This window comes from Poecilia mexicana, unplaced genomic scaffold (assembly GCF_051168715.1).
Source record: "Poecilia mexicana isolate PSO_F unplaced genomic scaffold, ASM5116871v1 scaffold_11, whole genome shotgun sequence".
Lineage (NCBI taxonomy): Eukaryota > Metazoa > Chordata > Actinopteri > Cyprinodontiformes > Poeciliidae > Poecilia > Poecilia mexicana.
In genome coordinates, this window is record NW_028263380.1 from 5,517,973 (window position 1) to 5,588,497 (window position 70,525).

The 70,525-nt window shown below is 40.2% G+C and overlaps 5 protein-coding genes across 5 annotated transcripts; 3 read left to right on the forward strand and 2 right to left on the reverse strand.

Annotated features, from left to right (window-relative positions):
- Nucleotides 1-9,397: 9,397 nt before the first annotated feature.
- On the forward strand, nucleotides 9,398-23,576 carry kpna6 (karyopherin alpha 6 (importin alpha 7)). Its single transcript, XM_015005320.2, has 14 exons — nucleotides 9,398-9,547; nucleotides 12,361-12,494; nucleotides 12,587-12,679; nucleotides 12,825-12,924; nucleotides 14,003-14,097; nucleotides 14,191-14,322; nucleotides 14,415-14,503; nucleotides 14,629-14,728; nucleotides 15,203-15,366; nucleotides 15,468-15,546; nucleotides 15,859-15,984; nucleotides 17,088-17,215; nucleotides 17,320-17,504; nucleotides 18,428-23,576. The coding sequence occupies exons 1-14, from the start codon at nucleotides 9,544-9,546 to the stop codon at nucleotides 18,613-18,615; spliced, it is 1,617 nt and encodes a 538-aa protein (XP_014860806.1). The 5' UTR covers nucleotides 9,398-9,543; the 3' UTR covers nucleotides 18,616-23,576.
- A 1,836-nt stretch (nucleotides 23,577-25,412) lies between these two features.
- Nucleotides 25,413-33,798, forward strand: txlna (taxilin alpha). Its single transcript, XM_015005322.2, has 11 exons — nucleotides 25,413-25,550; nucleotides 25,961-26,173; nucleotides 26,261-26,503; nucleotides 26,596-26,687; nucleotides 27,359-27,529; nucleotides 27,959-28,153; nucleotides 28,250-28,369; nucleotides 28,456-28,530; nucleotides 30,335-30,427; nucleotides 30,509-30,604; nucleotides 31,536-33,798. Exons 2-11 carry the CDS (start codon nucleotides 25,963-25,965, stop codon nucleotides 31,851-31,853), a joined length of 1,614 nt encoding a protein of 537 aa, XP_014860808.2. The 5' UTR covers nucleotides 25,413-25,550; nucleotides 25,961-25,962; the 3' UTR covers nucleotides 31,854-33,798.
- Nucleotides 33,799-34,386: 588 nt separating this feature from the next.
- On the forward strand, nucleotides 34,387-37,405 carry eif3i (eukaryotic translation initiation factor 3, subunit I). The gene is made up of 11 exons (XM_015005325.2): nucleotides 34,387-34,507; nucleotides 34,789-34,881; nucleotides 34,967-35,054; nucleotides 35,167-35,232; nucleotides 35,403-35,552; nucleotides 36,111-36,238; nucleotides 36,437-36,547; nucleotides 36,641-36,730; nucleotides 36,804-36,877; nucleotides 36,979-37,071; nucleotides 37,155-37,405. The coding sequence occupies exons 1-11, from the start codon at nucleotides 34,505-34,507 to the stop codon at nucleotides 37,234-37,236; spliced, it is 978 nt and encodes a 325-aa protein (XP_014860811.1). The 5' UTR covers nucleotides 34,387-34,504; the 3' UTR covers nucleotides 37,237-37,405.
- Nucleotides 37,406-38,072: 667 nt separating this feature from the next.
- On the reverse strand, nucleotides 38,073-46,077 carry hdac1 (histone deacetylase 1). Its single transcript, XM_015005324.2, has 12 exons — nucleotides 45,973-46,077; nucleotides 44,083-44,195; nucleotides 42,794-42,911; nucleotides 42,632-42,706; nucleotides 42,362-42,500; nucleotides 41,025-41,166; nucleotides 40,845-40,937; nucleotides 40,656-40,764; nucleotides 40,197-40,577; nucleotides 39,959-40,114; nucleotides 39,248-39,293; nucleotides 38,073-38,851 (listed from the first exon to the last, which is right to left on the reverse strand). Exons 1-12 carry the CDS (start codon nucleotides 46,019-46,021, stop codon nucleotides 38,824-38,826), a joined length of 1,449 nt encoding a protein of 482 aa, XP_014860810.2. The 5' UTR covers nucleotides 46,022-46,077; the 3' UTR covers nucleotides 38,073-38,823.
- A 5,132-nt stretch (nucleotides 46,078-51,209) lies between these two features.
- On the reverse strand, nucleotides 51,210-54,045 carry marcksl1b (MARCKS-like 1b). The gene is made up of 2 exons (XM_015005326.2): nucleotides 53,717-54,045; nucleotides 51,210-52,711 (listed from the first exon to the last, which is right to left on the reverse strand). The coding sequence occupies exons 1-2, from the start codon at nucleotides 53,792-53,794 to the stop codon at nucleotides 52,139-52,141; spliced, it is 651 nt and encodes a 216-aa protein (XP_014860812.1). The 5' UTR covers nucleotides 53,795-54,045; the 3' UTR covers nucleotides 51,210-52,138.
- Nucleotides 54,046-70,525: the final 16,480 nt, after the last annotated feature.

Sequence of the window (70,525 nt, forward strand, 5' to 3'; positions counted from 1 at the left end):
GTGGATTCCAAACCTAATGATTGTTCAATAGGCTGATTCTTTCACCTGAGCTCCTCCAAAAACTGCATCCCTAATTTGTCTTCTGAGTTCCTTGGTTGTCCTTTAACGTTCTCAGACCTCTTAGGTCTCCACAGAACAGCTATATTGAGAAGTCTATTTGCCAACTTTCATCAAAAAAAAAAATGCTACAAAAATATTACCTCATTTCACTTCAAAATTATGCACTACTCTAATGTTTTTATTGAAATCCCAGTAAAATGCACTACCGTTTCGACTCGCACAAAGAAAGAAAATGTGGAGAAAGCTCATGGAGTGTGATAGCATTTGCAGGGCTCTTCAGCCTAATGAGGCACCCATGGGACTACGGCTTAAATTCTTCACATAGTTGTTCTAAATCCTGCATTTGGGAGAGAGATAAGTATTGCCCTTTAACTCTCTTGTCGTTCTTATCAGAAAATTCTAACCATTAAGCTTTCAATCCAAGTAAAGGCTGCGCCGCTCGTTTCCTCGATGCTCTATTAATACTATTAGGTAAATTATGTTTTTGAGAAAGGCTTCCAAATATGTGGAATGTGCTAGAGGAGTGTTTGGCTTCCTGTAATCATACCACATTGTTAAGAATGTAATGAGGCAGAACAGCAGGTAATAAACTCTTGCATGATATGCCCGAGCAAGAAGCCGCACGCGCACTCTGACTCTCTCGGAGATAAAATGACGGCAGTGAGGATGCTGGGTGTTGAGCCTGCCAAGAGCTTGCCCATAATTAGGTGGTGATGTAGTGGCTTTTGTTCTCTCTGATTAATTATCAGCGGCTCTCAGAGTATAAGAAAACAGCCAATTAACTTTATCCAGGTTCTCATTCAATTACTCAGACGCTACACGCGAAAGGTCAGCTGGGGAGGGGGGTTTCGGCTTGTTGTGGTCGGAGTCAAAAGTAAAGAACCAGAAAGGTTCTTTTAAGGCTCGCTAAAGGGCAGGGAGGCAATTTTCTAATCCACTTATCATCACTCCTCTGTGTTTTTCCCATTTTCCACTCAATCTGCCTGTAACATCAATAATAGACGGATCGAAAAAACAAGCGGAGGCAGTGAGGCATGATGGCGGCGCGCAGGAATGCATCCAGTTAAGTGACGGGCTGTCAAAGAGCATTCCCTTGTTTTTGAAGCTAACTCAAAAGTCATTTGTTCGTCTTTAGCCAAAATTGCGTTCCGCCGCAGTCAATACGGAACGTCCAAAAAATTGTTTGATAACCACGGAGAAGAACGACGAGACTTTTAATTTCACCCTCTAAAATTTGCGTCCTGTCAGAAGCCATTAGTGCGGCCGCGGATACGAGTGACCGGACTTGGGGAGAGGCTCGTCGGTTGCGGCAGGCGGAGTTAATTGGATAGATTTACCGTGGGAAGGTGACGGTGGCACAAAGACATGATCAGACGGCTGTCAGGGTCGCGCGCCGGTGTTATTTAAGGAGACGTGTGCTGGGACATCTTGATGGTGTGTGGCCGCAGAGTTCGCAGGCGGGCCCTCGTTACCTCGGCACCCTGCAATCACGGGCTGAATTTATTGCTGCCATAGGGGTGGAGGCTGTAAAAGCCCTTTTGTGTGGTAGTTTGGCGCTCCAGCACACCCACAGCTATACAGATCACCTTTATGGTCACTACTTTCCTCACACATCCGACCACAGTTGGACTAATACAGTTGGACACAGTATTAGGGCCTTTGATAGAAGTAAAAAAAGAGGAGCAAATTTCTGCCAAGAAACAGAAATTTTGAGATCAATGTCAGAAATTTTCTAGAAAAACTTGGAAATTTCTGAGTCCCTAATTGAACTTGTTTGATGTGTGTTCTAGAAGAGCCCCAACTGAACGGTATTAGATTTAATGTAGATGGGGAAAAAAGAGTAAATTTCAGCCAATAAATTCAGAAATGTTGAGATTAATCCCAGAAATTTAGTAGGAAAACTGAGTATCAAAAGTAAAAAAAAAAAGTCCAGTTTGGAAACTCAGAAAATTTTGAAAAAATGTAAAATCATCTACTTTTGGAACTGAGTAATTTCCATGTTTTTTTTTTTTATGTTTTTCGAACATTTCTGAGTTTTTTGTTTTGTTTTTTTTCCCCCACAAATTTTCAACTTTTGAAGCTCAGAAATGTCCTTATTTTTCCTAGAATAGTTTTCGGCTGAAATTTACTCCCTTTGTTATAACCTACATTGATCGCCGTTGTACAGTTGTGACTCTTAAAATACAGATCAATCGAGTTCAAATAGAGAATCCCTCATTAGGTTGCAGTAAATGGCTAATTTAAGCTCTATGTTGACAGTGACAGAAATTTCAAGAGTTATTCATAGCTTCCGGTTTCATACAGAATCCAATGAGAGTGCTGTATTAAGTGAAAAAGTAAAAAATAAGCAGACATAATGATTGTCATGGCCTTTGAAAGTTCTTGGCTGCTGCTGCCGGTGCAGTGTGTGGGTGTGTTAGATCACCTAGAAATAAAGAGATATCCTCCAAAAGCAACGCCGAGCTGCACCACAGGTAAATAAAGGCACTTTGAGTTAATAGACCGTATTGAGCCGCTTCGATTGGCTTAGAATTGGCTTGTCAGGATGGGAGGAAGTTCTCCCAGCTCACATGCTCATCAATTACACTGTGTGTGCAATAATTGTACCTTATTGATCTCTTTAATTCATCAGCACTTTTGGTTTCTCCTGATGCAAGGCTGATAAGGCTCTGCTGTCTGAGTTGAAGGGGCAAAAAAAAAAAATACACATGGACAAACATTTGTATGAATTTCAGGCTAAGGTGACAAGGGCCAGCTCTTACATAAGTTACAATTTATATTAATAATATCATGTGTGAATCTGAAATAAGAAGAATAAAAGCAAAAGAAGATAAATAAAGACTTTTAAGCCTTGTGCCATCTATAGTCTTGTTAATGAGCAGCAGGTGCAGCCACAGGCTCCTCCCCAAAGTGCCTGGTGTGTAACTTTTGAGGCTCACACGTCTTCTTCATTCCAATCCTTGATGAAGACGAAGAGTTGAAACTGTGACATAGCCGTGTTTCCATCAGTATTTCTAAAGTATCACATTAGAAAGCGTTGATGAAAAAGCTAAATTCAGAAGAAGTTCCTCGGTTTGGCAAAAAAGCTTTTACACTCCCTTGATATGGCTTTTTGACTTTTCCTAAACAGAGGTAAAGGGGCAGTGTTATGTATTTTCCAGCCAGATGCTGCCATTTTATAGCACAATCAAGTAACTATGTTTTCTTCAAATGCTACATGACTCAAAAGAAACTTGACTTTGTAACACCTTGAAATTGGGTCTCTATGTCTTCAAAAAGTCCTGCTCCTTCTGAGGTTCCACCTTCAGGAAATCATCAGAATATTGCTCCTCTATACTATCTCCTCTGATGAGCTCAGCAGATGAGCAGTTCCACCAGGTGTTTGCTAATTACTGCTGGCTAGTCTGAAGGATCTGAGTGGGGGAGGTCTCCTCTGTGAGGCGAAAGCTCTGAGGAGGAGCTATGTCCTCGAAGGCGGAGCTAAGTCCACCCAGATGTTTTGCACAGCTGAATTGTTGCCACGGGAGAATAAAGGATTTCTCCAGGTATGTTTTGATGAGGGAATAACATTATAAAATGATATAAAGCTCAAAAACAATGATTGAACTTCATACTGTCCCTTTGATGTGCTAAAAGGGAGAATGACACACATAACGTCTCTCTGTGCTAGCCTGCAACCTCCATCCTCCTGTTTATTTCAACCATGCATCACTCTATACCTGTAGACATAACCATGCCTAATTTTTTTTTTTTTTTTTTTCATTTTTGCGACAATTCAAAATTCGCATGACAACAGGACGGAAGCATAGCTTGTGACACTAAAACATGAGAGCCACATTAGTTGGAGGTTCTAACCATATTTAGACATGGATGAAGGGAAAATCGAAAACAATCTGCAGTCCTGACTTTGATCAAAATCAAGCAAAGACCAGAGTCATGGGCTTTAAAATGTAGAAAACTTAATGAACAGTATGCTCCACATAGCAGCATACTAGTTGTGAGGATGACTTCCTATCAAATCACAAGTTTGGAACCATATAAAGAGGTAAGAAGCTCTACATGATAGTTAAATTGCTTCATATTTACCTTTGAGGACCATGGCATTAAGGTCTTTCTAACTTATTCTAAGCATAGTATGTCTCCTATCGTATTTCACAGTGTGAAACGTTGCTAAAAGATTCCAGGGAGTTTAAAAAAAAAAAAAAAGCACATGCAATGATGAAAGTAGATTGAAGTTTAAGAGAAATAGATTATTGTACCAGGAGACAACGGGTTAGGCTTAGATGTGCAAAGATATCCTACAGAATCCGCCTGTCTTATGTTAGGCACACATTTATCTTTTTGAGTCTTTTATCCTGCTGGGTGGAAATAATGCATTAGAATTCAAGTGGTTCCCCACAAATCTCCCCTTTGCACAAAAGGAATGATCCGCAGGAATAGTCCAAAAATCACCTACTCAGCATCTTACTTTATCAGCCCCGCCACCTGCTAGATGTCAGAAAGTGAGCGAAAGACAGGAAAGGTAGAAGACCCCCGCTCACCCTTCCCCCAGTCGCCAGATTTAAAAAAAGCATAGGATGGACGAGGCTGAATTGATTTTCAACACTATATTATGAAGACATATCTCCTCTTTTCCATTCACACCCCACATGCACTGACACACTGCTGTCTCCACACGTTATCCTCCCCACGGCGTTATCTCTCTCACTCTTTATTGCGCTCGCACACAGCGTTCGGCACAGAGGCTTGCAGATGTTCTCTCTCTCTCTCTCTCTCTCTCTCTCTCGCTGTCTCAGAGGTGGCCAAAGCCACTCTCTCACATTTCAGCAGACTGGCCTTATTATCATATTTGGTGTAATTGAATTAAGCAGCAGTCACATCGGCTATGTTTGCGCTACAAGATAAGCACAATCAAAAGTAAACTGCTTTTGATGCCTCGTAATTGAATTTGGAGTCCTTGATGTGATTAGCTTCTTTTCTTTTTGTGCCAAATATTCGTAGTCGGTGAGTGTGCAGTCATTTTTTTATTTGTCTGTAGGGATTAAAATATGAGCTGCTCATTGGTGGAGCTGCTGCCTCAACAAGTATGCAAACATGTGCGTGTCAGATTAAATGCAAGGCTATCTTTTCTTGTGTGACTGACCTGTCCAGACCTGTCCCTCCTGTGGATGCTTGGTTTTATTTTATTTTTTTTCCTCAGTTATCAAAAGACATGCATTATGGGTAAATTGGTTACTCTAAATTGGAGACAAGACCCTAACTCATCTATCCATCTTACCATGACTAGCGAACAGGAAGTCAAGGTAGCTAATCCTCACTTGGGGCAAAGAGTAGCTGGAGAGAGTAGTCTAATTTCTTTGGAAAGGTCAATGGAACCCAATAATTTGCAAAAAGCTAATAGCAGACAATCTATTTCCATGACTACATCTCAGCCTTCTGTCCATGAACACCACAAACAGGATATGTGGCAAGAGTCATCCGTGGCAGAGTTCAGCTGAGGCTGGAAACAATCTTCACTTTGTACCAGTCGTACAGCGCAGACACAGCTCTTGCTTTGGAGTCAAGTTTGTTTGTATAGCACATTTCAACAATAAGCCAGTTCAAGGTGCTTTACACCATAAAAATATAGTAACCAATAATCTGCATAGTGTCTCTAGCTGAGCTATCTGGGTTTAATTCCTGCACCTACCATCCCTGCGACCTGATTTGCAACCTATTTCTGGTTGGGTGGATAAAAGAACGTGAGTGTTTTTGATCTATTTGGAGACCAACGTCACACATTATCCCCCCCACTTCCCTCTCCCCCCATATCCCAAAGCCTCATTGAACACGAGGTTTAAAACCCTCCCCCCACTGTGGACTGAATACATTTGTCGCATCTTGAGATTTTCTTTCCAGACACATACACATTTGTATGTAACTAAACCTTCGTTGACTGACACTTCATTGTTAAACTCTTTGTGCTGTTGCAGCGATATGGACCAGCTTGAAGTGAATGAAAATGCATTCTATCAAAATAGCTGGCTCAGCTTGAACAGCTAATAATGTCTACTAATGAGTTTGGCAGGAGAAGTCTTGCTGAAGTTGTTTTTTTTTTTTTTTTTTTTCAAATTATCACTATTGTTTAATTTACAGTATTTTAAATTTGCGAGGAAACAGAAGGTATTGATTGCATTGTTCATTAAATCTACTGTACATTAGGGAACGACGATAAGCGGGAACTGGCAGCCAGAGGAACCGTTTCCCTCTGAGCTTCAGTTCAAAACCCTTCAGTTATACACCTTGCTTTGTTACTGTGATCTCATTACAAAGGCACCCTTTCCTCTGTGGCATTGACTAATGGGGGAGCCCTTGCATCTCCGTGCAGAGTGTCGGTGTTGTGTGATGTGCTTCAGCAGGCCTAGAAATGAAAAAAGAAAAAAAAAAGGTAAAGGGCCGGTGAAATCAGAGGTGATAAGCAGCGGCTACGGCTCCACGGTCTGGATCTGAGAAGCATTTGAATGCTGACTCCGGAGGACAAATTGGTCCGGTGTGTATCAGTTATTTAATACTGACAGAAAAAGCTGCTATCCGGCTTTTGATTCATCTCTGCACCACCGCACCTGCTTGAAGACGTGGGGGTTGGGTGGGGGGGGAAACGCTCCAGCCTTGGTGCTCTGCTGAGCAAAGCACAATCCGGCTACAGTCGGGGAGCACGGATCCTTTACAATGTTTGCACATGGCTGCAAAGAAACTATCTCAGTTTATGCTACAGTTGATCTGACCTCACACACCCTTTGGAGCGGCGCAGAGATCCGGCCCGACACAAGTCGTTCTCTCTTTCATTTGTGCAACATTGCCCCCTAAAGTTTTCTCCGGGCTCGCATCCGGCTTCCTTGGGGACCCGTGTCACAGGACATTGCTGCATCACAATGTGGTGCGGTAATTTGCCACCTCCTGCTCCCAGCAAATCGACCATAGATGCACCTCACCTGTATTACTCTGTCACTTTCAATTTGAGAAGGAAAATAAAAACACAAAACAAACACTGGGGACCCGTGGCTGTTCACAGTGCACCTTGAAATCAAAAGGAAATAGAGATACAGCAGAAAGGGAGGCATCTGAAGCAGGACCGAGGGTGTGAGGAACCCTGATTTTTCTAAGAATGTTGCAACATTTATAGCAGTTATAGTTTGACTGATTGATTATTATAACGCCTCATGGAACTTGTGCATTATAAAGAGAAATGTATATTGCAGTGTCATGGTTTTGGTCTACTTTGTTGATCAAATGTGATGCAAAAATATTCACCCTCTTTGTACTGTTTTTTTTCACATTACAACCACCAATGTCAGTGCATTTCAATAGACTTTTATGTTGAAGACCAACACAAAGTAGTGCATAGTTATCAGATGAACAGAAAATGATGACTATCTTTATAAACCTACAGAATCAGGTTTGTATGATGCCAAGCTGGCAGGATTTTTTCAGCTCTACCATTTGACTGAAATCAGGGCTGTGCCATCTTTTTTGTTAAGTGTACCAGTCCCTGCAGCTTCATAAACACCCTCCAACAGTATGTTGCCACCCTTGTACTTTTCATTCAAGCTACCCCCCTTTTCCCTCCACATGTAATGGTCAAACACTTCAACTGCATTTGCATAAGATCAAATAAAAATCAATGTGTTTGTTCCTGAAAGCATTTACAAATTGTAATTTGGCTTTGCATGTTTCTTTTGGTGTACTAGCTTATTCCTCTCTGAGTGCCCTTTCAGCCCACATCGATACAGATATCATGTTACTGAGAATGGCGACATTGTTATACCAGCTTTTCCAGCATTTCAGCATTCCTTAACATCTTTCTCTTTTGTTCTTGAATTGCTTACACAGAACCTGCTTTCTTCCTCAACAACAGTTCACGGATACCCGGTGCGTGGAGTTTAAATAGATGTGATGTGGGCCCGCTTTCTAGTCTCCGTCAGCATTATTGAACACTAAGCCGGTTTTCACAAAAAGAGAAGATGTCACTTAAGTAGGCAACATTTCTTATTGTCAGCCTTGGAAAAACGAAGCCCAGAGGAACTGACAGCTAAATCTGTTAGTTTGTCAAGCTAAAATGCGAAAGGTGACCTACAGCAGGATGTTGGCACTGCTAGAGTAGTTGGACATTATACGTCTTTAGTCTGTCTGCTGATTGTGCAAGTGCTGCCAAAAAGCCTGTAAGCATCACTGACTGAGCCCATTTTGGTCTGGATGTGTCTGTCATTTTCCCAACACTGATATAATAGGATCCTTGACCAGAATTGAACCCCTCAGCTACTGTTTATTCTCTAACACTTAAGTGCTTTGAAGTGGCAAAAGAAAAAGACAAGAAAACAATGAATAATTAAAAAAAAAAATGTCAGGGTTTGCATCAACAAAGAAACATTGAAGAGTGTATGGCCCCACATATTCAATGTGGTTATTTGTATACTGCATCAAGACTTTGGACACATTTAACAAACAGCTTGTCGATTTCTGCTTGTCTAAAGCTATTTTTGACTAATTAGAGATTTCAATGTGTTTTGGTGTCACCAGAATGCTATGAAATGCCTTAGAAAATACCATTGTTATGACAGTTCATCCTGCTAAATGAAATTTCTGCATGGTGGTTGATTTCAACAGCTATACCTAATGATAACCCTTACTTTTTCCAATGCACGTTTATGCTGAACAACTGTACCTCAAAGAGTTGTTTCTTGGTTCTGACAACACCAGATGTTGACAAGAGAGACACCGGAGATTACAAAAGATGAAATCTTTTGTGGTACACAGATGCTTTAAGATTTGAACATCAGGGTTCCTGTGCAGTTCAGAAAAGTTTGGAAAAGTCTATGAATTTTACAGATCTGAATTATACAGATCTAGATAGATATGGAAAATAAATTATTGTTTCAGAAAGTACTTCTATTTCCTGACTTTATTCCAGGTCTCTTTGTGAAAGTATCTGTCTCTGTGTCCATTAATTAGTCTACGTCCTAACAAAAATCATCTGCATCAGAAATGTTGTTTATGTTTTGATTTTAATTATCTTATTTTTGGTCATTTATTTTATTTTAGTGCATTGTTAAAGGAGCTGTACTGCAAATGTATTTGTAACACATAAACACATTATAAAATGTAACATTATAAATATATATGCTATATATATTTACCTTATAACAACAATGTAATGGCAATGTATTGTGTTTCTGATAACTAAAGCTCATATTTCACTAAAGAAATTGTCATTTAAATTTGTCACTTGGTGGTTACATTTACAGTTACCGTATTATGGAGTCAAACAAATGTTTGTGGTACTGGGGCGACCTCTGGTGGCAGGAAGTCGCTCTATATTTTAATGTTTCCGTCTCCGGCGGACATATTGCTTACTGGAGCAAATTCTGGAAAGCTAGCAGTGGGGAAAAGGATTTGAACTTGGTATACATCTTCACGGCTTACTATACTTACAACATAAACACCATAATGGGTAAGTCGTCTTTGTATCTAAAAGTGTTCAGGTGACTGAAGTGTTTTCTGTGTAGTCGAAGGGAATAATTAGAAAATAAGTCTGTGACTTTAGTGTAGCTACTGAGCTAACATGTTAGCTGTTGTAGCTAATAATGTAGCGTATGCACGCAGTTGGAAATTGTTTATGGCGTTTTAACCTGGGGTTAAGTGAACGACCATTTATCGATTCGGTTTGGTGACACTTTTAAACTTGTTAAGAGGTATTAGTCAAGTTGTAAACGTTTAATTTAAACAACGTCAAAAAGCGAGTGCTAACTTGAGAAGCTAACTTGAGAAAACTTGGCTAGGTGCTAACAACGTTAGCATCGCGCTTTACCATTACAATGACCCACGTAGTTTTTAACCAAAGGTCTTACCATTTTCGTGAAGATATTTCCTTCTTATAGTCAATTTTGTAGCTACATTTTCTGTGTCCTACCTTCCCATTTTTATGTACAAGCAAGCTTCGAGAACCACGTTATCAAGTTATTTACATGTATTTGTTTAGTCTGTTATCTACAACCTAAACAAGCTATTTAACCCGCAAATGCACCGCGCTAACTAAGCAGGAGTCGCCAAATGTCTCTTCGTTCTTAAATATATTGGCGAAGTACAGCAGTTTGGACAATAAGGTATAAATTCGTGTTGGCATGTGTGCTAGCTTAGGTGCCTTAGCTCTGTCATTCAGCCTCATTCCAGAGACCCCGCACAGTTATACAACATTGGGGGTCGGGTTATAATAAGACCGTGTGTTTTCTGGAAGGTTTTCAGTCGGCTTCAGACCGATAATCTCATTTAAATCCACAAAAATACGCTGCTGGCATATTTTTGTGTTGTATTTTGTAAGGCTAGAAGTCGGAGGGTAGAGCTAACGTCGGCTTGTGATGGCTTGTGTTTTTACCTCAGGGCACAATTTCTGGTAAATACTTAAATAAGGATGATAAAACTGCCTGGTTCAGTTAGTCGGTGTTTAAATGTAATCTGAAGACACTATCGTGATGTGTAATCTAACAGAAATGAAGCTGCTGCGCTCTCTCTGTAATCCCAGAAATATTTGATGATATCATCACAAAAATGCCAAATCATACAACAGCCAGGTTTCCCGCACAATCTGAAAAGTATAAGTATACGAAAATATTAGTATTTCCAGACTTCCAGACATTTTTCTTTTTGTCACTTTGTCATCCTTCCATTTATCCAGCTTTCCAATTTCTCCTCCCTCCCCTTCATGTTTTTTTTATTCTCTATTTAAAAGCCTTCCAGATCAGCTATGAATTCACAGAAGACATTCATATTAATTTAAAATGTATATATATACTTGTATAAAAAGGATTTATAGAGCTGAAACTGTGGAAATATGAATCCAGAAATTTACAACACTGCATAAGAGTGCTTCACCCAAACTGAGAGTCAACTTTTTTGTTGCAATGTGCACGTCGTCTGATTTATTTCAGAGATTTTGTTGGCTTCTTGGTTGTCATTTCCTTCTCGGTTTAGGTAGACGATGCCATGAGCAAGCCCAGTCAACAAACGCGCAACAGTTTTCTGCTTTGCGTACCCCAGAGGGGTCCCTGTTTGCCAGCGGGGGTCTTGGGGAATTTCCAGTGCAGACGCACAACTCCCAGCCGGGCTATTTTTGTTCCACCTTGCCCAAACGGCCAAACGGGCCAAGCAGTTGTCACAAAGAATATAAACCAGCTACCTTTTTCGCAGAAAAAAAAAAAAAAAAAATGAGAGCAACCAGCTGTTACTGGTGTTTGTCAATCCCTGCGGCTCCACCATCTGCTTCCCACATTACATACCTTTTACAAGGCTGCTTGGACAAAATGTGACCTCAATTTTCAGAGCTTGTTGGAATATTTAACCTTAGGACACCGGGGAGAGGGGTCTTTTTGAGACTTTTGGCATGTTTCTCAAAAATATATTAAATTAAAAATGAAATTCCTCTCTGCTAGGAGCAGCTTATGGTCATGTGTGTATTTTTAACTTGTTTTTTTTTTCTTGTTTTTTTCTTTCTAAGCTAATTTCTGCAAGACTTTCCGACCAGTCTCTTTCTAATATTAGAAACCTGAGCGGGAGAGATGAAGTCAGACTTAATCTGTCTCATGTTTACTCATACTTCTTTACACATTTAAAAAAAATTAACTGTATTGCCTTCAAGTATTGTAGGCATTTTACAGACAGCAGGAATAATAGTAAAATAAACCAAAGATGTTGAGATTGGGCTCAGTAAACAAACAGGAGATGCATATCTGTAGAGTCTAGATACGTTCTGAATAGTAGTCAAACAAAAAAGAAAAAGTCGAATAAAAAAAAAATTATGTGGGAAAAATATCTATTTTCATTAGTAGTTTGGCAGTGGACTTTTATCACAATATTTTGCAGTATCATTGTGATGGCAATAAAAGTGAGTGTTATTATAAGAACCATTTCTTACATTTATTTTAGGTAACTATATGACTGTAACTGTGTGTTAAAACACAAATGTTGCCCATATGTATTGCTCTTCTCTGGGACAGCAGTCACATAAAGAGGTGTGATTTGTATCACTAAACTAACCAAATGTATTTATATTTATTGACGCTTTTGAGGAAATACTGGAGAAAATGGTAAAACTATCAAACCAGATAACAAAGGCTGTTTTTTTTTTAACATCATTAATTGGAGTTAATTGTGACAAGGATAGACCAAAAGCCTTGTCATGATAAACGTATCACAATAAATGATGAACGATGCAATACTAGTTCCCAGCTGGCGTCTTGACCTCGTGTCTGTCTCTCTCTGGGCCGTCAGAACCATCAGCCAGTCCGGCAAAGGACAACTACAGGATGAACCGCTACAAGAACAAAGCACTGAATCCAGAGGAGATGAGGCGCAGGAGGGAAGAGGAGGGCATCCAACTCAGGAAACAAAAACGAGAACAGCAGGTGTGTCTCCCTCGTCAGATTTTATTGTTTTTGTTTCTTGGTTTAAACCTTTCTCCAGCAGGATGACTCTCTGACTCTGTGGTTGTTTGCAGCTTTTCAAGAGGAGAAACGTGGACGTTCTCAACGAGGAGGAGGTCATGTTCGAGAGTCCACTGGTGGACTCATACCTCAACTCTCCAGCCACAGTGAGTGGCTCATTTTCCTAATGATTCTTGAGCAGCGGAAATAATTTGAGGCTTTTGATAAAATGTTCGATTTGGTGTTGATGTAAGAAATGATTTTGGTGCTGAGGGCCTCAGCCACTCAGAGTGTTTGCTTGTTCTCATCTAGGAGGGAGTCATCACCAGAGACATGGTGGACATGCTTTTTTCAGAAGACCCAGAGCTTCAGCTCGCCACGACACAAAAGTTCAGAAAACTACTTTCCAAAGGTTTGTACAGAACGTTGTGTGTTGGTGGTACGAGCAGAAATGCATTGCGTCTTGGCATGGAACCACAAAGAAAGCAGACAGTTCAGGACTATAGAAGTCAGATTCTGGTAATAAGTTGTAAATGGTGACTCTTACCTGATGTATGTAACTTTCTTGGCCTCAATAAATATAAAAATCCACCTCCAGGATGTGGCCCGTTCTGGAGGATCCAAGGCCAAAGCAGACCCCTACCCTCTTACAGTCAAGTAACTGTTATATTCAGTTGTTATAAAAAATATTGAATATGCTAAATATGACTTAAAATAAATTTGACATTGTAATTTAATGCCTTTAAATTGGGCCTCTGTCTCTTTAAAATCTCCAACTCCGCCTTCAGGAAGTCTCCTCTTTTAACCCTTTAACATTTTTACCAGCGTTCACTGACCAGTAGCTCCTGTAATGAACTCAACAGAAGTTCAGCTCCACCAGGTTTTTGCTAGTTGATGTTGACTAGTCTGAAGGAGCCGGACACTGAAGTTTACATTACAAATTTTGTAAATGTCAAAACGGGTAAATGTCAGCACCATATTTTCCAGAGTATAAGTTGCACAGGTTACAAAAAAATATGTAATGAAGAGAAAAAAAACATGTAAATTGTGGAAAATATAGTAAATTAATGTATAAAATCCTTGTTGACCATCAGGCATATTGAAGGATTGTATTCCATATGTTCTGATTAAAAATGCAGCCGATCATGGCCACAGTACTCTGATCTGATGTGTGCTGCTGTTTCAGTTTACTACATCGTGATTTAATACAGTATTTCTTTTCTGCTGAGCCATTAAAGTATGTTTTAAGGCATTTTTACTCATAAATCTCCAAATAACTGATGAACTAGCAGGATGTGGAAATGAAAACGCTTCTTCTGTTTCCAAATGGAGATCACCAGCTGATGCTGCGTAGCGTCATGGCTTTGGAACTGCAGTTACAACATGTTACATGTTTATGTAGCACAGTTTCAAACCATGAAAATAATATATAAAAAAACAACTAATTGGTTGTTCTAATAAAGATTTTTTACTTTAATATTTATTTCCAGAGCCCAACCCACCGATCGATGAGGTCATAAACACAGCCGGCGTCGTGGAGCGGTTTGTGGAGTTTCTGCAGAAGAGCACCAACTGCACACTACAGGTCTGCTCATTAAAACTCCTAATGTTAGGATTTTAAATGTAGAGCTTGAGCTGTGCCATGATAGTTTTTTGTTTTTTTTTGGTGCGGCTGCAGTTCGAAGCTGCCTGGGCCCTGACCAACATCGCATCGGGAACGTCCCAGCAGACGAAGACGGTCATCGAGGCTGGAGCCGTGCCCATCTTCATCGAACTCCTCAACTCAGACTTCGAGGACGTCCAAGAACAAGTAACAAGTTTTTCAGCTTCAGCTCTAAGGCAGGATGTTGTTTTGCTGCCCGGTGAGATAAAGCGGCCCTCGTGTTTGTGTGTGCTCTCCAGGCTGTGTGGGCGTTGGGTAACATCGCTGGGGACAGCGCGGTATGCAGGGACTATGTGCTGAACTGCAACATCCTAACACCGCTGCTGTTGTAAGCTCCTACGTTTTTTGTTTTTTTTTTGTTGCTCAGTGACCAAGCCCAAACAAGTTTCTGCCTGAGACATATTTCTGTCATGATGTTATCGTCTGAGTTTGTGTTGTTTTTTTTCCTCTCAGGCTTTTGACCAAATCTACTAGACTGACGATGACTAGGAATGCAGTATGGGCTCTGTCTAATCTCTGCAGAGGCAAAAATCCTCCACCTGCTTTTGAAAAGGTGACACTTCCACATAAACACGCTTCTTGCTGATTTCTGAAATTTAGTTGATCTCTGTCCTTTGGCCAAAGAAGCAATGAAATGACCCAGAATTGGGAGCCAAATATAACATTGTGCTGTTTGATTATTTGTGGAACATGAAGATCATCAAACCCAACGCTGTAAAAGTTCTTCAAATGTCCAAAGTGCTCTAAAATCTTCCTGAATAATCCTGAAATTTGTGGTTGGAGTAGTTTTCTATTTGACATTGACAATTAGTTGGCAAACGGTTACTTGTTTTTAAAAGTAGCCACATGTCGTCCTCCAGTACTGTTGCTTTAAGCCGGTCTGGCTGCCTTTCCGTCAGGCTTGATCTCAGTGTCCAGAAACTTTAGAAGAGATTTAAAATAATCTTTTGCTGCGTCAGTGAAAAGTTCAGTCTCCCGTTAGATTTGCCCCTAATGATAATCCCAACCGTAAACTTGTCCTGTCCAGGTGTCTCCCTGTCTGCCTGTGCTGTCCAGACTCTTATTCAGCAGTGACCCAGACTTGCTGGCAGACGCCTGCTGGGCTCTTTCCTACCTCTCCGACGGCCCCAACGACAAGATCCAGGCTGTCATCGACTCAGGCGTGTGCAGGAGGCTGGTGGAGCTGCTCATGTGCGTTTGGGGTTGTCGCCGTACCGGATCTGTTACCCTTAAATCGCAGCTCTGAAAACATGGTCCTGATGATCGCTGTTACTTATCGCTCCTCTCTGCAGGCACACAGACTACAAGGTGGCCTCTCCTGCTCTGAGGGCCGTCGGAAACATCGTCACTGGAGACGACATTCAGACACAGGTTTGTTTCAGAAATCAGCTCAGACCTGACAGGAAGAGAAATACATTAATATGGAGTTTTACTTGTATGGTTCATTTACTTTAAGGCTCTAATATGTAACTTTTATGAAAAAAAAAACAAACATTTTTTATCTACTTTTTACAAGTCACTATTTTGTGACTGTAATATGAGAGATTGTCTGTGGAAAGATTCTCCACCTCCTCCTTGAGCTAATGTCTGTCTGAAGAAATACAAAACCAACCAATCAGAGCCAGGACGTCTTAACGAGGTCAATAACCTACATGTCCTCGTCTGGTTGGTTGTTGCATTTAGGTGGTGTTGAACTGCTCAGCTTTACCCTGCCTGCTGCACCTCCTCAGCAGTCCTAAGGAGTCGATTCGTAAGGAAGCCTGTTGGACCATCTCCAACATCACAGCTGGAAACCGAGCGCAAATACAGGTGACCTTTACACATCACTGACACAAACGAGCTGAGAGAAAACCCCTGTTGTCCCTTAGATTGAGTTAATGTGAGGCTGCTGTCTTGATGGAACATTTCCCCCCAACATTTTTAAAACTATTAATAAAAGTTAGATTGAACGAGATGTGTGTATATGTAACCAGTATTACTGTTTAAAAAGCTGTTTTTCAGACTCACAGGTAGGAGTTGTGTGTTTCTGCACATCAACTGCAAAAACACAAAATCTTACTAGGTATGTTTGTGCAGTTTCTACTGAAAATATCTTGGTACTCTTAAAATAAGACAAAACTGATTTACAAGTGACTTTTCAGAAATGTGCAGAAGCTTGATTTAAGTAAATAAATTCTTAATATTGATGGAAAAAGTACTAGATCCTTTGGCAGATTATTACTCTTTTAGTTAAAATGTCTTGCTATAAGTGAAATAATCTGCCAGTGGATCTAATGTTTCTGTTTTTTTAATCAGTGTTAAGAAATGTACTTAAATCAAGCTCATATATGTTGCTTAAATTACCTGTAAGTTACTTTTGTCTTATGTCAAGTGTATCATGATGTTTGTAGTAGTTTAAAATAAGATTTTGTGTTTTTGTCCTTTTACTTTTGCACATACTTTGGAATTAAAATCATAATGGATTAAAATGTGCTTTATTTAGACACAACGCAAACTAGTACAAATATGTGAAGTGGAAGCAGTTTGCTGCTTGGTGTTTTCCCTCATTTTTCCTCCTTTGAATCATGCAAACCTTTCTAGATTATCATTGTTATGATGATGTAAAGGGTTTATTATCCAGATAAATTGTAATGCAGCGTTTCATTCCAAGCACATTATGCTCCAGCTCAAAGTGATTGACAGGTGTGTTTTATTCACTGTGAAGGAAATCACTGTTACTGTTACAGCAGTAATATGACGCCTCCATTAATATTTAATATATTAATCTCAGATATTCTCATATTACTCAATCATATTGTGGACAAATCCCTTCAAGAAAAAACCAATTGGTGTAAAAAGTGTGCTTGGTCTGAGCCGCTGCAGCTCCTGCTCCAGGCCTCATAACAATGATCTCATTCTCTGTTTCTCTCCAGACGGTGATTGATGCCAACATCTTTCCAGTCCTAATTGAAATTTTGCAGAAAGCGGAGTTCAGAACCAGAAAAGAGGCAGCCTGGGCCATCACCAACGCTACATCTGGAGGAACACCAGAGCAGATCAGGTGCATTTTAGTTTGACATAGAGACGCCTTTGTCCGTTTCTGCTTCCCCTGTGATCGGTCTCTTGCTCTATGTTAACATATGAACCATTTGTGTTTGTATTCAGGTACCTGGTGAACCTGGGCTGCATCAAGCCCCTGTGTGATCTCCTCACTGTAATGGACTCCAAGATTGTTCAGGTGGCGCTTAACGGGCTGGAAAACATCCTGAGGCTGGGCGAGCAGGAAGCCAAGCAGGAGAACAACGGCACCGGCGTCAATCCCTACTGCAGCCTCATCGAAGAGGCCTACGGTACGCCGCTCACTCATACGAACACACAGAATCTTTACAATGGAGGTTTATTATGCAGCCTGACATTTGCTGATAGCTACCTTTTTTTAAACTCTGAATATCGTAATGTCTGCTGGCATGTTATGAAAGAGCAATTAGCTTCATTAAGACGGTGATTTCAGACTAAAGTTAAGAAATATTCCACTTAGATTTTATAGACAATTTTCAATAAGACATTAACCTGTAGATACAACCGTAGACTGAATGTATAGATCCTTCTGTTTAAGTAAATGCTTCAGATTTGAATCATTTATTTTATCTCTATACTATACTATAATGAGAAGATTTCAGAGTCTTGTAAATTAGGGTGTGATTTCCTCCTGCCACGTGTCAATGTGACCTGAGGAAATGCAGTTAAGATTGTCAGAAGGAGAAAATCAGGACAGAAATCGACCTAAAAATGTTTCCCTGTGAGCTAGCTATAAAAATGTTGTTGTTAGAATGAATCTGTGAACGATTCTATATTGTTATAGATTCTATAACGATTCTATTTCAGGCAGAGCAGGCAGATATTTCTGCCTGATCTATTCTAAAATTGCCCAATACTAAAAAGCAGACAATTTCTCAATTTATCTGTAAGATTTCATGATTTATTTTATTTGTTTTTAAGTTAAGATCTCAACCAATTAAGAATGACCTATATGACCTAATATACTATATGCAAAGTTTCTGCTTTTCATTATTATTATTTGCCTCTGTTTACACTTATTACTTTAGACACTCAGCCCAGAACAGGAATCAAACCTATTAGTTAGAACAAAAAGATCCAGAGGATTTTAAGACCCAGTACCTGAGACTTTTGTCAGCAACTAGGCACTTTGAATTGCCTAGTTGCTGAAAATGTACTATATAAATAAAGTTACCTTATATTTATTTATTTACAGGACTAGACAAGATTGAGTTCCTCCAGAGCCACGACAACCAGGAGATCTACCAGAAGGCGTTTGACCTGATCGAGCGTTACTTCGGGGTGGAGGATGAAGACAGCAGTCTAGCTCCTCAGGTGGACCAGGCCAACCAGCAGTTCCTCTTCCCTCAGCAAGAAGCTCCAATGGAGGGCTTCCAGCTCTAAGTTTTCTTAAGTACACCACTCACCCACTGTCCCTTCTGTAAACTCCCCCTCCACCCCATTTTGTGGAAGGCCCCATGATGCCCAAGTCATGCCACTGTGCTCTCTCGCCTGATCTCTCCAAGCACATACACACACACTCACACACACACACACACACACACACACAAACCCGCCCTTTGGAGGAAAGCTTAAACTGTCGCCCTCTTAAGCCCTAAAACCGCCCTCTCCGGCCATGCTTTCCCACCAGTTGGACAACTAGCGCACAGGGCAGACTTTGTTTTTTTGTTTTCTTTTCCTGGCCATTGGGAGCATTTCTTACAAACTAATAACCAAGTTGGGGGAACTGATCACCTGAAAACCTGAAGCGGTTCGAAACGTGCACAAGGACTTCTTCCTGCCGTTTGGTAGCTTTTAGCTCCGGTCGCCAGCAGCAACCAGTTAGGATCTTTATCGAAATTTCTTCACCAGTGGGACATTCCTGTTTTCTGGATTACCCATGCATCCCCTCGCAGTCCACAAACAGGGGGCGTCCAGTTTGTGACACCAGTTTGATTTTGTGCAATGCAACATAGGCGTACCTTTTTTTCTTTCTTTTTTTTGTTCCCCCTCCCTTTTTAGCTTTTATTATTTACCTCTAACCCTTATTTATCTTCTCCTTTATAGGTATTTTTCTTTCTGTAAATGGAAAGTCTTTTTTGTTTTCTTTTCTTTAAAGAAATACCCTAATTGTGTTGGGCTTAGGGCTGGCCTAAACCTGCCGCCCAAGCAAAGGGACGACTTTTACGTTGTAGTGGGGAGGGAATAGATGAGAGGTAACAGAATACATTGAAACTAGGAAGGACTGTGATTGGGATCTTGGTGAAGGTTAAGAGTTTTTTTATTTTAACCATAAAAAATCCTCTTTTTTTTGTTTTTGTTTTCGAGGGCGGGATATTTAAATATCCTTATATTCATTGTTTGCTGTGTTAATAACATTTGAATTATGAAGTGATCTATTAAACAAGGCAGAGTTCAGGGGGGGTCAAGGTTCAGCAGAGCCTGCTGTGCTGGCAGCAAACCAGACTTCTTTTTCTATCTGGCTGTATTTAAAAAGAAGGTGGAAAAACCTTCTGCAGTAGAGAAAATATCATAGTTTAGTGGTTCAACTGAACCCCACCTCCCGGCCCCCTGCAGTGTCAACAGGTTTCTGCTTGGGCCCTGTGGTGGGGGTCTCTGCATGGTATTTTACCACCCTGCCTGCAGCCACAGAGGATTCCTCGCCAAGCGCAACCTGTTGGTACAGAGGGGCGAAAGGTACCTTGTAAAACAACACGCGGGACTCAAAGAAGAAGCTGGACTCTAACACGATAACTTTAGGTGGTGTGAATAGTGATAGTTTAGTGACCACGGTGGTGTTTTCTTTAGTGGTAGAGTTGATTAATAGCCTCTGGCGTTCGATATCACTATATCTTTGAGGAATGGAGATGACAACCGCTAACGACTTTTTGCATGGGACAGTTGTGCTTACGTGTGGGTGTTTTGTTCATGTAAATAGCCTCTTCCTCTGCCCAGCCAGGACAATTCTGCTGCTTCTGTGTGGGTCTAATAACAGCTGGAGGGTTGGGAGATAGCTCTGAAGATAAGTGACAAGCCTAACTGCAACAAAAGTTCAAGTATCTAAATAGAAGTATATTTGGATTTTGATGTATTTGCATTAATATATATCTTTGCGTACACTTCATGCACACTTGCATACAACACCAACTGAAACACAGATGAGTGACTAGAAACAAAAACTAGCTTCCATTAAGAAGAAAGAAAAAAAAAAGTAGTAGTAAAATGTTCAGTTTTGAGCACAAACTTTCTTTAGCTCCCATTTACTCTGTAGTAAATATTTTGTTGAATGAACTGATCAAATGCAGTGTTGCTTATTGCTATGGAAACTTGTCTTTGTTTCTAGCCACAGGACTTCTGATGGTTGAGATTAGCTGAGTTGACGCTGACCAGGGATTGGCTTTGTTTCTGTTCAGGCCGGTCTCTGGTCCGTGTCGAGGCGCTGTAGATGAAGTAGAAGTGTGCTCGTGTGAGTTTTGACTGACAGGCACTGTGTGAGGGAGTAGGTCTATTGACTCTATCAAGAATATGTCCTAATCAGAGTCGGGAGGGGAGGAAAGGGAACCGCTGCTGTTCTGTGGATTACTGAAGCACTCAAATGTATGGAAGATGAACACAATCAGGTTTCTTTAAAGTAACCAAATAAAACAATCTTCTGAGGATTATTCTGACTTTTCTTGGAACCCCAAAGTGGTAAACAATTTTTGTATAATCTATAGTTGCAATTGGAGGTTTTCATCCATTCACTGTGGATGCGTTGTATTAATTTGGGGCTTTTTAATGCTTTTGAGTTGTGGAATGACTGTAAGTTCTTGTGTAATAAAGGCAGTCTCAGTTCTACCTGGAAGTATACATACACCTCCCTGCCTTAGCTCCCCTTTGCACTTGGCTAACTTAACCTTTAGCAAGCTGCAGAAAGCTGCATGCCTTTTGTCGCCATTAACAAGCTTGTAGCACAACTGGCAGAATATTTGAAGGTCTTTTTTTTATCCAATTTTTCTGTTTTCCTGGCAGTGAATTTGCTCATCCATGTGAGCTAATTCAATCTAGATTGAAGATGGATTTCAAGCTAGATGGAACATTCTTGGTTAGCTAAGAAACACTGGCGTCTTTCTTGGTTAGCCAGTGTAAACATTAGCATCCGTCATTGAAAATGACTACCTCTGCCCAGACGAGTCATCTGACTTTCATCTTGTTCAGAGATCTTTTTGAAGAAATATACTGGTGGGAGGGGGTATGTATAATTATGAACCTGCCTGGACAGAAAAGCCACAATAAATTCCAACTTAAAATGAATCCAATTTGTTTGTATTATCATCCTAGCCTGGACAAACAATCCTTCAAAGGCATTAAAAGCCCAAGATTAATGTGACATCTGTGTGCATGATTATTAAAAGTTAACCTCTGACTGGCGTTTCTCATCTGCCTTTCACCACGTTAAGCACCATTCTGCAAGATGTGTTAAACATGATCTGACAGATGACTCTGTGCCGAGTTTTATCCGCAGAATACGAGTGCTCCCGGTCGACGCGAGAAGTCGAATCATGAATTAAGCAACAACATCTTACCTCTACCCGACGGAAGTGTAGAGCAGCATTTAGACCCTGGAGTCTTTGGTTTCCTGGCCAATTCTGTGCTTGGCCTACAAATATAATGCCAGAATTGCAATATATATAAATAAATATATATATATTAAAGAAAAAAATCATTGCATCAAGGAGAGAGAGAGAGAGAGAAAAAGTTTATATTTCTTAAAAATCAAAATGCACTCCTGCTCACTAAAGTGCCAATCCGACCAACAAAGACTGGAGGATCCTGCGTTTCTGTCTTTGACTCGTAGATTATTTCTTTATATCTTTATTTACTTGAATGTGCACATGTTTTTTGTGCAAACCATTGCTGCTCTATTTTCCTTATCTTTCAAGTTACATTATTTGCCATTGTTTCTTAAGGTGGCATTCTTTAACAATGATGTCTAATTATCTGGGTTGGGTTTTGGGAGCGGGTGGTTGGGCGAGGGACTGACTTGACTCTATAAAACTGATGTTTTTCATTGACGGGACGTTCTCTATGACTCTTGTGGTTTTCGCTGCGTGTAGCTCTGCTGCTGCATGGCTGTTTGGAATTGTACCACCGGTTTCTGTTGAGACTGGTGTTTAGCCTTTAGCATTTCGCTCAAGCAGACGTCCCCGTTCATTGTACGAAAAGTCGAAAATAGCTGCACTAGATGCAAATGCATAACTAGAAATTACCATCATAGCAGACTGATGCAGGCACCAATCTCACTGCCAGTTAGTTTACCAAAGTTTTGTCATCCTCATCGCAGCATTTTCAATCCCTCCCTGAGAGGAAAAACTATTTTCTTCTTTTTTTTTCCTCCCAAATTTAAGCTCAGTTGAATCTAATTCCGAAGACTGCATTTAAATCTGAGACGAGATACAAACCTGATCTCATGCGACTTGAGGTCAGAGGGAAACTCTTGATGTTTAGTTGTTTTTTTTCCCCTGAGTATTAAACTGTGGAGATTCAGGAAAAAAAAAAATAACGTGCAGCAATTTACATTAAAGTGTTATAATTTAAACTATGTATGTTCTGATACATTGACAGGGATTCAATTACAATTCTGATCACTTCTGAGAAGTGGAGAAAAAAAAGCCTCAGTAGAACTTGTAACAGGATGAATTAAGCGTTAAAAAAAAAAGACGAAGAGGAGGTGAGTATCCAAAAGCCTTTCTGCTTCTCTTCTTTTCCTGGTCTAGATGTGGTGGTTTCTATCATTTTTAGGATATTGATTGTTTCAGTCAGGCTGCACGATCAGGAAACTTGTTACTTAATATGGGAGGGAGTTTAAAAAAAAAAAAAAAACTCTTCACAAAAAAAAATTTCACATCTGAACTTGTCTTCCGTCCTGGACGCTTTTGGTGTCTTTATGAAAATCTAACGGCTCGGCTCGACGTCTATGCTACAAATGTTTACAATACTCCTCGTTTGTAAAATCCTATTTGTATGCCATCACTAACCAGTCCTGGTGCATCCTCTGCTCCGGTCCTCTCATTTCTGTCTCTATTTATTTTCCTCTTTTTTTTTTTCCCGGTCAGTACTTTTCTTTTTTGCTCCAAATTAACCATGTTGTATACTGTGACTCGACTGGACTTTACCGACGGTATGAATGAGTGACAAGAACCTAACCACACTTCAGCTGAACATGATACACAAACATAAACATGGAAGAGAAAATAAAAAAAAAAAAAAAAACAGCACATACAGGAATCTGCAACAATATTAGAAATGTAAAGAAACTGTATGGAATTTAACATTGTTCAGAGGATATACTGTACAAAACAAATAAAGTTATGTTTCAACCCTTTCATGGATGTAATTTATTCTTGTGGGCGAGTTGTGACAGGAAGGGAAACTGGACCCGAGGAGAGACAAACTGCTACAGTTTGGGCAAGTAGGACCTTTGTAGTTCTGAAAAAGATGTTAGACTGAAGTACATGTATGTATCAGAATGGCCCAGTGAAAGTCCAGATCTGATTCAAATCGATAGTTATGAGACCTAGAAATGCCTGTCAACTGATGCGCCCCATCTGGTCTCACTGTTGAGTTTCTATGTGTGGAAGAAGGTCAGATGACCCAAATATCTACTGCTGTGATGTCTGCAAAAATGACTAAAAAATTGGAAGCATTCACACTTAAAAAAAAAAAATTGTAAAATGTATAGTAAACCCTGCTTTTACAATCAAGTCATGACAAAATACACTGAAGTTTTGTGGATATGTTAAAATCCACAAAACGACGCACATCGACCATGAATACTCCTGCAATGTAATCAGAATCCCATCATTGCACATGTAAAGATTTACCGGATTTCTTTAGAGGGAACACAATGGCACAGGAATTAGTATTGTTTTCATTCATCAAGTAGATCTTTTGTCTTTCTCTAGACATTTTGCATATTTATCCCCATATTCTTTGGGTACTTCCTCCCATAACTCAAAAGCATCTATGTCATGTGGGCCAAAATCATCAAGTCAGAAGCAGCTTCAATGCCCCAAACTTCAGTTTTCTTTTACAGGTTTTACTGTTGTGTGTCATTGCTTCAGTTCTGACTGGTTCTTTCTAGGCCGGGGGTGCTAGGCAATCAGTCAAATCCAAGGAGTCATGTTTGCCCTCATTTCTAATGAAGAAAATTTGGCTGGAGCCGTAAAACGTACACGAGTCAAGTTTTATGAGCGACTGGTGTGACTGTATGTTTTCTAGTTTAATTAAAGACCTAGGTATAAACCAGGTGTTTAAAAAAGGTTCAACAACCTAATAAAGAAGGCTGCTTCTGTTCTAGGGACTGCTGTGGAACCTCTGGAGATGATGGTGGAAAGGATTTTACATAAAATCAAGACAATTATAGATAATGTCAAGTATCTTCTTTATACAAAAAGCATTGCATCTTCAGAGGCTTATTCAGATTTACTGAAGTACAGACGGCCACAGGAAATCTTTCCTGCCCACAGCCTTTTTGAAGAACCTTGGATATAGATATTTACACAAATACATAAATAAAAAAATAAAATATAATTTTAAAAAAACGTATTTAGTAAGACAGAAAAATACCGTTTCAGCTGTTTGTAAACACAGCCACATTTACCACAAAGGGTTTTTCTAAATAATCAATTAACATAAATTTAATATTTTTGTATTTTTGTTCACTGTAAGTTACAAAAACATTTAGCTTCCCTTTGGGCTCGATAAGGTTTTTTTTTAATTATTTTTTATTTAATTATATGTAACTCTAAGGCTTTACAATGAGAAGCCATTTTCTTCAATAAAAGGTGCAAAAGTTATGGTATGCTATTTCTGCAAACATAACAGTGAAAACATGTAACAACTTCACCTTTTATATTTAAAAACATTTCTCAGGTCTTTAATGTTTCCAACCAAAGAGCTACTCTGACAAGATTATAAGAACCCTTTCCTAGCCGTTAATGATAACAACACTGTACTTCACTATAGTTTTATTTTCATTGAATAAACGTTTCTGTTCATTGAGGGGTGATTTTATTAATTTAATTTTCATGAACTACTGAATCTTGTTTTCAAACAAGTAAGTGAGGATTTTTTTTTTACCCTCTTAAACGCCATTAATTATTTAGAGCATAACTCAATGAACCCTGTAGAGGGCGCCAAGCAGCCCGCTGAACCTTGAACCGCGTTGTTACTGCTCGACGAAGAACAGAAATCCAAAGTTATGACCGGAAGTTAGGTTTTTCAACACAGACCTCACGCTGGTAACGAAGCCTGCTTCTTCACAGATAACATTAACAGTTTCTCTCTGGATTCTTCGGGTAAGGAACGGTGTATGACATTGTTGACGTATATAAAGCCCTCCATGTTTATGGTGGTTGTTTTTAAATCGTTTCTGGCTCCTGTCTCAAGCTAACGCTGCTCTGGTTGCAGTTTGAGCTACATGTAGCTGCTAACCAGGGTTAGCCTGTGCTGAAATGGAAACTGAAAGCTCTTGCTTTGAATTACTTAGGAATAATCCTAGTTTGACATTTTTTTTAGCATGGTTAAAAAATATGTATGCTTAACAGTTTACGCAAAGTTAAATGTGAAATTTTTAACGGTTTATTGTATTTATTCGCTTCAAAGCTTCTGAGTCTGGAGGCAAAATGTTCTTCTAAACCGATAAGTCTGACTGTAGTTCAAAAGTTTGCGGGGGGTTTTTTGTTACATTTTCGTTTTCTTGGTTTAGACATGAAAAAACAAGACACGGAAGAGTCTCCCAGCAGTCCTGGTAGTGAGGATGCTCCACCTACAGGTGAAGTCTCCGAGGCACCTCCACCTGCCGCTCCACCTGCGGCTCACGCGAGTACAGGCGGCTCGGACAGCAACAGCCCCAACCGGGCCGAATCACAGAGCCCACGCGCAAAAAGCCCTTCACAAACCAACAAGGGTGGGAATGAAGGTCCGTAATTTCAATGTAGAAATTGTTAAAGGTTGCCATAGTTACCGGTTGACTTAAAAAACGCTCCCCCCCCTTTGCTGTGTCCAGTTGCCGAGTCTCAGTGCGACATGGCAGAGGAGCTGAGCCGGCAGCTGGAGGACATCCTCAGCACCTACTGCAGGGAGAGCCTTCAGGACGACGCCGGTGCCTTACTCAATGGCCAGTCGCACAGCTTGGTGCTCAATGGGTTGACTGGAGGGAAGGAAGACGACAAATCGGAGGAGGGCAAGGTCAACGGAGCAGAGAAGGAGCAGAAGAAGACTCAGGAGAAGAAGAAAGTGAAGGGCCTCGGTAGGAAACGGACTGCTTAAAGAAAGTTCTTTCAGCTGATCTGATTTGTCAATATTTTTTGTTTCAATTGAAATTATGTTTGTGTGGTGCAGGCAAAGAGATCACACTCCTCATGCAGACTCTGAACACTTTGAGCACGCCTGAGGAAAAGCTGGCAGGCCTCTGCAAAAAGTATGCCGACCTGGTAAGTGACTACTGTTTAACTGTGCTTTCCTGATATTAGAAATAGAGAAAAAATATACATAAATATCAGATTCTGTTTGCAGATGTGTAATCTGCAGTTAACACAGTATATCCAGAGGGAACTGACAGGACTTCACTGTCTGCCTTGTTCTATAACACATTAAATCAACTTTTCACTGAAAATGCATACAAACTTCCTCAATAGTGTTTACTTTTGGTTGTTGCAAATATATTTAAAATGAACAAAAATATTTGTATTAGAAATCACATGTATATAGAGCACTGACAACCTTTGCTCAGTACTTTGGCAGTACTGGCTGCGCTCCTGTTGTACGTGATGTTACGCAGATTGGAATGACAAAAATAAATTTGCTCAATTTCGAAAAACCTCACGTGCTCCAATAAAACTTTTTTCCACTAGGATGAGGATTTGATGTTAGTGAAACGTTACACCAGTTTGCATCAAGCAACACTCTTGTTTGTAGGCACTGGCCTCCTTGGACAAGCAGGTATTTCTAAAGTAGCTCCACCAAATCAGTCATTTTGACTGCTTTTTTAAAATCAGAAAAACAATCATAAAATCCTGGAGGAACTGGTTAAATAATATCTATATTTTTAAACATTTGCCACAAGAAATAACCCAAAACATATATTTTTAATCCCTCTTTTTAGGTGGAAGAGCATCGTACCACCCAGAAACAGATGAGGGCGCTGCAGAAGAAGCAGAGCCAGCTGGTGCAGGAGAAGGACAACCTGAGGAATGAGCACAGCAAGGCCATCCTGGCCCGCAGCAAGCTGGAGAGCCTCTGCAGGGAACTGCAGAGACACAACCGCACGCTCAAGGTAGCAAACCATCCGCTTTAAATCGGCTCAGCAGGAATAATTCCAGACCTGTGACAATAACTTGTCCTTGAAATGACTGCGATAAATAATAATATTGGTCTTTTGAGACCATTTTCAAGTAATATAATGATAATGGTATTGTACTTAAATTAATTATTAATGAACGTACAACAGCGTCGTAAATACGCCGCCTTATACAGTAATCAAATCAATACTCTAATTTTGTGAAAAACATTTAACACTGGACCTGGAAGACATTTTAAATATCCAAAATAAAACAAGATGATAAAACAGAAATACAAAACCCCCATACAGAACTGAAAACATAAATAAAATGGATTATGAAGAAAAAAATCATGAGGACAGAACTTATCAAGCTCATTTTAATTCATTATTTGATTAATTTCGACTCCCCCCCCCCCACTACAGGAGGAAGGGATCCAGAGGACCCGACTGGAGGAGGAGAAGAGGAAGGAGGTGACGTCCCACTTCCAGGCGACGCTGAACGACATCCAGGCTCAGATGGAACAGCACAACGAGAGGAACGCCAGCCTGCGGCAGGAGAACGCCGAGCTGGCCGAGAAACTCAAGAAGCTCTACGAGCAGTACAAGCTGCGGGAGGAGGTGAGGACCTCTCCTCTTCACGTCTGCGTTCCGCTTTTTTAAACCGCCTTCTATTCACGGAGAACTGTGTGTGTATGTGTGTGACCTGACAAACAGCACATAGACAAAGTGGTGAAGCACAAAGACCTGCAGCAGCAGCTGGTGGACGCCAAGCTGCACCAGGCGCAGGAGATGCTGAAGGAGTCGGAGGAACACCACGACCGGGAGAAAGACTTTGTGAGTGCCGTTTTGGAGAAACTAAATAAGCGTCTGTCTGTGGTGTTGAAAGAACTTAGTGTTTACGATTTGTTTTACATGTGTAGCTGCTGAAGGAAGCCGTGGAGTCTCAGAGGATATGCGAGTTGATGAAGCAGCAAGAGGTTCACCTCAAACAGCAGGTCTGGCCTCAACTTTCTACTAAACGTATCGATCAGATACCAAGTAAATACAGGGCCTGTATTGCTGATACCAATACGCTTTTTGTTGTTGTTTTGTGTTTTCTTTGAAGTATTGGGTTTAAGGGGCAGTATTATGTAAAACCAACTTTGAGCTTCACATCATATTATGTTATTCTCTCATCAAAAACATACATGGAGTGTTAATTTGATTATTTCATGCATGTAGGGCTGTTGTAAACGAATATTTTAGTAATCGAGTAATCTATCGATTATTCTTACGATTAATCGAGTAATCGGATAAAAAAAATTATGAAATGAAATATTGGTAAATCTGGCATAATACCGGTGTTACTATCAGATATCAATATCAGTCCAATTGTTCACATTTAAGCATCCCTAACAGTTGCTTTTTTGTAGTTTAGAAAACTAACCTGTAACAATAATAGCTCACTTTCTAAGTTAACCAGAAGAAAAGTTATAGAAAAATCTGAAATTATATTGAATTTAATAACAAAGAGGCAGGCTCACAAATATGCTTATAAAAAATGTCTACAATCCAGCTTTTAGTTTATGTATTCATCTTCAGTGAGTTTAATAGATTAATTAAACTCACCTTGCCACCTAACCTGTCACGCTTTGGGTTTGAAAATACGGGAAATGCCGCCTGGAGTGGGAGGAGAGGGCGAATGAACGAACATGGGGTGGAGGGGAGGAAATAGACCAGCGGACTGACGAACCGTTAGACCGGGGGACGAACACGGGGGGAAGCAATACGGGATATTTACGACACCTTCACTGGTCACACTCAGAAACTCATCTACCAGCCATGTACGATGCGCTCCGCCACCCGTTTCTTCAGACCGGGATATGAAATGTATTGTGCGGTTCGTCGGTAAAGCTACATTTACACGGTAAGCATCAGCTACTCAGCCGCCCGCCCTGTTCAGTCTATCCGCTCACCTCAGCGCTCTTCCCGCCGTTCGCTTTCAACCAGCAGCCCCGGAGGAGAAATGCTGCCGTACTCCAGGCATTCCCCCAGTCATTTTAAGGATGCTTATTGGTTCCCCAAAAACGATAAAAAGTCGGGCATTATCATCAATCAATAAAATCTCCACGGGCCAATCTTGAAGATTGGACTTTATGCCGCTGAGACTTAGCTTTTGTCAACAACTCAGAGGCGGAAGTGAGAGCTCCGCGCAACGCAAATGAAGTCCCGGCCGGAACACAGTGCGCTAACTAATAAAACATAAATTAACGAAGCTTCGAGGCAGGTAAATTTTCCTCGAGGAATTTTAGTAATCGAGGTACTCGAATCATTCGAGGAATCGTTTCAGCCCTACATGCATGGTTGAGAAATCCTTTACTCTCCCCTGGCAACCATTCAGATGTGCAAAATATATGAGTGGACCTAGCTCCGCCTTCGAGGCGCAGTTCCTCCTCAGAGCTGCCATTTCCAATACTCTGTGCTTCTGCTATCCCCCCTCTCAGCTCCTTCAGACTAGCCAGCAGCAATTAGCAAACATCTGGTGTAACTGCACATCAGCTGAGCTCATCATACGAGTTACGTATCAGTGAAACGCTGGTAAAAATGTTAAAGGGTGGATAGAGGAGAGAAGTTGTGATGATGGTATTAAAAATTGGGAGGTTTTTTTTGTGTAAAATTAGTGTTTTGTTCATCAGTCAGGCTTATAAAGTATTTTGTCATATTTTAGAACTTACTTTTAAAATTGCTTAAATTTTGCTGTGGGAAAACTGTACAAACATTGAATTCAGCTCTATAACTATGGCTGCCGTGTCTTTTTAGCTGTCGCTGTACACGGAAAAGTTCGAGGAGTTCCAGACCACCTTGTCTAAGAGCAACGAAGTCTTCACCACCTTTAAGCAAGAGATGGAAAAGGTGTGGAACCTCAGCAGAGATGTTACTGGAGTTATTTCCACCGTTTTCTAACATCACTCTTTGTTTTCGTCTCGCACACAGATGACTAAAAAGATCAAAAAGCTGGAGAAGGAGACGGCAATGTACCGGTCCAGGTGGGAGAGCAGCAACAAGGCTCTGCTGGAGATGGCTGAGGAGGTACAACCCTTTTTATGACTGCAGTTATATCAAAAAGAAAGCAATAAATATTAGAGAATTTATGCTTCTTTGAAGGAGTTTGTGTTGAAAGCCAGTGATGCCAAAATGTCTGATTGGAGCCCAATACAGAAAATTCTTGCTGGAATTAAGGGCGCGTTGACACCAGCCCTGTTTAGTCCGTTTTAATCGAACTCTAGTTAGTTTGCGTAGGAAGTCCGGTTCGTTTGGGGAGGCATGAATGGGTTATTGAATGACGCAGACTAATAAACCAAACTCTGGTAAACCTAAAAACACAGATCTCCATTTGGTTAAAGTGAACAATGATGTGGTTCGAATGCATATGTGAATGCCAAGCAGACGGAAACCTCTCCAAAAGCAGGAAGCGAACTATAGTGCAAGGCATTCTGGGTAAATAAAATCAAAATAAACATGAGTCTTGCGCTAGCAGGGTGGAGGTCTTTTACCAACAATGAAAGAGAAGTCCTACAACCACTAATGCTTGAACCCACTCCATTTTTGTTTATATTTTGTAAAGAAGAAAGTCGTGCTCATTGTCGTTTTCTGAGGTTTTTGTGTCGTTTCCTTCAGTGGTTATTGGTGCAGCGCCCTCACAGGTGAGGAGGGGAACAGGTTTTTCCAAGGGTTTTGTTCGTTTGACACAGTGCAGCTGAAAATGTGACAAATGTTGCAGTATTGTTCAGACTGTCAGGTGTGAAAACACACTTAGATTTGAACTGATAATCAATAATGACCCAAAATACACGGCCAGCACTTCAGAGATACTATTTACATCAAGAAATATTCATGTCTGAGCAGAAAATCCTGATTTTGACAGATTCCAAAAATATCTGTGTGAAAATAATCCCAGAAGTTGAAAGTACAGCATTAGGTGTTGGCTGGCTGACGGATATTTTTCTGTGAATGTCTCCAGAAAGCCGTGCGGGACCGGGACTTTGAGGCGCTTCAGGGTAAAGTCCAGCGGCTCGACAAGCTGCGGCGGGCGCTCAAAGTGGAACGAAACGAGCTGAAAAAGAAGGTTCAGAACCTGAACGGGGACAGCGGCGCCGGAGGGGCCCCCGCCTCCGACCCCGGGACTGACTCACCCTCCCCCCCGCCCACAGACTCTCTGCCGGAGCCCAGCAGCTGTCCCGTTGCAGACTCCACTTCCTGTCACTGCAGCCCGCGGCCAGACACAGACGCCCTGCAGGAAGAGGCGGGGCCCCCGCCACCTCTTCCTGCGCTGGAATGAAGCAGGGGCCGCCCACCGCTTCCTCCTTCCCCCCTCCACCTTCAAACCACCAGCCTGCAAGCCGCTGCTCCTCTTCTGGAACGACAACAGTTAGCTTCTAACAGCGCAGTTAGCTTGTGTCTTTCCACTCTGATATGTCCGCTCTCAAGACTCATCAGTTCCTCTGAGAGGATTGACAGTAGAAACTCGTGATTCACTTTAACTTTAGGGTGTGAACGTGCAGCTGGTGTTAATATGTCGACTAGGGCAGGGCTTAAGGAGCTTAGCCTGTGTGTGTGTGTGTGTGTGTGTGTGTGTGTGTGTTCGGGGTTTTGTCTTAGTGATGGTGTAATGGAAAGGGTTTCGTTCTAAAAGACACTTACACATTCACTTACTTACTTTTTGTGCGTCACAACATCTCTAACCTGGAACATTCTAAAGGTTCTATAGAAGTAATGAGGGAAATTTTGGGGGTTCTTTTTCTTTCTGGCCGCATACATTTTTTTTCCTCTTTTTTTTCCCTCTAGTCCGTTTTTATGGTACAGCGGAGTATTAGGGCCATGTTAAGAAAATTAAGAAATAAATAAAATTTTGAGAATAAAGTTGAAATATGACTGTCGTATTATTTCAACTTTATTTTCATATCATTATTATTATTGACTTTATTCTTGAATATTATGACTTTATTCTGTCATTAGCATGGCCCTAATACTCCATTGTAATTTCCTGATCGCATTCCTTTTGTTTTTTTCGTTTTTTAGTACATATTTTTTCATTTCATTTTCATATTTCTTCCTGTCTAAATGCTACTTTTGCTTTTTGTTCCTTCTGTTGTTTATTTTCTTGTGCCCTTTTTTCCAATTTTGTCACATTCCTGTTTTTCATTATTTAAGATTTTACTAACTCCATAGATCTGTGCTTATTTTGTTTTCCATTAAATTTTCACTTTTTTCTTAGCTTCATGAAACTTTTCATTTTTGTTTTGATTTAATTTTCCTTTTCTTTCGTTTTTTTTGCTCTTTTCTCATGGCCCTATTTCTTTTGTAAAGCTACATCTTTACTTTTGTTTTTGGCTCCATAGGTTTGTATTTATTTTATGTTTTTTTTTTTGTATGACACTATACATATATATATATTTTTTCCTTTAGCCCGCTTAAATTTCAAAATCAGATTTTCCGCTCTTTAATCTTTTGAAGTGATCCCCTCTGATGCTTATATTGCCCTCTCCCCCTCTTCTCTCCTAATTTAATCTGCTCTCAGTCAGTTTCATTTAGAATATGTGAAAATCACATTAGAGTCCATTTAACTAAATTTGCCATTACTGCGTCTGGGATGCGTCTGTTTGTCTGTTCCACGCTCTGATGATGGCAGTAGCTTGTAATCAGGTTTCAATCAAGAGAATGTTCAAGTACCTCTATGCAACGCTTGCATCTTGGTTTTATTCTAAGGCAGTCTCAACTGACGAGCACTTAGCTTGAATGTATATTCATTTATGTATGTATATACTTTAAAACTCGACTAAATGCTTCATAGCAGAAGGCCTTCTTGTGGGATAGGGGTCGATTTGGACCCTTAACGTAGAGCTGCTCTCGTCGCCTGGTTTTGAGTTATACGTCGCATCTTTCTGATGCTTTTGAAAGGTGCGCTGACTGAGCCAAATGGGGGGAAATGGAGTAATATTTTTTTCTTTTTTACTTCTGAAATGTTTCACTCACTAACATGCCAGTTTCTCATCTGTACGACTCATGATTATGAATATGTAGCTATGGTAAAGTGGTGACAACTAAACCAGAAATGTCTAAGCTTCCTTTCTTCCATCGTTCCACAAAGACGCATTCATTGTTATCCACTTCATTTGGGCATAAGAAGGAACCAAAGATGTTTCCTTTTGTCTTTTTTGCAGTACTTTTATCTGACCCTGTATATTTTTCTTGTTCAATAAAAGAGCAGTGTATGTTTGAGTTAATCAATGCCTGGTTGATGCATTTAAAACTAACTGAATTGGAATTCACAATCCTGCGTGCAGTTTTACAAGCTTTTTTTTTGTGGTTCCAGGAACTGATGGTCTGACGGGACACCCCCATCACTTCCCTGTTGCCCACCTTTGTACACAATATGGAAAGAGTTTATTGTAAGAGCAGTACATTGTCATAAAATATTAAAGTGTGGAATCTAACAAATATTTAATCTGTTTTGACAATGATCAGATGCATTTATTCCTGTAGCTTTTCTCTGAAGCATGTAGACATGTTTGTAAAAATTTCCCAAGATGTCCACACAATAATTATGTATGGAAGTATTAAGCAACAGTACAACATAGATAAAGTAGGGTTTTTTTTGCCACTATAGTGGCCTTTATTTGTCTAACTTGATAGGAAGAAGGGCGTAGAAGGAAATGAAGGACATGGGGCAAATGGGAATTGAACCCGAGATAGCGGACTAAAGCCTGGGTTTGGTTCACTTGCTCCCCCTGTGACCGACCTGGTGCCCCGGGTTGCGCTAACACGTGTTAACAGTAGGGGGCGCACGATGTTGCTTTTTGACACAAGAGTGACGTCTATTTCCTTTTCCGCCGCGGCTCCGGCGCCTCACACACGAGTGTTCATCTTTTCTCTGTTGACGTGACGCGTAGTGAATAAACCGAGCAGACTGACAGCGCTTAGCCAGCAAAAATGGTGAGTATATTTACTAAGAAACATATTCCGACACTTGGTGTCTTATTTATTTTTTCATTCTGTATCTGCCAGCGTTAATTCGGCTAGCATTAGCTTAGCTTTGACGCTAGCTGCGAAGGAGACTAGCTGCTAGTAGGAGTAATTATAGTTGGGCAATGGGAGATGTTGTCGCGCTGTTGCTTAGCGGATTTGTTGAGCTAAATTAACCTTATCTAGCTTAAATACACACCCTGTGGTAAAAGGCTAGGTCTTATGCTAAACCGGGTGTTCTGTGTTCCCAGAAACCCATTCTACTGCAGGGCCATGAGAGGTCCATCACTCAGATAAAGTACAACAGAGAAGGAGACCTGCTGTTTTCCGTAGCCAAAGACACGGTGAGTCCAGACTTGTGTTGCGTTCGTGTAGCCTCCGTAACTTTTGGGATACAGCTGCTTCATCTCATTTAATGTTCCACTCCAGGTAGCCAACGTTTGGTACTCCGTGAACGGAGAAAGGCTCGGCACCTATAATGGACACACTGGAGCGGTGTGGTGTGTTGACTGCGACTGTATCCTTCCATCATCAGGACCTCCTTCTACGCCTCTATGGGCTCTGATGGAGCATGTTATGGCTGTATGCAGGATGTGACGTTTAGTGTTGCTTTCTTAACTTCTCATCAGGGGACACCAAGAATGTGTTGACGGGATCAGCAGACAACAGCTGTCGCCTGTGGGATTGTGAGACCGGTAAGCTAGCAAGGCTAGCATTCCTCCTGGATGCTAAAAGCTAACATAAGGAAACCCTAGAGGAGTGTGACGTCTTCTCTGGTTATTCCTCTCCCCTCTCCCAAAGATGAGAGAAAAGTAAAGGTATGGTTACTTTTACTTTTGTAACACCCTGCCCGTCTCCCCCGCAGGTAAACAGTTGGCTCTCCTCAACACCAACTCTGCCGTCAGGACGTGCGGCTTCGACTTCAGCGGCAACATCATCATGTTCTCCACAGACAAGCAGATGGGCTACCAGTGCTTCCTGAACTTCTTTGACCTGAGAGATCCACAGCAGATGGGTACAGATACACGGTTATGTTTTCCAATTGGACTTCACCAAAACAGCATCTAAACTTGATCCCCAAGGAGAATGTGACATACATAAGTCAAAGCTCAGGATATTTATACATTATATACATTCTAAAGTCGGAGTAATTATCCAAGCAGGAGGTTATTTAAATGATCCATGCTCTTAGGCAGTTGGGTTTGTTTATGTAAATGCTACCTGAGTTTGACTTTGAGTGTTTCTTATTTTCCTGACATTATTTGATACAGTGTTGTGAGATTTATTTGACTGTGTGTAATTTCATCTCGCTGTTTACAATTAGTTAAATATTGTAACTGATTTTCAGCCCTCTTGCTGCATTGTGCTTGCCAGTTTCTCTATTTAGTAGCATAAATGCTGCTAATATCCAATCCATGTGATCGTTATTAGCAGCAAAAAGAAAAAAAAACACTCCCAGACTGATGTTGCTTCAAATAAAAAAGGTTTTTGACCCACATTTACTGTTGAGAAAGAATTCAGATTTTTATTAAATAATTTACAATTTCTACCATTCCTACTTGTGTGTCTGCAGAGGACAACAACCCGTACCTGTCCGTCCCCTGCAGTGAGTGCAAGATCACCAGCGCGGTGTGGGGGCCTCTGGGGGAGTTCGTCATCGCAGGCCACGAGAACGGAGAGATCAACCAGTTCAGTGCTAAGGTTTGACGCTAACACAACTACATCAGGCTCTGCCCACCTCTGTAGATACGCCATAAAAGTCATATCATGATAGCTACTGTGATGTGTGGCAGTAACGACATATATCACAGTATGTTTTTGGTATAAAACTTACAATACAGAGAAAAAAATGACTAGTGAAGATGTGGTTTGTCCTCACTGGGCTGTGATCTTTTCCAGTCTGGTGAAATTCTGAAGAAGGCGAAGGAGCATACCAGGCAGATCAATGACATCCAGTCATCCGTCGATCTCACCATGGTGATCACTGCCTCCAAGGACAACACCTCTAAAGTGAGACTCGCATTAATAAGTTTAAACACATTTATAAGTTTAAACACATTAATAAGTGTACATTTAAACACCAAGTTTCTGTTGTCCTCTTAGCTGTTTGACTCCAATTCTCTGGATCACATCAAAACATTCAGGACAGACAGGCCTGTAAACTCTGCAGCCATTTCTCCTATAATGGACCATGTAAGACATGACTTATGGACTACGGTCAATCTCCTTGTTGTCATGGCGATGTCTGACTAAGCATTTTGTTAAGGTGGTGATGGGAGGAGGGCAGGAAGCCATGGATGTCACCACAACCTCCACCAGGATCGGCAAGTTTGAGGCGAGGTGAGAGAGTCTGAAGTTATTTTCATGTTTAAAGTTGATAGAAGGAAGAAATATATATTTTGAAGGAATTATTACTTATATGTGTAATTTCCTACACTTAGGTTTTTCCATGCTGCATACGAGGAGGAGTTTGGGAGGGTCAAAGGTCATTTTGGCCCCATCAACTGTGTGGCGTTCCATCCCGACGGCAAGAGGTACAGCCTGACTACTTCTGCCACTTTTTCTAAAAATACAGAACAACCCAGTAACAAACTGCTTGATGTTCCTGTTGTTACAGTTACAGCAGTGGAGGAGAAGACGGATACGTACGAATTCATTACTTTGACCCACAGTACTTTGACTTTGAGCTGGAGGCGTAACCAAGCAACCCTTCCAGCTAACATCAGACTCAATCCAGACAAAGGAAAACATCACTCGCCTCCAGTGCTTTGTACTGAATTATAATTATAAACTTTTTAACATTTGCCAGCAGTAATCACATTTAACTTGTAAACTCCAAATCTTATCAATAAAATAAGGTCAAGGAAAGGATGGTTTGTTTCAGTTTTTGTCATCACGTATAAACATCCATTTTGGTTTTATAACTGAAGATTAAATTAGAATGTAAATCGGTTTCTTGGTGACAAAGTAGTAATCCAGTTTTTTCCCAGTCTTGCGATAGATCATTTAGATACTAGCTGGACTAGGAGCCAAATTTATGTCACACACAGTGAGCACCATTAGGTTATGGCAGCATCAAAAAGACAACCTATGTAACAACCAGGAGTTAGGGAAGCATGTCAGGGGAAAACATGAAAAAAGATTTTATCTTGACTGTAATTGAAGCACCAACTCTTAAATTTGTCACCATTTTGGCTCCCAGAGTGAAAAACACTTGTAAAACAGGAAATTTAGTTATGGCGACCAATATAACAATCACAGTACACTACCAATAGCAAATGAAAATTGTACATGTTTTAAGGTCTGAAGAGAGAAATCAGAAAAGATGTTTAAATTTGTGGCAAAACTAATATATACAGAATAAATTAATTTTGTAGCATAAATTCAGTATTTGATCCCATTCCATGACATTTAGGTGTAGTTACTCCTAAAACAAAATTCTGCCTTTCCTGACACCACATGGCACTGTCTTTACATTCTTATGCAACTATTATATTACTATATTTGTAATTGTGAACATATACACAAAAAACAATTGGATCAATTTTCTTTATTTTTTTATGACAAAGATATGATAATGCACATTTCACAAGGAAACAACTCCAACCAGCCACACTTTGAAAGCCCCTCACTGGCTTTCTCTACTTTTCTGTAAAATGATACAAAATCTCTAAATAAGTCATTTGCTCAGCAACATCAGCCTCTTCAGAGGGTTCCACTCACTCGCAAACATAAAAACAGCACAGAAAGGAAACGGGTTCACAGAGCAGATATTCCTGGGAGGATGAGCCGACCGGATTCATGATTTAAAATAACTTAATGAGCAGAGAGTCGGGACTGGTGGAGGGCAGAGACTAAGAAATATGTACATGCTGAAGGTGAGATGATGATTCTAAGCATGCATTCACTGATGAGTATACGGTAAGGTGGAACTGCTTGCCTAGGGCGGACTTTTGATGCTTCATAAATACTTACAAATAAAAAACCAAACAGGAAGGCCCCACAGACAGGCTTTAATCAGAAATCCCAGCATGGAAACAGTTTTCTTATCACAGCAAACCTGATGTCCACAAAGAGCTCACAGGGGTTGGAGGGAATTTTACATCTCATACAGTGGGTGGCAGGTGGGTGGGGTTGACCTCCATCCCATCCACCTGCTGCTCAACTCGTGTAAACAATGGAAAGCAGGTTTGTCTGCAGGAACGAAGGAAAACAGGAATACAAAAAGATCCTCTGGTTGCAGGAGGAAAATAGGAATCTGGGCTGAGGACAACAGGACGGACACTTCAAGTTGTCTTTATCTCCTCTTTTGGTCTGAAACACAAACATAATCAGACATCACATAATGGAATATAGTTCATCTGGTTCAGTTTCAACACTGTGGCTTACAGCTAGTTCAAAACTAAATCAGAAAGTCAAAAGAGCAACAAAAAGTGATTCTTAGTGCAGAAATGTGACCTATTGAAAAATACATCCACATCACCACATGATCAGGTCTTCACTTTTTGAAGTAAATATGTTAAATAAAACCTTTCAATGACAGCAATAAGTTAAATTACAGCTAAGCCTGTCACGATATTTTAAATATGTAAAATAAAACTACCCAAAATGATAAAGAAGGAAACAAATGATTTTGGTTGTGTGCGCTTTAGCTTCTCCACATGGACAGTTACAGCTGTCCATGTGGAGAAGCTTTAACTCTGTTCTTACCCAGATGTGTCCATCTTCTCCTCCTCTTTCTCTTCCTCTTTGACTTCTGGGAAACAAACAGAATGTTAACTCAGAAGACAGACCAAAACCACAGAGAGTTTCTGCAGGTTTCACTAACTCAAATTTAAGACCTTTTAAACTCCATTGCTAATGGAGTTTAACATCTGTATCACGACAGAAATGTACTAAAGAAAATGGCAAATAAATGAATCACATGGATTGGTAACAGAAATGAAATGAGCAAATGTACAGACAGAACATTGTCCAGTCACTATATTGATATATATTCATCACTGCAATAAGTCGCCTACATACTAGCTTGTTTTCATCCAAACGTTCATCGTTAGTATCAGTCTGACTCTCCTTGTTCTTCTTTTCACTCGTTTTGTGCCAAAGACTTTGTTGCTGTGACCATGGTAACCCTCCATTAGAGGCTTTTAGGTCAAAATAGGTCATGTGATTAATCTGCATTATGTGATATTAACACGTCAACCTTTATAGATCAATCACATGTTAACGCTGACAGTCCTAGTTTAAAACCTGAAGCCATGTTGCTTCTCTCTTGCTCTGCTTTACCTCCACATGGTTACATCATCATCAAGCGTTGCTGCTGTTTGCCACTAAACTACAGGTCTTTATCTCAGGTCAAATTTCTATTGGTTCTGCTGTTTATATCATGCATTACTAAAGAGATAACAGGACTGCTCTTACCTTTCTTTTCCTCTCCTTCCTTCTCTTCCTCCTTCTTCACTCTCTTTGCCTTTTTGTGATTGGCTGCGTTCCTGCGGCCGCCACCTTGCCCCTCAGCCTCGTCCTCAGAGTCTGAGAACTCTTCCTCACAGGCTATCCTCTTGTCGTGGGCCCGGACTGCAACACAGACTCTCATCAGCGCCCCTTAACGAACAAATCCAACGCCTGCGTGTGTGTGTGTGTGTGTTAAATCTCTTACTGGAGACGCGTTTGTCAGGGTCCTCCTCGTCCTCGTCTCCGCTGTCGGGGTGCGGGGCGTCCTCGGGGATGGCCTGCATCTGGACTCCGGGGGCGTGAGGCAGCATGCGGAGGTTCTCAAAGAGACGCTGCTTGATCTTCTCCAGATACTCGTTGGTGTTCTGGTTGGTCATGTTGGACGGGCTGATGTGCAGCTTGAAGTCGGGCCCGAAGTATTCAAAGTAATCGTTGTAGGGCAACTCGTTGGGGATGGACGAGTCCAGGGCCACGGCCGTCTCGAAGGTCCAGCAGCGGGCGACGTTGCGGATGGTGTAGCCGCCTCCGCCCAGCATCAGCAGAGGTAGGTTGAAGCTTTTGATGTACTCCACGCACTTGGCATGGCCTTTAAGAGGAAACGCACACATAGTTGAATTTCTAACATGTTAAAGGAAGTTAGCGCCACTCTGAGATGTTGTCTCACCTTTGATGGTGAGGTTGAAGCAGCCCAGTCGGTCTCCAGAAAGAGAATCTGCTCCACACTGCAGAACCACAGCACTGGGCTGGTACATCTCCATGACTTTAGCCATAATCTAACACAAAACCAACATTTAATCAAATGTGTGAACTTCATTTGAGGAATTAAGAGGTATTGAAATGAAAAACAACTCACAGGTTTGAAGATGGCTTCATAAGACTCATCGTCGATGCCGTCTCTTAGAGGGTAGTTTACGGCGTAGTACTTGCCTTTTCCTGCTCCGATGTCCTGCACACATTGAAATGGTTGGATTAATGTTCATGACGTCTTTAACGTGTTGAAATGTTTTCCAGGAGAAACACTCAAGAGACTCACCCTCAGATCTCCAGTGCCGGGGAAGTATTCCCCGTATTTGTGGAAGGAAACGGTCATGACCCTGTCTGTGGTGTAGAAGGCCTCCTCAACGCCGTCGCCATGGTGGATGTCGATGTCTATGTAGAGCACCCTCTGGTAGTATCTAGAGGGAGTACAGGGTTCAGGTTAATGCTGCTTCAACTTCACACAAAGGAGGGACAAATCTGGAGCATTGAGCCATTATGAATACTAGTCAATAAATTTAAATAATCCAAATAAATCATTTTAGGTACATTATCTTTATACTCAAATTAAACACAATATAGAAAGAAAGTGGCATTTAGTGGCATAAGAAATAATTTTGGTGATTCTAACTGACTTAAAGCAATAAAAGTTTAGCTTGATTTAACTTCAGATAGTAAGAACATTTTTTGTCTTTTTATTAGTTTCAACTGTAAATAACATTTTCCAAATTTCTTCTTTTAATTGATTGCACTTCATTACAAAACTGTGCGGTTTGGATATAAAGCACTTTCTCTGACTTTATACAGAAATCAATGACTTTCCAAACCTTGAAAACACCTCAATTAAAGTCAAGAAATTTCAAGCGCCAAGTAAAATTGTCCTTGCAGGCCTCCATCTCTCGCCAAAACAAGTAACCTAAAGTTTCACATTGTCAGATTACACCACCAATCTGACAGAAACTCTAATAACTTTATTTTATTGGGATTTGATGCTTTCGACAAACCAGTAGTGCCACAAAACTCATTTTTATTTGCAAAGCAGCTCAAGATCAAATTTAACCTCAGTTTTCAACTCTTGCCATAGAGTCTCAGTTGGATTGATGTCTGGACTTTGACTGGGCCATTAACACATGAACATGCTTTGACCCAAACCATTATAGTCTCAATTCTTTTTTACAGCAACTAGCTTTTGTTTTCAGGATTGCTGTGTTTTTAGCTCCATGCTTCTTCCTGTTAAACCTGACTGCTTTCCATCATGATGGACATGACGCTGCATGATGCTGCCACCACCATGACGTGTTTAAATGTTCATGTTTCTAGAACTAATAGAAACCTGAACACTTGTTTACACCGGCTGCTCTACTCCTAATTGAACTGACTGAACAAATTAAAGTTGTTTTTACATGTCTGACCAAAGTTGTGAAGCTATTGATGTATTTCACTGTGCTGTACTTGTGCAGAATAATCAAATCAATTTGTAATTCAGTACATTTATTTTAAAAAGCAAATGTAAATCAATTCAGCTGTGTCTCTGGATCGGTATCCTACTTGACATGATATGACAAACAGAAGCAGCCAGAAGCAAAAGAAGCGGCGGTGCGGTGTTGGACTCACTTCAGCAGCTCCAGGATGGCGAGGACGATGTCGTTGACGTAGCAGAAGCCGGACGCCTCAGACTTCTTGGCGTGGTGGAGTCCTCCAGCCCAGTTGATGGCGATGTCCGTCTGCTGCTTGTTCAGCTTCACTGCTCCAGCTGAAACAAAAACAGAGTTGGACCCAAATGTAAGGAAAAAACCTCCCTCCATAACGATCTGCAAATCAAGCTAGAAATGATACTTAAGACTATTAGAGAAGAAGACGGATCATCTAACATAGATAACTCACCGACTGAGCCACCTGTCGAGAGCTGGCAAAACTCAAACAGACCGTCAAAAACTGGACAGTCCTCTCCGACATTAACTGTAAAAAGAGGAAGAAAACAGAGAATCTGACTGAGTGAATATGAGGCGAGCAGCAGGAGACAGTGGAGAAGAAAACCGGACGCACATCTCTGCATCTGTTTGCTGTACTCAGACATGTTGTCTGGACGGATGGACCTCAGGAACTTGATGTAGTCGTCACTGTGGTACTTGGTCATCTCTTCAGCGCTGGCTTTGTGTGGCCTCTGAAAGATGAACAAAAACAAATTTAATTAGGACTGACGTAAAGATTCATACAGTCCTGAAAATGTATGGAAAGTATCTGTTAAAGAAAAAAGTATCATGACGGATAGAAACCACAGAACCTTTTGGTTTGTGATTCAAGTCAGTATCAGAAAATGTTTGAGCTGTCTGAAGCAGTCACTTAGTTTTATGTCTATAATTTAGCACAGCTTTATGTTAACTTTTATTGAGGGACAAGTGCGATAAGTGATTATTTTATAGTCTTTTCTTAAGTATCTAAAGAATTGCACCCAAATGTCATTGTTATGACAACAAATATTGTTTTCTGCTCTTTGCTAATCCAATCCTGTTTTTTTTTCCCACCAGCAGTTAAAAACTGAACCATTTGTAGTTTTTATTTAACATTACACTGATGTTACTGAATGCAATTAACTTCAATTCTCATCACTTTTCCATCAAATCAAAGACCTCAACTACCTCCTTTAGCTTTAGCATCCCTACAGCTTAAATCTGTATCAGAAGTGGGCAAAAAAGAAATAAAAAATTAACAGAAAAGTCAAATAAATTATTGATGGCAGTGTTTAATCTTAATATGGGGAAAATAGACACAGACTATTGCCTTTCAACCACACATATTGAACAAAATTTTGTTGCAAGACTCCAAAAATAAACAAAATAATAAAAAAAAGAAAACTAGTTAAAAATAATGTAAATATATAGAATAAAAAACATATATTAATGTTTTATTTAACCAAATATTCCATCCAAGCATTCCTTTGCTCTCGTCTTACTGGACAATGACAGCTGATCAAGTGTAAAAACAAATCTAAAAAAAAATTGGTAACAGAAAAGATTTTGTATTAAAGACAAAAAATAAAATGGGACGATGCATCCAGCCGTTTCTCTTTGTAAAGAGCTTTAAGAAACCAAATGAATTGCATAAGTTAACTATGTTAAATGTCTAGATGGCAGGAAAAAGGAAGTATGCCCTATTGGAGCGTTACATTTATACTCTAAAATAAAAAATAAAAAATGGGAAGAAATTCCTCAAATTCAATATGGCTGCTGAAGAGGTTTCTTAGAAAGACTGTTTCTGATCAAAACTTTAAAGTTTTAGTTGTACAGTACAGATGAGTGATCAAACTGGGGCTGATTCTGTTCTGTTTGACTCACATAGATCTCCATTTTCCTGTAGAGTCCGTAGTTGAGGAGGAGGTTGTGCGTCATGCGGATCCTGTGGGGCTTCATGGGATGGCCTTGGCCGTAGTAATAGTTTCCCACGTCACCTGCAGGAGATATAATGGGTAGGTTGGTCAGCAACCTGTCGCAGTAAATATAATAATGATTGATTAAAAATGAGCTATCACTTTTTTCTCCTTTCTCTCTCTGTTTCTACCAAAAACTGGATGACAAAAGTCTTCAGTCTGGTCTTTTGTAACTAGATCCGTTTTTAAGGACAATTTTGTTTAGAGACTTCATCAGTCATTGTATTTGTTGTTTCTGACGTTCTATTTATTTTGGATATATTAAATGTCGTCCAGTTCCGTGTTAAATGTTCATTAGAATTTAAAGTTTATTGATGTTTGCTTTATTATGCTATTACCATTATGTTGCTTAAGAATGGTCTCAATAACAATATTATCATTTATCACAGTGATTTCTGGGACAATTTATCGCCTAGCAAAATTTGTTAGACACAAATCCATCAATCCATTCATACATGAGTTGGTGTTTTATTTTATATTCTACTCACTGTACTGAAAAGAAACATAATTAACTTTTTTAGATACTGAACATCATGAAGTATCCAAATCAATTTATGATTTAAATCGATTTATGAAGTGTTGCAAAATTTGGGTTTCATATCAGCTAAAAGTTTTACATATTTTTGGTTATGACTACATACCAAAAAATACAAAAGAACAGTTTTTTTTTTTGTTTTTTGTTTTTTTTGCGTTTTGAGGCTGTTCATAATAGTAATCCAACACTTCCCCTTCCCATCTTCGGTCACCTGGCTGAAAAAAAAACACCTCTTTACAAGTATTTCCAACTACAAAATCCCCCAAAACAAAATAAATATATGGAAACCAAAGGTGCCTGCATTAGGAAAAATAAAATTCTGTAATGTTCAAAATACTTTCCAGCTAAGCATAGTCAATGCATGCCGCCTCTTGAAACAAATCCAAGCGGATTCTTGCTACTGTGATACTGCGCACATCGATATCGCAAATCTGATTCGATTTATCGTGCAGATCTCCAATATCTCAGGAAATGGGTATCTTACGTGCACAGGAGTATTAAAATGTGCATCCAAATAAGAGCCATCTTCAATTATTCATGAGCATCCCGAATCATGCGTTCACACGACACAATGGGAATACGGAAGTAACGATCAGATGTTTCGGTACGAACAGGGCTTTTCCACTTATTTAAAAAAAAAACCTGGCTTCAAACGATCAATCATAAACAGGACAAAAATGCAGTCGTCAGCGCAAATGTAACACTGGCGGGGTTCATTTACAGTTTAAAACAGCGAATACGCAACAGTACAATGACAGGCAGTATTTAAACGACACTTATTCCCAGTACAAGTATATAATATATGGTTTAATCCTCCCCCAAATCCTTTCGGAAGATGAAGCGAATTAAAGCAGCAGAGTGCATCCTTCCTCACTTCTCGGAAGTTGTTAGCGAGTTGGAGGAACATTATGTGATTATCACCGCATAGCTTCATCTCCCCATTTATTATTATAGTTCTAATACCCAAATACAACCCCCATAGGAGGCTTTAATAATTTATGAAAAGTTGTTTTAATACTGAGTGACCAAAAATGAAGCCGAAGAGACAATAACGTACTGGGTCCGGAATTCGGGCTAATAGCTAGCACGGCTAAAACAAGCTAGTTAGCAAGCTAACGTTAGCTCCCCAACACCGGCTTCGGAGCTGGACCGCGCTGCAACACTTAAAACCCTGACACAGGAAAAATAAAAACCCGAAGTTTTACACGCTGTTTACGACATTTGAATACGAGAGCGAGTAAAAGGTCCAAATGAAGTATTTACCGTCATAATAATAGCAAACTTTTTTCTTTGTTCCTTGAGACAGCGCCATTTTACACCAGTTACCCCACTGGTTCGCCCGCTTGCCGGGTTCTCAGTTGCAGGGGGGAGGTCGCGCGGAGCTCCTCTCAGCCAATCACAGCAGCTCACCCGCCTCAGTGGGCGGAGCCGGAATGCAAACCGAGGACCACCGAGGAATCAGCTCCAGACTAAACAATGGGTCTCCACCTCTAATGATCTTGAATATTTTGCAAAACGCCTTCAGTAAACCATCTTTTACTGATATCATTTTACAGTTTTCAGTGATTTTGAAAAAGTATTTATGCCTATTAAGCTTTTTCAAACTTTGATATAATTAATCAGGGTTTTATTCTACAGACCAACACAGCAATGCAATGGTTTGCAAAAAAAAAAAAAGAATAAAAGTCAGAAAACTTCAGAAGTAATCTATTGTTTTTTAATCGATGGTATCCATCAAGGGCCATTCTTCCAGGACTGAAATCGTGCAAGGCCAAGAGCAGAACCTCCAAGACAGAGGTCTAATGTTTAGAGCTTGACTAATATTTCTGTACATTGTTTGTTTGTTTTTGTATACCACAAATGCAAAATTAATGGAAAAACTGCATCTAAGTTATTAAATGGAGCCACACATTGTTACATAGTCAGGATCCTGAAAACCTGGAAGGTTAGTCAGCCCAGAAACAGTTACATCTTCTCACAATAGTGAAATAATTATTTTTTGTGTAATTTTTAACCTTTCAACACACAAGTAAAAAAGAAAGAGAGAGAGAAAAAAGACAATCCCAAAAACAAAATAAACAAAACAAAAAGAAAAAGCAAAATAAAGAGAAAACAACTAAACTAATACAGTAATTTAATATTCAAATGGGGTTGAATATAAAGTATAACATACTTTTCAGATTTCTTTTTCTTTTAATCCTTCATTTGCCACTTTACATCTGTCAGAACGATAAGACAAAATGTGAAAACATTCAAGAGGAATGAATCCATTCATAAGGTATTATAAAACCAAAAATTATTAGTAGGAGAAAACAAATGTTTGGCCTTAGAATTAAATAAACACTGACAAACCTATTCAAGCATATTGTGGGAGAAAAGAACATTCATTTCAATTTAAGAATTGCAGGGAAGACCGAAACAGGAGACTCCACCTCTACCCATCAAATTCCCATCCAGTTGAGTTGACTTAATAATATTTCTGTATATTCCTTAAAAGAAAATGACAACCAATCCAACTTGTGTTACAGAACCTGGTACAGATACATATTCCAGACAATAGGTGGCAGTATAGGCCCATGCATGTACGACCCAACTTCCAAACGTGTGCAGACACCGTCCCTGCTGTCTGAGAAATAAAAGCATGGACAAAGTGACGGCCTCACACAGATCACGCTCTGCAAATCAAACAGTTATGCGTAGAAGAGACAAAGCACAGTAAACGGGCTCAGATTGGAGCAGTTATGAATTATTTACAGCACACTGCCTCCCAGAGAGAGACAGAGAGAGAGAGAGAGAGAGAGAGAGAGAGAGAGAGAGAGATGGATGGTTAAGTCAGCCGGTGATTTGTCTGAAGATTTTACTAAAAAATAAAAAAAGACTTCCTTTTATCTGAGTGTGAGAAACAGAGAAGTCAAGAGGGAGCTCCAGCTTCCAAAATTCCTCCTTTCATTCATTATGGAGGCTGAATTTGAATGCAGCTGCGATCTCAGCACATCATATCACATGAAATAGGTCAGTTGAGCCGGAGTCGGAGCGCCGCGCTCAGCTATCCGTTTTCAGGAGGCTGCTGGCCGAAATCCATCGATGTAAAGAGGGGGAGGGGGGGATGAGAGGAGGCGACGCTGAACGCAGAGCACGGGGGACAAACACAAGGGGGTCAAGAGGTCAGTGGAGCTACAGCATCAGTGGTGAAGCCTTCACTGTTCACTGCAAGCAAATAAATGCAATTTGAACAAAGATAAATGCAAGTTAAATGGAACCAAATACGCTAAAGTAAGCATCAGTATACATATTGGAAGACCAAGACATTGTCTGAGTTGTCAAATTCATAATTTATATAATAATAATACTGTATTTAGACATGAACAAGAACGCATTTATCTCGAAAAGGAGTGGGAAGAAGACAAGCTTATATTGTCCCACATTAAATAACATAGAACCAAACCATGAACATAGAACAGAACAGAACATATACAGTGATGTGCATGTGTGTATCTGGAATTGTCAAGACTACAGTAATAAAAAAGATTTAAATGAATTGCACTAACGGACACGTTTTCAAAAATAAATTCAGGCAGAAAAAACACTTTCCAAATCAAACGTTTTCAACATGAAATATATGAAATCAACACTTGCAGTAGGCAGAGTAAATATAAATAGAATAGTGACGCTAGTGTCTATAAATGGTGTATGTCATGCTAATGGCACAGAAGGTTCAGCAGACTAACAAACTAACATTAGAACTATGAAGGTTGTGCATCAACAGGAAGTTTCACTTCAACATCAGCTGCATATGAAACTTATGCATTTCTGGGTAAAACATGTTTGTTCTTCATTCAGGGAAATTACTCACAGTTTGTAGAGCCTTTAGAAATTTTACTGGAAACTCTGGCAATATGTTATGATAATGTTACTCAAGTAAAGCCAAAAAGTATGATATGATATGATATGATATATGATATGATATGATATGATATGATATGATATGATATGATATGATATGAGAAAACGACTCCTAAAAGTCTTTTGTGTTTCAAAATGTTTTTCAGGTAAAGGTTACTACCGGTTTTTTTTTTGTTTTTTTTTTTGTAACTTTAGGTTAACTTGAAATAATAACCAATATGTAAATATCTAAAATGTAAACCCATCAACTGGCTTCAGTGGCAGATAGTTTTACCTAAATGGTTGGTTACTTTCCATTCTTCCTTTTTTTTCAGTTTAGGTGTGTAACATGGCATAGCCGCACATTTAGAAAATTCAATTTCTGATTGGCTGATTAGCCTTGGTGATGTCTCCTCTCCCTGAATCCTTGTGTTCTTCAAACACAAGAAGAAGCAGAACCACAAGAAGTCTCATCCAGGTGCACCTGCATGGAACCAGGAGGGACCACCTTGTCAAGATTTGGTTGTAAATATATTTTAAGCTACATTGTGCTACGTTCGTCTAACTTTGTGTAAATTTTTGTGTGACTGTTTGTTATCCCCTGATTTAAATTCTCAAAGAAGCTTCTGGCTCAACCGGTTTTCTTTTTAAGAAATTCTCTTCTGAATCCAAAGTGAAAAAAATCATCAAGGCATCCAAAAGGCAGGAGCTGCACTTACACTGCAAATGTGAGCAAAACTTTGTTGATATTCTGCTAATGTTGGAAAAACGTAATTTTTGCAATTGCTGTGTTTCCATTAAATAAGAAACGCAACTAAGATCACACAGTCATGATCCTCCGGCTACTTCCTGTCATCATCTTCTTCGTGGTTTGTGCCAGTGGCAACATTTAGTGGTTGATCATGTGATTCGTGTGATGGGGAAAAAAGTGTTTCCATTGCAGTTTTGCGGAATATACTAGTTATGCTACAGCCAAGAAATCAACCTCATCTTAGCACCCAAACTTATTGAAAGATGAGTTTGTTTGAAATTGACATGTTTCCATTAAGTGAATTTATTTTGAAAATGTCAAATTGCGCAATTACACAGTCAGGGTAGCCAAACAATTATCCATCCAGCCAAGAGAGAGGAGGAATGAAAATACAGAGCTTCCTCTGACCCAAAGTAAGGCATCCCCTAACCCATTTCTACATTCTCCGTCAAACATTTTTCACACCATAGAAATCACACAGACGTAAACCAGTCTGTGCTTCAGATGTGGGACAGAGGACGATTCATCCCTACCTCGGATTTGGTAGGGACGAACCAAATCCGACGAAAAACACATTCTGGAATAATTTACCCAACATTATGTTAAGAATTATTTGTTTTTGTTAAAATCACTGGTGACCAATCTGTTGGCAGCCCTCTTTAGAGAATGGCATGTTGGGGTATTACAAAATAAAATATTCAGGTTCTTGGCAACAAACACAAAAGATCAGTTCAGTATAAAACAAAGGATAAATGTGTGTAACAGAAACCCTTCCACAGTGGAGGATGTGTGGTGATGTGGGCTTGTTTCTCTTCTGAATATTTGTTGAAATTTCAAAACATTTTAAATGAAAATCTGGTCCGCTGAGCCAGAAAACTCAAATATATGTTATTTGATCTTTAATAAAGAAAAAAATATGGCAACAAAAAGTTCAGCCAACAGAAGATAAACCGTTTTTTTGTGTGAAAAACAATTATTTCTAAAAGTGAGATCTTTCTTCCTTTAAGTGAGTGAGTAAATGTCACCAAAACGAACAGTTTTTTTTTTAGATGTCAGTGTGAGATTATGCTCAAGATATATTTATTTTAAGATTTTTCTTTACACATCTTTTCCAGTGGTTCTGATAAATGTAGCCTGTATATTAAATGTTAAACTTTAGTCAAAGCATGCAACCGAGGTCAAATTTAGCCAAGTTGTGGTCACGTTTTTAGATAGGAGCTTCTAGACAATTAGGGCTGCAATTAACAATTATTTTAGTAATTGATTAGTCTATCGATTTTTTTTTTTTTTACAATTAATCAGATAAATTTCCAATTCTTCAGGCTTTAATAATGCCAATTTATCCAATTAACAGTAGGATTGATTAATAGGAGAGTTTTTTGACAGAACTTGAATCAGGTGAAGCTAAAACAATGCCACTTGAGGAGTTCTGTTTAGAATGTATTTACATACATATTTACATACAAAGAAGGGTATTTGTTTGGTCTTAAATTCAAAGTTTTTGTGTTTTTGGACAGTTTTGGCTCAATTACTGCGGTGAGGATGTTGTTCGGTCAGCAATTGGCATTGTTTTGAGTCTGTTTACTCTAGTTAATGATCGATTGATTACTAAAGTAGTTGGCAATTATTTTGATAATCGATTCATCTGATTAATCATACTTAATCAGATTCATCGTTTCAGTCCAAAAGATGATTATATACTACTTCTTCCAAGCAAATTGGTCTCAACTTCATGGTAGAAAAGGATCTTGGTAAAGACTAGATGGGAAATTAGAACATTATACATCGACAGAAACCGAATCCTGTTTGATTGTGGGGACTATATGAACCGTAGTGCATGGTGAAAATAACCATACAGACACGTGAACAGGCAGGTACCCAACATTTATTTACCATTATCAACTTTACAATAAAACCAGTAACATCTGTCAACATTAGCAAAATAAAGAACAGAAATCAATCCAACGTATTTACAGAGACAAAGCAGATTCAGGCTCACACACGACAGATAAACAACTCTGCATCATATCAAACCGCAACAGTGAACATAGCAAGCTTAAGTGTTCCTTTTTTTTTTCTTCTTCTTCTTCTTCTTCTTTCATAGTACGGTAAAAATCAAAACTGTCTATTTTCTTTTCTTTTTAACAAACGAGACATAGCTTCTCTGAATCTTTAAGATGGTTCTCTATAATACACCACAAAATACTTCAAATTTGGGTTAAAATATAGTAATGTAAAAAGTTGACGAGTCTCTTTAATTTTCTGATTTCACTTTTTTTTTCCTTTTTTTTTTTTCTTCTATTTAACAGTCATTTCAAGTGGTGGTGGTGTCCTAGTATCGTATTTAGCTTCATTCCTTCAGCTTGGGAGGCATCTTCAGCTGTGGTTGTTTTGAGGAAAAGATGCCTCGGCTCCATCTTTCTCCGTCCGTCCATCTTTCATTCACTCAATCGTGGCTCCACTTCGCGTTCCGGCCCGTTTAAATCCAGTTCTCCGCATGGCGACCGACCCGCTGCCTAAAAAAACAGAAACAACCCAGTCCAACGTCCAGATGTCGAGCTGTAACCAGGGAGGTGATCTAGTGAATCTAGTCTGTCATCTTGTTATCATGACGAAAAGTGGCACGTCGAAGGAGTCTTTCACATACATGTGTATATATTTACATATACATATATCCATATACATATGTGTACATATACACATATATATAAATATATATATATATATACTCTTAAATTTTTCTTTCTCTCTCTTGGAAAAACAGTTCACCCAGTTCATTGTGAGCTCAACGTACAATCACTCTTTCTTTTCAGAGGGGGCGGGGGTCGAGTTGCTCTCCTCTGTGGGTTTGGCGGCCTCGGGGGCCGGAGCGGCTGCCTCCTTGGCCTCCTCCTTGGGTGCCTCCTCCTTGGCCGCCCCCTCCTCCGCCTTCGGAGCCTCGGCCGCGGCGGGAGCCTCCTCCTTCGCTTCCTCCTTCTTCTCCTCTGTGGGAGTAGCGGCGGTGGCGGCAGCGGCTCCGTTTTCAGCCGGCTTCTCCTCAGAGGCAGAGGCCGGAGCAGCGGCGGTGGCATCAGTGGCGGCGGCCTCCTCCTTCACAGCCTCACTCTTCTTGCTCTTCTTCAGGTTCAGCTTGATGTTGAAGGACTTCTTCAGGGAGAACTTCTTCTTCTTCTTCTTGGGGGTCTCCTTGGCGGCGGCCTCGCCTTGAGGCTTGGCGGCCTCCCCGTCTGCGGCGGGCGCCGGTTCGATGGCGTCGCCTCCTGCCCCAGCTTCGGGCTCCTTGGCCGCCTCGGCCGAACCGTTGGTGGCGGCGGCGTCCCCGTCAGGCTTAGTGGAGACATCACCGTTGGTTTTCACGTGTCCGTTCTCCTAACAATGACAAGATGATAAAAGGGGAATCAGAATTTTTTTTTTCCCCAAGTGATATCTCTTCAATTTGAAAGAAAACAAATAATAAAAAACAGCTCTTTGTCATATTTTTTGCTCTCATTAATAAACCACCATGCCTGGCTGCGAGGCGACGCCTTGCAGTACTCTAATCTGACGATAGGCGGCGGCAGCGCATCACAAACCAGACCGTCGACTGTACCAGACAGACAGACAGTGGCTCAACAAAGACAAGGCTGCGTCTCCTCAGAGAAAATATGAAAACACATGTACTGCTTTTATGCTCATTTTTATCCAGAAAAAAATGACCTCATTATATATAAAAGAAAATGAATAATTAAAAAAAAAATACAAGAACCAACCAAACGTCGGCAGAACCGTTGGTGGCGTCAATTTTTTTTTTCTTAATTTATTTAAGCAGGTGAACCTGTCTAATTAACATTCATAATAAAGTCATAACTATAGTACAGCGTTAAAGGGTACACCGAATGTGACTCATAGGTTGAATATATCAAGGAAAGTCCCATTCAAATAAATAGTCGGCTCGGTTTTACCAGGGAGGAGTAGTAGACTGTCTACGTGCATCCAGGCTCCCCCACCCCCTCCCCTTTAAGCCTGACTGACTGTATCCAACACGTTAATGGAGATAGGGGGTCGCATTTGTCTTCATTTACAAATAAACACAGACTAACCTCAAAACCCGAACAGACATCTCTACGCTATTGCTAGCATAAAAGCAAACATTTTACGATAATTTGGTAGTTTTTGGGGTGAAGGTGCCAGACAGTAAAAAGCTCCCCGCCCCCAACCTGTCCTACCCAAAACGACAGAACTTCGACCAAAAAAAAAAAAAAAAAAAGAAAAAAGAAAAAAGAACAAACAGGTGATTTTATGAGAGAAATTCAACTTCTATCCACGCGCACAGATGTTTCCCGGTGCGGAAAAAAGGCAAAAAAAAGTGAATAGTAGTAAGCTGTGAGTGGATACCTGTCCGTTGGTTTTGACAGCTGCAGCATCAGCGGCAGCAGCGTTCGCCTCCGCGGCTGTGGATGTCTGGGATCCCATTGTCTTCGATGAGTTCGGGTGTCTTCTAAAGCAAATTAAAAAGAAAAACTAAAAAAGTCGACTTAATATTAATCCAGTTCCAGGGCGAGTTATGTATCCAGCGGTTAGTTGATGAAAAGTGTTGTTTTGTTTGGTTTTTTTTTCTCCTAATATCAGCGACGTCCCCTCCGTCGTTGAAGTGTGCTATTTTATCACCCCGGTGGAGAGAGACCCTCTAAATTCACAGCTCGCCGAACGCGTCGGTTCAACATACAACAGGCACCAGGCCCCGCCCATGGCGAGGCTTAACGCCAATCGAGCCAATCACTGTTCTAGTAAGGAGGGACGTCAAGAAAGCCTGACCAATCAGTTAAGACTACTTTAATTTTCCCCACCCCGCTACAGGACCCCCAGCAATGAAATCAATTAGTGTTTTTTGATTATTACTATTATTCAAATAAATAAATAAATAAATAAATAATAATAATAATAATAATAATAATAATAATAATAATAATAATAATAATAATAATAAAAATAACATGCTGAAAAATGTATGACTGTCATAATTTTAGTTTCCTTACATTTTAGATAGCAGCTGTTTGATTTTCTTACAGGAATCAGACTTGCTCCTGTATTTTAAATGATTAGTTGTTTGTTATGTAATTTTCTTCACCTTCCTTCAGTTATTGTTCTGTAAAACACTGAATAACCCTTTATGTGATTGGTGGTACACAAATAAGCTACCCTTGCTTTCTTTGGCTTTCATGATTCACTTTCCTTTTCCTTGATCATCATTGTCGTTTATAATATGTTAATACATATATCAAAGCTTTCCACTTCAGCAGTATAATAAACACTGCATACATAAAAAGAACTGAACTCTAAAAATAAGCAATTTACTGTCAGCGGAGGCAAACTCAACATTTTTCATAAGGGAGTAGTCTAAACTAAAATTTTTGGTTGAGGTTGTATTGCTGGTTAACTGAGGGAGCTTCTGCTCAAAAGTCATAAGAGGCTATAAGCTTATGCGCAATAAATAACTTTTTTCTGTCTTGATTTATATCCACTTCAGTTGGTCACGTAGGCTAAGGCTAACAGTTATTTCAAGAGGGACTAGCACTTCTTTAATTGTTGGGTTCTCCTCTCTTAAAAGTGCCTTACTACTGTAAAATCATTTACAGTAGAAAGAGGTTGGAGGTGTTGCGGCACCAATGACTGTCCTGTGTGAAACATATACTTAAAAATGTAAATGTTAAGTTTTTTTCAATCAAAATAATTGCCTAATTTTAAAGAAAGGAAAACAGTAAGTTTTAAAGGTAGCTTAGATCAACACTATCTCTCTGTTTTTCACACCATCTTACGTAGTTATTCTGACTGGAATCGTTTGACATATTCAGCGTTCCACACAGGAATATAATTAGTGGTGCACCACCTTCAAAACCTCCATTTCTCCTATAAACAATCTTCAGTGTCTGTGTAATTAACTGCCCAATGCTAATTTGAAAATGACTTAAAGGCTCATAAAGTCACTTTGTAATGGAGTACTATAACATTTTAGAACATGGAGATATTTGAGAAGGAAACTGTAAACTTAGCAGCCATTAGCTTCAGCCTCCAGGACCAACACATCAAGCTTAGAAAATCTAGAGCTATTCCTTTAAAGACACATTTTCTCTTTCCTTGCACTGTGATAAGTTTATTTCTGTCTTTCTTTCACTTTTCATTAACCCATAAGCAAGAAAATGTCTTTGTCTCTTTTGGTTTTGGTATCACTGAACGTGCTCGCATCTTTAGTTTCAGTTTGACTCAGCAGATCGTGAGGATGTCAGTAAATTCTCTTATGACACGCTTCCAGAAACATCCCCAGCCTGAAACGCTTACAGTCAGAGTCAACGATGGCTCACAACGTGTCCGACATCGAGTCAGACTGATCATGAGCAAAGAGCGAGATCGCATGGCATGGAAATCATCGACTATAAGTGAACAAAATCCACCATGAGACCAGCGAACAAAAACATCTGACATGGATTGTAATTGTGTGTTCAGATGAAAAGTTCAACTGGAAGAGAAGGATTTTCCCTCCAAACACAAGATGAAGGCCACCAGAAGGACGAGATGAACCGCAAGACTGACCTCCGTTTGTCTAGCAGTACAGTGGATAGATTGTCCACTGTTGCTAAATGCTACGTTCAGAACATGCTACATGCTACAAGTCAATGAGTCAACGCAATCTGCTGGGTTGCCTTAGGCCAGCGGTGTCCAAACCTTTTGCCATGAGGCCCAAAATTGTTAAGCTGGAAGCACATGGAGCCATAACAAAATTAGTTTTACAACATTTATAAAATAAACTTTTTGTACCCTTTTAAATTGTGTGTGTTTAATAATAAACTAAAATATATATATAAAAAAAATTAAATCAACAAAATAGGAATATTTTTATATATATAAAAAAGTTCAGTAAATTAATATTAGAGCTACGCTAAAAATAGTAAAAACATGAGAATAAAATCATAATATTACAAGAATAAAGTAGAAATAATACACAAAGGAAAGTCATAATAATATAAGTATTTTTGTAATATTATGAATTTATTCTCATTATTAGGACTTTTTATATTATTATTTTGACTTTATTGTTGTAAGACTTTATTCTTTGAATTTTATGACCTTATTCTCATTATTACAGCTTTATTCTTGTAACATTATGATTTAATTCTCATTACAATTTTTTATTGTTATTACAACTAATTCTCATATTATTTGGACTTTATTCTCTTAGTATTATGACTTTATTCTTGTAATTTTATTCTGGCCTCAATACTCCATTGGGCCACAGTTTCTAATTTTTTTGCAATTAACTATTTCCTTATTCAGATATCCTTATAAACAGAAATATTTTTGTTATCTAAGATATTTATCTGTTAAAAAAACAGAAAATTTGCCCTAATAGATGGAAAAAGTGAACATCTCTGTCAACAAAGTATGCTAGAAGAAGAAATGAGGTTGAGGAGCCGCCCAAAATCCTGCAGAGGGCCCCAAAAGGCCCCCATGCCGCACTTTGGACACCCCTGTCTTAGACAGAAAACTTTTTAACCTAATTTGAAAACTGAACTTAATGCACTGTTCAAACAAATTTGAATGTATGTATGATTGGATTTAAATTACTTTTCTTTCTTCTTTAGATTTCCTGTTGTGAACTGAAATCTAAATAAATTGACCTGTACAGAGTCTAACCTATTGTCCGGTGTCGTGTCCAGACTCTGGGTATGGGAACACGTCCGACGGAGGCTCAGGCTGTGCGTTGGGGCCGAGAGCGTGTCACGCTGTCTCCCCGTGTCTCCATGACTGGACGTGTTGTTTGTCTCCCGCTTGTCAACAACATACCAGCAGCAAAATATGTCAATGTGATGATCATGCACATTCCATCTGATCACTTCCATCCAAACATGTCGTTCGACGCGACCCGCCGAGGCTCCAAAACCCCCTCAGTTGACTGCAGGAGAAGACCTTAGTGTTTCAGAGCCACAAATTGATCTTCACTGCAACCAATCAGCCTAATTGATTTTGCGAGACCGTGGAGGAGCAATGTGCCGTTTCAGCAGCCGGTCCCAACGCTCGGCTTCCAGGTGGCGACCTACGCTTGATGCGACGCAGATTACAGACAAAGGTGCCGTTCTTTGGCGCAATTATGAAAAAAAAATTTGTGAGAAAAAAAAAAACTGGGTTACAGTGTGGTTAGGTCAAAAATGCAAGGCAGGGCAAGTAACACTTTTAGCACTGCTGTACGTACAAAATTATTGCAAAAGTCCATGTGACCATAGCTGACTTCTGCAATAAGAAAACTCTTTTCTGTGTAAGTTTTTATTTTTCTGGTACTTTTGTTAATGTGCACAGACCAGTGTGGACATGCATATCCAAGACATTACAAAGTAAAAAAAGAAAAAGAAGTTATTCTGAAGCTGATTTGTTGTAGAACTGTTAGATTTTCCAAATCTGCTCTATGATGGCATACACAGACACACACAGTCACAAACCAAAATGTAGATTCTGTAGGTAGTTTGGAATTCGAGCACACCATGCTACCCCGTCATGCATATCTCTGTTTGAAAAATAGAAAAAGGATTACAGGTCTTATTGCAACACTGGTTAATTTGGTCATACCTGGTCTCATAACACTGGAATCAACCTAACATAACCCATAGCCCTGAGATTTCTCTGAGTGACATCATCAGGCTATAAATGGACGGATTTCTCGGTTGGGTTCAGTTTCTGACTTCCAGTTTCTGGTGATTAAGTGGCAGATGACAGGACTCCGAGGGGAAGTCGTCGTCCGCGTCAGCTGTTGGTGCATTCTGTCACTTCAGCACACAAAATTCAACTACTGTGTGAAAGGTGAGCGTTTGAGTATGACCCCTTTTACTCTGCTAGCCTTAGGTAAAAGCCATTGGACCAAACTGCCTTCAAAGGCAGGCTAACTTGTAAACGGAATCCACCTGTGCGTAATTTATAAACCTCAGCCATATCAGGCCTATTGTGACTCTGGGGGAGCTGGAGAGACCTGAAGCTGAGGTGAAAGACATGTTTGGCAAGTTAAATATTAGCCGAGAAGAAGCCAAAGGCTGAAAGAAACCCTGCGGTTTTACTCAAATCATGCAGGGATCACAGCAAACGTGCGGACAAAGTGCTCTGTTCAAAACAGCTCAAAACTAGCTTGGAAAAAAAAAATCAGTCCATTGTTCTACGCTTTGCTTCATACAGACGGTCCGGACCCTCGGTTGTTGAGAAACGATTGCTTCCTGGAGGCGTGGAAGTTTTAATCGATTGGATCTGATTTTACCAAACCACTAACATTTGGTCGTGACGCATGTGGCGTGTTAGCTTGATAGTGTAGGAAACTACTCTATGAAGCTAACCGGAAATTGCGTATGCTATAAATAATACTATGTAGAATGAAACATCTTAAACATTCCCCTTGTTTCGACTTTAATTGGCCAATATCTGGAAGTGTGGCCAACACGGGCTGAATAGCTCCTTTCACTTCCTTTGCTGTCATTGCCAAATTACAACTCTATAATTACAATTTCAAAACAGCACAGAAACTCAACATCACTGTTCACAACTCCTCCTTCTGTTCACCGATTGGCCCAGATGAAACACATCCTGAGAAATCCAGCTCAATTGGACAAATCCCAGGCGAAACTCTGAAGAGAGATAAGAATTGAGTGGAATTGCCAGGCAAGACCAAAACTGAACTTATATCCAAAAGAAAATCTGTGGCCCAACATGGAAACTGATGTCATCCCAATGTTTTCCTGTCACATAAAGAACGCAATAGAAGTTCATGGTTTCAACATGACAAACTCCGGAAGAACTTGAGGGTTCTGAGTCACTTTGGGAGCCACCGTCATGCAATGATATAGAAGATGAAAATAGTAGAGTTACTAAAGTCTGCTCCTAATCATCCGCATTAGGGGGACAGTGTTTGCAGACGTGGTTGCATGCAGGGTGCTTCAAACATGGTCTTCCTCTAATCTCTCCTCCTTTTCTGATTCCTTGTGGTTTACCCTCACCTCACTGCAGTCACATGGCGGAGACCGTCTTTGCTCACTCAAAAAAATCACGCTGTATCTATCGAGCTGGCCGTGTAAATGTCATAATAATGTGTCTTCTGTGCGCTCAGGAATGCCAGGCACGCAGGGCCCTCCCGTCTCCTCAAGCCATCTTCTGGTGTGAATGGGCTTCTTCACAACGCCTGAGGTAACCCAGGCCTGAGGGGGGGTTATGGAGCAGCTGGAGAGACGCCATCAGGGTTAACTTCGTCTTCTTTTTTTTTTTTTTTTTTTACACTTGGATCAAGTGCTCCTTTCTTCTTTTTCCCTGAAACTTTGAGCCTTTGTGTGATGCTAATGACGACGGTGCAGAGGACAGTGACGGGGTGCGGGCTCGTCGTCTTCTCGTCTCCTGTCATCACACTTGACACTTTTCTTCAGTGTAATGTGCGTCTGTATGCTTAAGGGAAGCATTGTCATGGGACCAGTAAGTGTAACGGTGGGAGGGGGGATGAGGGGGTGAAAGGCACAAAGAAGAACTCCTTTATATATAGTCACACATCATTCAGAGGCATAAACATTCACAAAGATTAAGGGTGTCATCTGTGGCAGAGTTCATATAGATGCAGGAAAGAAAGGGCGCACTGCAAAAAAAAAAAATCTTTTTGGTCTAGATTCTAGAGCAAACATCTCAGTACACTTGAAATGAGACAAAACTAACTTACAAGTAAACTTTCAGCAAAGTGTAGGAGCTTGTTTCGTGACTTAAAACAATGTCCTACATCTGGCTGAAAAGTTACTTGTAAGTTTCGCCTTATTCCAAGTGTACCAAGATGTTTGCACTAGAATCTACTTGGTAAGCGTTTGTGCTTTTGCAGTGGAGTGACAGAGGAGGGAGGGGGTCGATTGTTTAAAAGAGCCACAGCCCTTAAGACAGAAAGGAATAGACGATGGAGTTGGAGAGGTGGAGGGAGTTTCAGGATGGCATGTGAATAATAGTGATAGGTGTGGCAGGGGGAGAGTGATAAGAGGTCCTCAAATAATCATTAAGAACCTCTCCCTGCCACACAGCAGCACAGTTGCACAACTTCAGGGGGGTAAAGGTTCTCTGAATCACATAGTAAGGCTAAAAAAAAAGTTACAAATGGGTCAGGACAAGAAGGAAAGACTTCTGAGTCAGAGGTTTAGATTTGTGAATGCAGCCCCCGATTACTTAAGTGAGCTGTTGGGAAAGTTTCAAAATGATTTTGCCTTAATCAAGCTAAGACTGATTAAGGTACAAAGAGGTTTTGTACCTTCTTTGACGAGCGATGACTTAAAAGTCAGTTTCAATAATCTACTCATAATCTGGTGTAAGAAGGGGCTGGTTTCATTACGTGATACTTCCTTTTCATATGAGCAAATCATTTCAAACCAGACTAGTAAAACTGTTGCGCATTAACGTTTTTTTGTTGTTTGTTTTTTCATTTCTGATCAGTGTTGTCATCAACCATGGGGATAAATAGTCATGAAAATAGTCTATTGTAGAAAAAAGTTTCTGAAATGGGTGACATGGGCAACCGCCCAGGGCAGCATCTTGTGGGGTGGGAGGAGGGCGTGTCTCCCCCACCACCAGTCCTCACGTTTGATAAACTGTTTTCCTGTAACAGTGAGTTATTTCTCCACCATTAACACATTAGAGCTGAGTTTGATTGCGAGGTGGAGCTCCAAAGGAGAATATTCATCATGGCTAAGGTAACACTAAGCATTAAACAGCAGCGGCTTGTGTTTTCTTTGACACCTTGTTCAATTTCTTGGCACTCATTTTAACGTTTTATGTGCATTTAGGAAAAGGCCAGGGGACACACTCATGATAACGTGAGAGAATTTGGATGAAATCATGAAACGGCTTCGTTGTTGCTCCATAGTTTACGACAGAGTCCAACGTGCTTCAGATCAGCTGTGAAAAATGCAAGTGGGAAAAGAGCCTTTAATTAAAGGTCACAAAGGCAACACTGACCTTGTGTAAGTTTGTACCAACAGTTGGGAGACTTTTACAGAAGATTATTTAAGATCATTTTCTACAATCCGCATGGTTTATTGTAGAAAAAAGTAATTATTTACCGACTGGAGGTCACTCTGATTTATGTTAGTTTGATCAGAGCTGATAACAAGGATTGGAAGCACAATCAGTCTTTTGACAATATAATTCACAAAAACTCTGAAATTTGAGAATGTATAGGATTTTACGTCCAAATAATTCCTTAAATGTGCCTACTCACCAAGGAAATAAACTTGCATGCTATGTAAGCACACGTGTGTCAGGTAAATGGTTTGTTGATGGAATGGACAAACATCAATGGATATACAAATTAGTGAAATGCAAACTGACCCCAAACCATAAACCTCAGCTAAAGTGAAGTTAATCCCAGCTGAGGTTCATACGCTTGTTTCAAACCTTACAGAACAAAAAGAACATAAGAGTATTGCTTTGTTCACTTGATGGTCTTTGACATATGAAGTCAAGCAGGTAGAAATCAGTCCAACCAGGAATGATTAAACCAAAACAGAAAGAGAAAAAGGGGGATTCCTGATGCCATCAGTAATGCACCTTGTTAATTCGTGGACATTCAGACACACTCCGGACTTTCAGGGGAAATCACCTAACTTGCCACTGTTTTTTTTTTTTGTTTTTTTGTTTTTTTTTTATTGCTCTGGTGCGCCGACGTCAGAAAGGTAGTTTCCAGTCAGCTAGCAGTGATGTGATGCATCAAAAGGTAAAGAAACTGAAACTATGACATTACATTCACACAGGTAAGCATTCACCACAACAACAAAAACTCATTTGCCTACAGTTCTTTAGGTCTCTTGTTTTGTATTCAGGTGAATAAAATATTGTGCAATTAAGACTGAAAAGTGACAATAACATTTCCATTAAACGTTAGAGTAAAGTAGGCAGCTTGAGTTTACAATGTAAGACTATTTGATTCCTAATAAAAGATAGAGACTCATTTCACAAAACAGCTCATGCAAAAAAATTGGTTGTCCAAGCTGCCTGTTGCTGTTCGTTTGATTAGCAGTCAAACTGGCCAGATTTTCATAACTGACATCCGCTTGGAGTGAAACTGAACTTAAAAGATGCAGTGAAGGGCGTGGCGATGGCGCAGGATGATGACCCATTTCCTTGACGTGGCCGCCACAGGTTCGAGTCCTGGCCCGTTAACCTTTGCCGCATGTCTTCCAACTCTGTCACAACCCACTCTCCTGTCTGACCACTATCAAATAAAGGCCACTAGAGCCAGAAAAAAAACCTTTAACAAAGACAAAAACAAAACAAAAAATGAGGCAATAATGAATGCGGGGCATAAAATTTGTTGGGAACATCACACGTTCTAAAAAGCAAAAAACATCACTGGCCTTCTTGGATTTTAAAGTTTTACACCGACTGAAGAAACAAAACATTAGGGATTGGTTCTGTTTCACTGCAGCCGGTCAAATGCATGCCAATGAAGGGTTAAATGACAGACTTGACCATGGCCATCTTGGATGTGTTTCCATCTTAAATCTGCCAGCCAATACTGATCACTTCACCACAGCAGGCTGAAGGCTCCCACATACTTCTGTGAGTCACACACATTGTCCGAATGGACGATAGCAGTTTTGATGAGCTAGTTGGGGGCCTACCCCTGTTTCGTCTCTACCAGGGCAGCAACCGGGAACCTTTTAATTCGCGCTCTTGCGACTGGTTGGACCAACTCTCAACCTTATCAGCTTGGTGTTGCTTAAAAAACTGCTTTATCTGAACACCGTCTACTGGGCAACACAAGTACGTGTACGCAGTCGTAAAAATGTACCTCTGTGCAGACTTGTTGAGTACGCCTGGACCTAATCAAAGGGAAGTAGGCCTCAGTGTGCGGAGGCCTTGACCGTTACTAAATCCAGTCATTTGTCTCTAGTCAAGTTGGCGGATCAGAGCCAGAACAGCGTCCAGAAGACATCTCCGCTTGAAGTGTTTTGTGAACGGCGTTACTGTCTCCATTGTCTGCTTTCTTCTAGTCACATCTACAGAAACATTTCTGCCTCTGGGTATCCTCCAGGTTCTCCCTGACCTTTGCCCTGACCCACTAACACCCTTTGATTGGGTGATCTCCAGGCTACCAACGCCTTCAGTCCTGTAGTAGCTGATACTTTTTTTTCCTCCACATCAGTTACTTCTCTTCAGCTATGCTTGATACCAACCCCACCCCCCTTTCCTGTTTCACCACTACTACACTTTTTGTCTTACCACAGTCAATGAAGCTTTATGTGGCGTTGAATACCGAGCCTTGGTTGAGCTCCGTCTGCCAAAGGCTCCATTGTTTTCAGCTTTTTCTGCCTATGGATGAGCATCACAAGTCGGGCTGGAGGGGCGAAACAAGCAGAACCGGGTATAGGGACAGTGTGGAGGAAGGAGAAGAAGAGGTGGAAGCAGAGTTAGCTTTCTTCTTTTTGCAAGCATCACTTTCCAAAATTGTCAATTTTTAGAACAAATAATTTACACAGACAGCTTTTCTGGATTGTTATCAATTTCTAATCACAGCCAGCCTTTATTTCAGAAATTGTTAGCTTGTGCCGATTTGTGGACAATAGATGGCATATGGGTTACCATTTGAGCTGACAGATGTCAAAGCTGAGCAAATAAAGAGAAGTGGAAAAGAAAATAATAATCACGAGTAGCTTTGAGCTTTCTCTGTGATCGGGTGTCAGAGGGGTCAGATGTAGGGTTGTGGGGGGCGGAGGAGGCTGGGAGCAAATAACAAAGAAGTATGGAAACAGGGGAGGTGGAGTGTGGTGCTGCGATAAATGTAAGTAGGTCACATTAACATGTCGCTTAGTGTATAGCAGAAGGCGTAGTGTTTGGGGTTTTCCGCTTACAATCCAAATATTGCTCCACATGGCGCAGCAATTTTTTTTTTTTTTTTTTTTACTTTCGCTTTCTGTACGCTCACATTTACTCTGTCACTGCTCTCAGGGGATTTCATGATCGTACCGTACACATTAATCACAGTGTAAACATCACAAAAAAGTACAACAGAGCAAGAGAAACTTCCCATTTTTTTTCTTTTATTTTGAAACAAATGCCTTTATTTTGAAATAAAACTTTTGCAGGGGATAAAATTTAGAGGATTTTGTATTAAATGAAGTGATATTTCGGCATTTCCAGAGCTGAACAACGTGTAAATTTTTTTTTTCCTTTGGAAAAGTGTCTGAGTGTCCTAAAAAGCGCTATATAAATTTGATGTGTTATTATTAAATGTAAAAATGCCATTTGGGTTGCAATTTAGATTGAATCAAAATCAACTAAAACATTCAAACTGTCTTTGCCCAACGTCATTTACACACACACACACACACACACACACACACACACACACACACACACACACACACACACGCGCACACACACACGCACACACACACACACACACACACACACACACACACTCCTGGCACATGCAGCACTGGAAATGGTGTCAGCCAGTATAAATCCTTTTTGACATATGAGCACGGCGTTGACCTTATTACCATGACAACAGTTTCTACCAGATAATAACTGTGGCACTGCTGACACAACAAAGTAGACTTTTATTGTGTGATGTGATGCTCAGAAGTGAATCTCACGGTTTTTTTTTTCTTAACCTACCTTTGCCTGCTTTCCTACTCCTGTGCCTGCCTCTTGTGGTTAGCCTCTTTTCTTCTCTTCCTGTATCCGTCTGCGTGTTTGTGTGTGTTGGGAAATGTGTAATGCTTTTGTCGAACTAAGGTATGGAAAAAACAAAAAAAACAAAAATAGGATCCAGGAGCTGGAAGGAAAAGCAACATTTCAGCAGCTTTCAAAACAAGATTGATATGAAGGTAGGTCAGGTCTATCTCTGGGCTTGTGAGCTCTCACTTCTGCAGCGTGAGTGTGTGTGTGTGTGTGTGTGTGTGTGTTTCAAATCTGTGTACACCCACATGAGAGTCTTAAAATAAATGCTTCTTCTTTCATACATGTGAGCGCATTCAGTGGAGCTGAACAACATATCCACCCCCTCCGTTTTCCCCCCCTCTTCTGCCTGCTCCCCTCTGTCTCACATTCCCGTGCCCATCCTGCAGGAGACGGAGCGAAAACCAGAATCAAAACCACAGCGAAACGAGTGAGTGGTTAGCTGAGGTATCCGGTCCTTTTGGATGCCATTTTCACTCATTTTGCAACAAAAATAAACACATCTTCCATCCGTTGTCTGAACCGGTTTATCTGCGCAGAGTTAAGCTCCGTTTTCATTGCAAATGTAATGTAATGAAATTAGCGCTAATGTGCGCTAATGTAGAAAACAAAAGAAACACAATTTTGCAATTGCGATGTATCCGTTAGAAAAAACTAAACAGAACTAAAATCGTACGTGAATAAATTTCTTCACAGGATAAGACATTAAAAAACATGCCACATCATCATCCTCCAACCGTTTCCTGTCGTCTTCTTCACGTTCTCCGGCAGTAGTAACACCATATCATTGGGCCATATCAAAAATATGAATGCTCTAAAAGGGCCGGTTGAGCCAGAATGTATTGATAAAACCCATAAAGCTGTTAAGATATTAATAAATAGCTTTCCCTCAAGGATTTTGATTGTTTTTGTTTCTTTTTTGTAATCAAAATCACAGATTTAGTGGTGCTAATTTAGAAATATTTCTAAGGAATTTTTAAGATATTTGCACTAATGTATGTTGCTAAATGTGACTGTTTTTTATTCCTTGCTGTATTGATCACCAACTGTAACTTGACATCAAGAAAGGCTGAGGCAGAAGTCAATTAAACCCAATGTTTGACTAATTCTGAGAAAAAATTTCAATAAAATCAGAAACAATGTGAGGATCTACTGATTTTGTGTGAATTTTGCAGATTTGTGAAAAACTGGAGGGACGTATTTATGTAATTTGGAGTCTAGAGGGCCACATAAAGAGCTACGGCAGGCCAGATTGTTCCCAGAATGTATGCTAGCATCCCAAGAGCACCCCAGAACTCATATCAGCTTGTAAGATCGAAAAAGTTTGTTTACCTTTCAAAAATGCAACTAAGAATGGATGATACAGGTACATTAATAGTCAAAGGATGAATTAAAAACATTAAGATCAATACTTTACACCTCTGAGCAGTTCCACCGAAATGTGACCCAATCAGATGACTGCAGACTACAGTCCCATTTTGACGGACTGTCAGGCGCTCCAGCCACTGCCTGATGACAGCACAGCACCCCCCAAGAAACCACTGATTATGGTGTCTGGCTGTACATGTGGCAATTCTTTAACACCAAATCTCTTACAGTTCTTATTGTAAATCAGTAACTGCACCAGATGGGATCGTTCCTTAAGGGTGACCAGCTTCTTGCCTCGTCTGTTTTTCAAAGCTTATTGAAGTCCTTGAATTTTATAACCAGAATCACAGAATCTTTCTGTGTAGTCGCTTACAATAAGCAGCAAATAACTTACTGTCATTTTATTTCAATAAAATCATATTAAACTGTATTTCAGTTGTTTGAAGAAGACTTTTTTTTTACAAGAAGGATTTCTACAAACACTTGAGAACATCATCCATTATGACACCCAAGCATCTTGTTAGCTAGGAAGTCAATCTAACTCCTTGCTCAGCAGTAATGTCCGTCCACCAGTCTGTGTGCAGTCTCCATGGTAACCAGCTGTTGTACTGACAAAAAGTGGGGGTAGGTTTACCTAACCCCACTGGGTGGCACTGAGCGAAGGCACTGGGTGAATCTGCTGGACAGAAGGATGTCAAGCTGCCAGCTACGCACTAGTCCGCCCACCTGGACTCAAACATGTCAAAAACAAAAACATCTGGGCCTGTGGAAGTGCTGAGGCAAGTAATCCATCTTTTTGTCCAAGAGGAGACCAAATTAGCAACAGAAGGCAGTGATGGAGTGGTTCAGCTCTGGCTGCTCCATGAAACCACACACCATACATCATCAAAAGCCATGTTTGTGCCTAGAAGAACGCTGCGTTGTGGTGCATGACGCTTTCGAGAGCCTCTCGAATATTTACACGGCAAATGAACGATATGGTAAATGAAGGACTTAAAGACTTGGGTGATGCTATTTCCTGTTTATCAGGGGAAGACGTTCACATTTGCATTTACCTCACCTCATTTGGTGACGGCAATTTGAAGGAATTCATTCAGAACTTTTCAAACACTCCGTTTGTGAACACTTTGAACTCTCAAGTGAGCGAGGGAGGTAGGGATGGAGGGAGGGAGTTGTAGGTAGTGAAGGATGGATGGATGGATGGATGGATATGTAGTGAGTCAGAGGGGAGATTCAGGCGAAGAGAGGGAGAAGTGCTGATGAATGGGCTGATGGCACACTGACCCACTAGTGCTGCAGCTGTACTGCCAGTGGCTCTGACGGGCCTGATGAAACACACACGCACACACACACACACACGCACTCTCACACTGACACATGCAAATTAATACATCCTCCTTTTACTCGCTGGACTTACATAGAGAGACCTTTTATAGGCAAGAGTTACTTACACATTACATGATTTTCATTCTTAGTCAGCCGGGGAGTCTGGAAACCACGCTTTGTCACTTCTTTATTCTAATTTCCTGCATGTTGGTAAAGGTCGTTACAGTGGAGGAAGCGACGTAATGCCAGTGCATAAATACCAGGTTTCACAACCTTTGTTCCCACTTGCTTTCTAAATTAGGTGTTGTGTACATGTTGGGTCTGGAAAGCTCGAACATCAAGAAAAACCTGATGAGTTCAGAAGAATCATCCAAAATGTCATTTCTAAAATAACTTCTTTTTTTTTTTAACACACATTTAAAAATCTGACATTTAAAAGCTCAACAACTAAGGCTTGAGAGTAAAAATAAGTGGTGCTCAACATTAAAAATTGTATTGTATTCTTTCGTTGTACTTCCAGGGTCTAAATGGGAATGTTTTATGCATTGTGTAAAAACATGCTTAAAAAGCTAAAAATAACAACAACCCCAAAACAAAACAAATAAAAAACTCAATAGTCTGATACAAAATGGAAATGTTTCCATAATTGTACTTTTAATTGTAAGCCTGTAAAAAGAGGAAATGAGTAATTCCAGTGTTCATAATAAAATAATAAGTAGACCTAAAGCATAGATACTAAAAAATGGCAATCTGTACTTAGATCACCATTCAGCATCAAACCTTAGCCAAGTTTTGTGACCTAGGATGACAGTAAAAGTTAGAAATCCAAGAAACGACGCCTACAGTTCTGCAGTGAGTGTGTTCAGGGTGCCCCAAGCAATAAGCCTGCATGGAGCCAACAGTCTAACCTCCGTCTTGTTCCGTTTTTTTAATCAAAAGTTTACATTTTATTGTTGCAAATGGGAAAAACTTTAAATCCAAGATGGCTGTCTTACATAGAAAACTTAGGCCTAGTCCAAATGGAGCCGAATATTTGGGAAATTTTTTTAAGCGTAAATCATTTTTGGCCTTTCATCCACACAAAGACTCTGTCACTAAAAAAGATCATTTCTAAAAACTCCGACCAATGTGGAGATTTGAGAAAACGACCCCCCCCTAGAGAAGTCTTGCTGAAACGACAAAGAAAAGATGGCGATGCCTTCCATCCGAACAACTTCAAAATCTATGACCGGCCATCTGTATAAAGTTTTTCTATCTATGTCTAAATATAGTTGAGATGTGGTGATGGTGCTTCCAGTGGGCATATTTGATTTTTATGTGCAGGGGAATGGTTTGTTGACAGATTTATCTTACAACCTATGCCCTGTCCTTAATATCAGTATGAATGTTATCTTTAAACAACACCCTGCCTCCATGTTGGCGATCGTCAGATTTTTACAACATGGCGTATGACAACACCTGTCTACCTAAAACTGATTCCAGAGCAACAGTGAATTTATCTTTTTCTTTCTGCTGCTCTCCTACTTTCTCCACCCATACATGTTTTTTTCCAGGTACTGCAGTTTCCCCTCATGGTTCCAAAACATGCATATTTGATGAGCTGTTCATTCTAAATTGGGCTATGGTGTAGGTGTGTGTGTGTGCGTGTGTGTGTGTGGTGTCCATCCTGTGTGTCTCTTGGTTAACCTTGTAATGGACTCTGTTAGTTCTCCAGGGTGCACTTTTCTTCTGGTGATAGCTGAACAGGTTTAAGCAGGTGAAGAAAATGAACGGATGGATGTAAAACGTTAATTTTATTATCTGTTAATGACAGAAATTGGTATGATTTAACTCAGTCACGATGTGATTTCCTGATCGGTACTTGGACATTTCGTATTTTGTAAAAATCTTTCTCCTTTAGATGGATGGATAGTTAGAAAATAAACAGATAACTATAGAGAATATTAAAGAATACAGAAAAACAGTATCCCAAAGGAGAGGGAAACAAAAAGTCTACAGCATCACAGATGCAGTTTGTAACTTTTACAAAAAGATGTTTTTTTTTCTTTCACATTTATTAAAACTTTCACCACACCAGTATGAGACAGATAAAAAAAAAATCCAGCTCCTCCACCTCTTCCCAGCGCCACCACTGATGTTTGCAAAAATGCACTGCTCCCAGTCAAAAACAACCAATCAGAGCCCGGAGGAGGGTCTTAGGGCTGTCAATCATCCTCCTGTTCGCTGCTCAATGTGCAAATGGTGGAAAAACAACTTACCATTATGGGAAAACCGTTTGTGGTGGCTATGCTAACTAGCATTAGCATTGGTGGCAGGCTATGCTATGGTGAACCTGCTGTAGCTTAGCAAAGAGCAAGTGGGAGAGCGTTAGCATGAGAGTGATTGACAGCGCTAAAATCCTCCTCCTGGCTCCAACTGGTTGTTTCTGATTGAGTGGTGCGTTTTTGCAGTTAGTACTGGGAGAAGACAGAGGAAATCAGTTTTTTTTTTCACATATTTTCTTCCTTATATTGTCCTGACAAGACATAAACAAGTTACATACTGCAGCTTTAACATGAGATTTAGCTGAGCCAATAATGGATCCTTCCCAAGATGTCCAATAATGTCGTATTGTTGACACCAGTGGCATCGTTGCTACGATCCTCCTCCCAGAACAATACCTCCACTTAGATACAAATCAGATTTCGTCTAAAGAACGAAACGCCAAGTTGACTGAATGAGCTCTCGAGAAATAACTTACTTTTGCCCCAACAACCCACACTGGCTATTAAAACTCAACAC

Bases quoted from the DNA above. Each gene is read 5' to 3' on its own strand.
- kpna6 (XM_015005320.2), top strand. The intron at 14,098-14,190 runs GTCTGCTCATTA...GTGCGGCTGCAG, and splicing joins GCACCAACTGCACACTACAG to TTCGAAGCTGCCTGGGCCCT. The intron at 17,505-18,427 runs GTACGCCGCTCA...ATTTATTTACAG, and splicing joins CCTCATCGAAGAGGCCTACG to GACTAGACAAGATTGAGTTC.
- txlna (XM_015005322.2), top strand. From the start codon at position 25,963: ATGAAAAAACAAGACACGGAAGAGTCTCCCAGCAGTCCTGGTAGTGAG. The intron at 26,504-26,595 runs GTAGGAAACGGA...TGTGTGGTGCAG, and splicing joins GAAGAAAGTGAAGGGCCTCG to GCAAAGAGATCACACTCCTC. The intron at 30,605-31,535 runs GTACAACCCTTT...GAATGTCTCCAG, and splicing joins TGCTGGAGATGGCTGAGGAG to AAAGCCGTGCGGGACCGGGA.
- eif3i (XM_015005325.2), top strand. The intron at 35,233-35,402 runs GTAAGCTAGCAA...TCTCCCCCGCAG, and splicing joins CCTGTGGGATTGTGAGACCG to GTAAACAGTTGGCTCTCCTC. The intron at 36,731-36,803 runs GTAAGACATGAC...CATTTTGTTAAG, and splicing joins TTTCTCCTATAATGGACCAT to GTGGTGATGGGAGGAGGGCA.
- hdac1 (XM_015005324.2), bottom strand. From the start codon at position 46,021: ATGGCGCTGTCTCAAGGAACAAAGAAAAAAGTTTGCTATTATTATGAC. The intron at 42,912-44,082 runs GTGAGTCAAACA...TTCATCTTTCAG, and splicing joins ACAGGAAAATGGAGATCTAT to AGGCCACACAAAGCCAGCGC. The intron at 40,578-40,655 runs GTGAGACAACAT...TTCCTCTTAAAG, and splicing joins CTTCAACCTCACCATCAAAG to GCCATGCCAAGTGCGTGGAG.
- marcksl1b (XM_015005326.2), bottom strand. From the start codon at position 53,794: ATGGGATCCCAGACATCCACAGCCGCGGAGGCGAACGCTGCTGCCGCT. The intron at 52,712-53,716 runs GTATCCACTCAC...TGTCATTGTTAG, and splicing joins CTGTCAAAACCAACGGACAG to GAGAACGGACACGTGAAAAC.